The 72089-nt window shown below is 36.7% G+C and overlaps 2 protein-coding genes across 4 annotated transcripts; both read right to left on the minus strand.

The window, feature by feature from the left end:
- Nucleotides 1–5545: 5545 nt before the first annotated feature.
- LOC141045063 (uncharacterized) lies at nt 5546–9333 on the minus strand. Of its 2 annotated transcripts, none has more exons than XR_016501176.1 (7): nt 8800–9333; nt 7900–8460; nt 7714–7810; nt 7060–7380; nt 6665–6967; nt 6399–6546; nt 5546–6209 (listed from the first exon to the last, which is right to left on the minus strand). XR_016501176.1 is itself a non-coding variant. In XM_090247954.1 (7 exons), the coding sequence occupies exons 1-7, from the start codon at nt 9071–9073 to the stop codon at nt 5929–5931; spliced, it is 1869 nt and encodes a 622-aa protein (XP_090104080.1). In that variant the 5' UTR covers nt 9074–9333; the 3' UTR covers nt 5546–5928. The 2 variants fall into 2 exon arrangements, 1 of the variants encoding a protein (XP_090104080.1); XM_090247954.1 differs by having other exon boundaries at nt 6781–6967.
- Nucleotides 9334–29278: 19945 nt separating this feature from the next.
- LOC112278150 (uncharacterized) lies at nt 29279–33176 on the minus strand. 2 transcript variants are annotated; one of them, XR_016501181.1, is made up of 7 exons: nt 32533–33176; nt 31633–32193; nt 31447–31543; nt 30793–31113; nt 30398–30700; nt 30132–30279; nt 29279–29942 (listed from the first exon to the last, which is right to left on the minus strand). XR_016501181.1 is itself a non-coding variant. In XM_024511295.3 (7 exons), exons 1-7 carry the CDS (start codon nt 32825–32827, stop codon nt 29662–29664), a joined length of 1890 nt encoding a protein of 629 aa, XP_024367063.2. In that variant the 5' UTR covers nt 32828–33176; the 3' UTR covers nt 29279–29661. The 2 variants fall into 2 exon arrangements, 1 of the variants encoding a protein (XP_024367063.2); XM_024511295.3 differs by having other exon boundaries at nt 30514–30700.
- Nucleotides 33177–72089: the final 38913 nt, after the last annotated feature.

Raw genomic sequence — 72089 nt, forward strand, 5'->3', positions numbered from 1 at the left:
TTCTAATGATATATTTAATATCTTTAACAAGTTTGTAATTTAAGAAATATGATGTTTTTAAAATAAAATAAAAAAATTCCTTTAATTAATATATGAAAAAAAATTAAAAATATATAATAAATATATAGAAGCTTTTGGATACTACAATAATATATTGAATAGAATATGTAAATATATGTCATTTTTTTTACAAGATATTATATTTATATTAATTTCTAAATACATAATACATATATATATATATATATATATATATATATATGTATTTTAAAATTATATTATCTATGTTTTAAGGATTTACAGTTTAGAATATTAGGATTTAAGATTTAAGATTAAATGAATATTTTCTAAAAATGAATACATTTTTTTAGAGATTTTGAATTGAGTTACTTTTCCATTTTCAAGGGTTGTAGTTCCAATGGTGCAATTAACTTTACTTATAGTTCTTTATTTGGTAGATATAGGTTCTTCAACCTTTAAAGATAGAAGTGATTTTTGAAGATAGATTTGACTTTTTTTTATTGATGATGAACTTCAACATTTTGAAGTTACCTACCTTCATATTTTAAAATATCATGAATCTAATAGTATACTTAGTTTTTCCAAAAAGTATATGATTTGGATAATATGGAGGTTTTGAAAATAAAATTTAGAATTGATAATTTCTTATATTTTTAGAATTTTGAAATTTGAAGGTGACTTATTCTTTCATTTTTGATAGTGGTGATTTCAATGGTATAAAAACATTTACTTATGCTATTTCCATTTGAAAGATATGAAGAATTTGACTTTTTAGGATTTAAGATTGACTATGGAATCTTAGGATTTAGGATTTAGGATTTATAATAATAAAATTATAATTTAACATATACTTGATATATACCATTGTAATTGCCTTGAAAAATTAATTACAATAGAGTCAAGGTTTAGGAGTTTAGGATTTTTAGGATTTAGGATTTAGGATTAAAAATGTATGCCCATTTATAAGGTTTAGGATTTAGGATTACAAGGATGTACCTGGATTTACTAACCTCCTTATTCTTGGATTTTGAGTTGACATATTACTCTATTTTTGAGATCTACAATTCCAATAGTACAAACAACTTGCTCTACCAATTTTTAATTTATAAGATATAAAGAGGTTTGACTTTGCCTCTAAGATAGTTGACTTTTGTGATATAAGGTGCATTTGAAAGTTTTGAAAAAGACATTGGATCGATTTGAGGGCTAATAATTATAAACATGTGAATAAATTATTGTGGATGTGTATAAATAGGATAATATTAGATATTTAATATTCAAGGTATTTGAGTTGATGTATGCAATTGAAGAAGAATATTTCAGGATTTAATTTGACCTGCTTCTTTATTTATAGGATCTACCTATTATGTAGTGTGAATAACTTGCTCTATAGTTTCTCAATATTAAGATATAAGGCGTTGCATTTGATATGGATTTGAGGATTGACTTTTTGTGTGTTTTCTATTTTGGAGATTTTAAACGGATGTGCCTCTGTGTTTGTCATGCTTTTGATTCCAACGACATATTTGAAACCTTCATTGGATCTACGGTTGAAGAGACACAAGGTTATAAAAAGTATGAGTGTCAAATGGGATTTAAGGGGGTTCAAGTTCTACAAGCATGAGTATGAACGAGATTTAGGATTGAAGGTCTACAAGTGCTAATGTAAATGGGATTTAAAGGAGTTTAAGGTCTATAAGAACGAGTGTAAATCAAATTTAAGAAAATTTAAGGTCTACAAATACAAATATGAATGGAGTTTAAGGAGATTTAAGGTCTACAAATGTGAGTATAAATGGGATTTAAGTAGATTCAAGGTCTACAAGTATAAGTGTGAGTGGGATTTTAGAGATTTAGGGTATATTAAATCAAGTGTGAATGGAATTTAAGGAATTGAGGGTCTATCAATGTGAGCATGAATAGGATTTAAAGAATTAAGGGTCCATAAATACAAGAGTGAACGAGGTGCAGTATAGAATTGAAGATGTATTATTACAAGTATAAATGGAGTGTGGTTAAGATTGAGGTTCTATTAGTGCAAGTATAAATGGGATACAGTTCAAGATCTAAAAATGTGAGTGTGAACATGATTTAATGGATTGAGGGTTTACAAGTGTGGAAGTAAATAGGATATAAGAAATTTAGGGCCTACTAGTACAAGTCAAATCAAGGTTTAAGGTTGAGAGTCTACCAACATGAGTGTGAATAAGGTTTAGGATTGAAGATCTACCAATGCAAGTATAAGAACTTTAGTATCTACTAGTGGGAATGTAAACAAGATTTAGAGTTGAAGGTCTATTGCCATAGGTATAAACGAGATTTAAAGAGGTTTAAGGTCTACAAATACAAGTGTAAATGGGCTTTAAGGAATTTTTGGATGTACAAGTATGAATGTGAATCAAGCTTAGGGTCCAAAGTATATGACTAAAGTTTGGAAATTACAAGTGTGACTAAGGGTTTAAGATTTAAGATCTATAAGTACAAGTGTAAACGGACTTAAAGGATTTAAGGCCCAAAAATAAAATCTATCAAACACACATGAATTTACACCTTGCACTAATGATTTGTAAGTGCAAAGCCTATGAAATGTATTAAACATGGATATGCCAATTTGCATTATATTATCAAATAAAGTGGCCAGATTTAGGATTTAGGATTTAAAATAAAATGATTTAAGATTTAAGATCTAGAATTATATGTGTATTCTTTAAAAAATTTACATACTTATTTTGGAATTTTGAATTAACCTATCTTTCTTTTTTTAAAGATTGTGGTTCCAATGATGCAATTTAATTTTATTTATGCTTCTTTCATTTAATACATATACATTCTTTGATTTTTAGATACTATTTTTTCTTTTCTTTTCTTTTCTGTTTTTTTTTTATTTTTAATAAAGAATTTTAATATTTTGATGAAATTTATTCCCATACTTTGGAATGTTGTGAATCTAATGGTATATTTAGTTTTCCTAAAAAATATATAATTTAGATGTTATAGAGGTTTTAAAAGTGAACTTAAGGATCAATAAATTCTTATGTTTTTGGAATTTTGGAATTTAGAGGTGACCTATCCTCCCATTATCAAGGATTTTGATTCCAATGGAGTAAAATCATTTATTTATGCTATTTCTATTTAAAAGATATAAAGAATTTGAGTTTTTAGGATTTAGAGTTGATTTTAGAATCTTAAGATTTAAAATTTAAGATCTATAATAATAAATTTATAATTTAACATTAATTTATTATATACAATTACAAACATCTTGAAAAATCCTTCATATTAGATTCAAAAATCAAAAAAATCCAACAAGAATTGCACTCAAATTCAACAATCAAAGATTTGACTTTCTTAAAATAAATTTGAAAAATATTTATGCTCATATCTAGAGATTTATGAAAAATCCCACAAATATACTAATCACTATTGAAATTACTTTAAAAAATCAATCGCATTAGACTCAAAGATTTTAAAAATTAAATCATATTTGCATACATAATCAATAATCAAAGAATTGGCTTTCTTTAAATAAATTTGCCACACATTTTTGCTCATAGCTAGAGATTTATTAAAAAAAACCCACAAACGTGCTATATACCATTAGAATTGCCTTGAAACATCAATCATATTAGACTCAAAATTTGCTAAAATTGAATCAAAGTTGCTTATGAAATCAATAATCAAAGTTTTGGCTTTCTTAAAAAATACTTGCGACACATTTTTGCTTAGAGATTAATACAATACCCACAAATATGCTATATACAATTACAATCACCTTGAAAAATTAGTCATAATAAACTAGGTTTTAAAATTTGGGGTTTAGAGTTATATGTGTGTTTTTAGATTTAAGTTTTAGGATTTAGAATTACATGTGTATTTCTAAGTTTAGGATTTAGGATTTAGGGTTTAGTATTTAAGATGTCTCATTACAAAAATGTCAAAAGTTTGAAATATACATAAAGTTCTAATTATTAAACTTTAAATCTTAAAAAATATCTATCAAGTGGATTGTATATATTCTCTCCAATTAGTCATGTAGAGGCCAATATAGTGTCGAGCAACGCCCATACAATCTATGTAAATTTTGTTCTTTAGCAAATATCCACAACCATTAGTCAGAGTTAGGTTTAAGACTTAGAGTTAAATGTGTGTTTTCAAAAAATTTACATACTTTTTTTGGAAATTTTGAATTTATCCACCCTCCCTATTTTTAAAAGTTGTGGTTCCAATGGTGCAATTAACTTTACTTATGCTTTTATCATTTGATAGATAAAAACACTTTGATTTTGAGATGTAGAGTTGATTTCTATTTTTGATGAAGAATTTCAACATTTTGAAGAGACTTACTCTCCTATTTTGAAATGTTGTGAATTTAGTGGTGTATTCAATTTTTCAAAGAATATATGATTTGGATGATATGGAGGTTTTAAAAAGAAATTTTAAAATTGATAAATTCTTATATTTTTGGAATTTTAGAATTTAGAGGTGACCTATCCTCCCATTATCAAAGGTTGTGATTCTAATGGAGTAAAAAAATTTACTTATGCTATTTCTATTTGAATGATATAAAAAAAAATTAAAAATTAAAAACTAAAAATTGTTCAAATTGTATTAGCTTTATAACTCAAACTGTAATATAAACTATGCATCTTCCCTTTCCCTCTAGATTTTGTTAGCATACTCCAACCTCTCTTTCTATCTTCTCCATCAACCCTCTATTGTACTTTAACCTATTCCAACTTCCATTGTACTTTTTCTCTCCATGCCTCTTTATTGATTAAACACTTGATGGAATTTTTCTCCCCATGCTTTTTTTTTAACCAAAGCATTTAGATTTTCTTTTCCATCTCCTTTCTTACTAAATGCTTTGGTTTCTTCTTCCATGTTTTCTTTTTCATATATTTATTTTTACAAATTTAACCTTGCTCTCACAAAATAATTTATCTACAGAAAGAAAATTGAGAATCTAAGTGGATATATGAAAGAAACTTCAAGTTTAGGTGAAATTTAAACATTAGCAGGGGAGAAAATAATAATAATAATAATAAATATTTACATATATATATATATATATATATATAACAGAAAAAGAAAAAAGAAAAACAAAAAACAAAACAAAAGAATTCAAATCTCATGTACACATCACTCTAATTGCCAAGCCACGAAAATCCAACTAATTAAACACTTCACACCATGGCATTGGTTTAGATTCAAAATCCACCATACCCATCTAAGCAACCTATGGCTACATGATTTGGCACTACTAATGAAACTTGTAGACAAGAAAAATGACCAATTGGAACCACCTACTAGCCTCATGTATTGAATGACAAGATGATGCAATATGTACACCCAAGATTTGTGATTATCACCACACCTCCTCCCCCTCTTCTCTTACTTGACTTTTACCTTTCTCCCTCCCATATTCTATATTACAAATCCATATTTTGTAATACACTGTTGATTTTACTTAGTGTACTGCTAAGCAACTTCCCCTCACTGGACTTCAACATAACAGTTGACAATAGAAGTCACAATCCAATCTTTTATTTAAAAGTACATCCAACGTCCCCTCTGCACATCATGTTTTATCAATGTATGTCTTTGAGACCAAAAAATAGTGCACGCCTACCTGCCTGCTGGCATCAATTTCTACAGATACATATAACCCTTCAGCAACAGATACACATAACCAGTCAGAATCTGTCAGCTGGTTCAAATTGGACCTAGTCGAGCATGGATGCAAATGCATAATTCACGATCTCTCTGTTTCTAGACACGCCGCAAAGTATCAAGCGCACGATAGCACTCTCCAAATGGAGAGTTGACCCTGCTCTGATGCCATTAACACGATACTTCTAGCTGTAACAAGATAAGTGAACGTTCCTTGGACAAGGGCTTGCCTTGCATTTAACAAGGCAGAATATAAGGATATCTTGCATCATTTGCTTCTTCCCCCGCTGCTCCACCATGTGTGAAAAAAAGACGCTTTAAGCGCACGCGCTCTGCCTCCTGTAACTTCTTGTTGCTGGTAATACACGAGAAGCCAAAATCCAGGATGCGGACAGTAGGCTTCTTTCCCCACACAACCATAATGTTACTTAAGGAAACATCTCCATGAAGCAACCCGCATGCATGGACTGCAGCAAGCGCTTCAAGCGCTGCAGTCTCCACCTCCCGGGTCACCGCCACTGAAACATAATCACCACAAAAGGCAAATAAATGACAACTCTGCCAGCAGATTGCAGGTGGTCAAAGGTATTGGCCCTTCAAAAAAACACACTTCATAGAATCACCATGCCCAGGCTACGAGAAACCCTCAAGACCAGAATACGGAGAGTAGGATGCTCCGCATCTGAGAGTTTTGCAAGAAATCCTACCTTCTCCAAGCTCAACACCGTCAATCAATTCAGTTGCGATAAATACAACCCGACCGTTATTTGTGGTTCCATATCCTATTAATCGAGGAACAAAAACCCCCCAAAGCTTCTCCATCCTCGTATAGGCAACCACCTCCTTCAGGAGAGCCTGCACAAGCGCGGCCAAAGATGGGCTGGGCAGAGTCAGATCACAAACAGGTAAGTGCCGCAAACTGCACGTGCACTTGAACACCAGCATGCTCCACGTTGCATCTACCAAAGACTACCTGTCAGTAAAGATGTCACAAACAGGACCTCTCCTCCTCAGTCCCCGGATTAGATGAAGTAGCAGCCACTGTGAGATGTGAACGCAACATTTCCACATGACACAACTCCGGCTCACCTCCGCACGTTCCGTGCCTAAGTGGGCAAACTTCAATGCAACAGGTTGGCCACGCAAACGGCCATTAACAACGCATCCACTCCACCCCTCACTACTTATGACACCGCCCGCCTTTTTCAGGTTCAGGTCCTCCGCGGGGACATCTTCCAAAGCCAGCTGCGCCCCACCCGAGCTATGTCTTTCAGACCTGCAAATGCAGTTGCTGTCATTTCACCATTTGCTCTCGACTACGTGTCCGACTTCATGGAACAAACTTGAATAGCTGGCTGGACAAGTTACCTTCGTTTTCCAGAGGAAGAGATATTTTGGCTCACACGTGCTGTAAAGGTTCGATCATTGATGTCGTCATCACTGCTTTCGTCGGAATGTTCAGAGGGGGCAGCTTCATGAACTAAGGGAAATTGGCCATTCCCCGTTGGGTCACCAAACTCAGAGTTATCCACTGCAGCAGCGTGCACCAAATATGACAACGCAGCGAGCACACGCGGGGGCTCAGCACTCGCCGTAATACCAGCTGATATTTTGAGGCAGCCGGCATTATCCCGTTTGAAGAGATACCAATTTCTTGCATCGGTTAGAACACCGTAACCCACCTTACACCTGCAACTCAGAGCAAAGGGATAGCAAAATGAGAACTGCCACGCATTCCATGTCGTTTTGCCAAACGTAGATCGGGAAACCAAGACGGTACGAGAAAATCCCACTGGCAGGACGAAGGGAGGATACAAGTAAGAAGAAGAGAACAAGATCATCTTAAGTGAGTCAACGTAGAACCAGGATCAACAGGCAGTAGAATGCAGCTTGTTAGAAAAAGGGTTTCCTGTTTATTGGGATCGGAAAAGGCAAAGGCCAAGCACGTAAACGCTGAGCTCCAAGCGAATCTAGCCAAGAGGAAAAACTACCGAGATAATCAGGGGTTCAAAAGAAGCTTACAGAACCATGTACTCATACAACTGACTAATACAGCGGGTGATCCTTTCACCTTGAGATGGCGTGATGCCAAAAACGGCGAACCCGCACCTGCCCTCTCCTGCGATTATTGGAACCTCTGTCAGAATGCTTGCAACAATGTAAGAATTGGAACACACTATGAAAATATGGGATAGGGCCAGATAGAACCTGATGTGCAAGAGCAGTCTGTCCAAAATCGATGGAGAAACCAGGGGTCATCTCCGTCACTTCCCAGACCTTCATTCTTGACCTCGAAGACCAAAGCATTCTTCTCCTTTAAAGTGATTACGAAATCTGCTCTAGGGCTTCCGGAATAAACGTCAACCATGGCACTTGAACTCGCACCCTCACTCGATCCTATCCCGTCATTTCCGCCTTTTCTCTTGCTGAAGATTATGTATTCTCGCTTGAAGAAAAAGTTAGACTGCGGCTCCTTCTTCTGCATAAAAGGTACCATTTCCCCCAGGATAAAATCGATATGTGGAATCTCATTCTTCTCTATCAGCCTAGTGTCCTGAGTGTGAGCGGTGACAGCCATTCGAAACACACGCCTCCTTCTATCTGCGCTTTCTAGAAATTCTTCGATCTCGTTCATTACATCCCAATGCTCTACTCTGACAGGTAACCACATCCGTGCATGGCTCGAGCTGCTTGGGTAAACGCCAGCCCGTGAAGAGCGAGTCGGCGGCACGACCTTCTGCACCAGCCACTCATATTCTGTGCCCAGGTCTGCATGCACAACACAATCTAAGATTGAACTTGATATACACGCACCTTCACAAGCGTCACCGATCCGAGGAGGATCCAAACAGGTTCTAGGACAACCCTATGGACGGATCGCCTCCAAACGACCCACAATAAAGAGTAAACATAACCCAGAACACCTAGTTCGGCAACAAAGAACCGGCTACGGAACAATCGAGGTCAATGAAGTAAACTATCCTAACCTATGCCACGACCATGAAATTAAACTTCCCCCAGTAATCCGGAAGCCCCCCGGAAACATTAAAAGACAAAGAACCTGAGGAGATGGGCCTTCAATGACAAGTGACGGGTGATAGGAGTGACCTCGTCGTTGCAGGATTTGCGTTTTCTCGTCCCGGAGTTGCGCTTTCTCGTCACGGAGTTGCGCTTCCTTGCCGCGCAGTAGCGCTTCCTTGCCCCGCAGTAGCTTCCTCTCCTCATCGCCAGGGCATCTGTTGATCTCCTCTTCCAATCTTCCTATCTTCTCTTCCACTATTCTTATCTGCTCGTGCACGCTTTGAATCTGGTCGTTCAAGTCTCGTATCTGGCCATCCACGCTTCGTATCTGCTCTTCCGAATTTCCACCACCGTCAGCCATTCTTCTCCACGACCCAATTCAATAAGCAACCAACGAGGCGAGCCCGATCTGAGGAACACGACCCCCTATACCCCCAGACGATGATTTCTCCACGCTACTCTCAGAGCACAAGTCGTCATCACCGTTTCCACCAACTTCAAGACCCCTTGCACCAGCATCCATGTGCAGCAAACTTATCTATATCAACGTCCAGAATGTCCACCGGCATAAATGTCCAGCACCTCACTTCCCAATCGTCAGAAAGAAGTCGCTGAGTTGAAGCAAATGAGACGAAGTAGACCCTAACTCGAAACCTCGACGAGCACCCCGATACCCAGATCAAAACTGTCCAATACCCACCTAAACCGAATCCCAAACCACGTTCAAACTATCACCTAGCCAAACCAGTCCTAAAGTAGGTACCGTATCTTGGAACGCCCGTTATTGCATTGGTAAAAAGCTGGGCTCGATTTTTACGTGTTGAGGTTACAGGGAGTCTGTGTTTTTGAAGTTTTGTGAGGATCCATTATAAAATACAACTCGGGAGAAGAATGTGGAGGTGATGTATGCACAAAAGTAGTTGATGTTGAATTTTACACTATATCTATATGGTTAGATTTGCTATTGCTATCACCAATATTTTAATAAAAATTTGAAACATAAAATAAAAATTATTTCTAAATTTCCATTACAAATAAAGAATAGGCCAACTTTGCATGAAATTTGTTTGAATGGAGTTGAAATGCAACATTCTCAATGTGGTGATTAATTGGAATTTTCATTCTGCATAAATAACAACTCGTTTTTACTTATGAACTCACTTGTTGAATCAAATTGTCACATACTTTTATTCTCATAGTCCTACTGAATATTTTTATTTTTCATTCCACTAATGACAAAAGATTGTGGTAATTTTTTACTTTTATTTTTACATTAGTGTGATGAAATTTGTCTATATAGATCACTTTGTATGTTAGTAATTGGTAGGTATATATATATATATATATATATATATTTTTAAATTGATGGTAAATTTTCTAATTGTAATGGTGCTATTACAAGCCAAAATTGTCAAGAACATGAATCTCAAAGAATTGAAAGATCAAGACACTCTTGTATCACTCAAACTGACTAGACAATAACTCAAAGATTGTATAATATTAAACTAGAATAGCTATTGCCAAAAACAAGAAGATTGGAAAGTCTTGAAATAAGACTAAGGACTAGAAAGAAATTGATAAGAGTGAAGAAGGCTTCACTCTTGCCACTATGTATTCTATCTAACTAAGAGCTACATGACAACATTATATAAGACCTTTGACATGTGTTCAAATTGCGAGACATATATCTTAACTTCAAAGAAAAGTTTTCTATATGTGCACCACATAGTTAGCTTGTTCTACAACCTACCAACATATGTCACAATTGGCTAACTTGTTGACTAAGTTTCTAACCTACAAACGAGTATAAAATTAAAGCCGCATCTTTGAAGCTTCTCTAGAAGATTTTATGAAATTAATCTATTTTTATCTTGTATTTTTTCCTTTTTGAATGTATAATCATCCTTCAAAATGAAATAGCTTATTCTTGAACTTGAACTTAGAAGTATCATGAGACTTAAAAGAATTATTCTTAATATCATAAACAAGAGGATTAAAGGACATACTTAATTGAACTTGCTTGAAAAAGATTGAATGAATAATAAATGTTGATTTTATTGTTCAAAGATGAAATGCTCTAGCTTTAAGAAAATTATATTTTATTGATTAAAAGCTACATTTTATTTTTTTGGTGCAAGTTATATTAAAACATAGAAAGCATACTCCACACAAGTAAGTTAGGACCAACAATGTTGCACTTTAACAATTAGAGTGTGGTATGAGATAATTCTTCCCATGCCGACCCTTTCCTCATATACTAGTACCAAGGTACCAAGTGCTACAACCCATATGGGATATCTCGTAGGATTAGCCCTCCTCTTGTACTCTAATGCACTATAGACCAGCACCTAAACTTATGGGATATCTCTAAGAACACTTGTACTCTATTGACCATTAGCAACTACTTAAAGAGTTCTTTCCTTCAACACTCCCACTTTGCTATTAGTCAATTACGTATCAATCGTAATGCCTTACTCAACTTGTTGTGTCTTTTTCTAACTAAGGCTTTTGTCAATAAATCAGCCAACATGTCTTTAGTTTCACAATACATCATATCAATAACCCCCATTTCTATCTTCACTCTTATGAAATGATGCTGAATATCAATGTGTTTGGTTCTTGCATAATGCTTTGGATTCTTTGCAAAAGCAAGACATCCTTGATTGTCACATCTCAATAGAGTGGCCTCCAATTGCACAAGTCCAATATCTGCCAATAACAACCTCAACCAAATTGCCTCCATTGCTCGATGACTTGCTGCCATGTACTCCGCCTCCATTGTGGACCTTGCAATAGTTGGTTGTCTCTTGCAATTCTAAGATATGGCTCCCACTCCAACAAAGAATACATAGCCCGTTGTTGACCTTCTATCGTTTCCATCTCCACCCGAATCCGTATCACAATATCCATGTAATACAATATTATCTCCTCCAAGATATAGTTTGAGGTTCAAAGAGCCTTTCAAGTACCTCATGATTCTCTTGATGGTTGTCCAATGCATAGGACCTGATTTTGGTATGTGTTGGCTTACAACACTTACCGCAAATGTAAGATCCATCCTTGTACCTACCATTGCATACATGACTGAGCCTACTGCTGCCTTGTATGGTATGCCTTGCATTTGATGCTCAACTTCAGCATACTCCTCATCCGTGAGTTTCATCAACTTCAAGTTGGCCTCCAAAGGAGTTCCAATGGGCTTGCAATCTCCCATGTTGAATCGTTTCAACACTTCTTCAATGTACTTGCTTTGGCTCAATGTGATTGTCTTTGATTCTCTACTTCTTGTGAATTCCACACCCAAACAATAATGGAGCTCTCCCAAATCACTCATCTCAAACTCTCCCTCCAATTTCTTCTTCAACCAATCCAATCTTACCATGGTGTTATTTAAGATGATTAAATCATCTACATAGAGGATCACAACCAGCAAGAAGTCCTTGGCTTGCAATACATACAAAGAATGATCAGCTTCACTCCTTACAAAACCTTCCTTCACAAAGAATGAGTCAATGCGTTGGTACCATGCTCTTGGTGATTGCTTGAGTCCATACAATGACTTCTTCAACTTGCAAACAAGGTAGTGTTTGTCTTGTTCAATAAATCCTTGAGGTTGCTCCATGTAGATGTCTTCTTCCAATTCTCCATTCAAGAATGCTGTCTTGACGTCTATTTGATACATCTCAAGATCCATTGATGCTCCAATTGCTACTATGGTTCTAATGGTGGTGAACTTGGCCACAGGTGCAAATGCCTCATTAAAGTCCACTCCAGCAACTTGTGAGTAGCCTTTGGCAACCAATCTTACCTTGTACCTCACAACATTACCCATAGCATCTCTCTTGGTTCTAAACACCCACTTACATCCAATTGCTGATCGATTTGGTGGAAGTGGAGTCAACTTCCATGTCTCATTGTCCATAAGAGATTTGTATTCTTCTTGCATAGCAATCTCCCACTTCATTGCATCACCACACCTCATTGCATCACACAAAGTCAATAGATCATCAAGAAGAGCAATATTGGCATGGTCTTCACTTACTTGTGGAAAGATGTGGTTCTTCCACCATTCACCTTGTGGTCTTCTCTCACGTGTTGGATATCTTCTTTCATGCAAGGAGGATGAGCCTTCATGCACCTCTTGCTGCCTTGTATGGCTCATGGAGTTCTTTGTCTTACTCATTGGTTGGTATTCTTCATCTTCATTCTCTTCATTGTCCTTGTTGTATCTTGTTGGAATTGAAGTCTTCATAGTATTGGACTCTTCTATCATGGCATCTTCCTCTCCTTCTTCACTTTGAGAATGCTCTTCTTCATCTTCTTATTTGTTTGCTGGAATTGAAGATGTGTCCACAAACACACCACTACTCTCACTTGGACACATCTCCCACTTTTCACTACCACTCTTATGCTCTAAGAACTCTACATCACGACTTTTGATGATCTTTTTGGTATCTAAACACATCAGCCTATATGCCTTGGTGCCTTCACAATAATCAAGGAATATACATCTTGTGCCCTTTGCATCAAATTTGCCTCTCATACTATCTGGAACCTTGATATATGCAATGCACCCAAAAATCCTCATGTGGGATATGTAAGGTTTGTTACTAGTCCAAGCTTCTTGGGGATTCATTCCTTCAAGTGCACTTGTGGGATACCTATTTCTTGTATACACGACATTTACCACAGCTTCCGCCCAATATTCATACCCAAGTTTTTGAGCATGAATCATACTCCTTGCCATCTCCACAATGGTGCGATTTGTTCTTTCAGCAACTCCATTTTGTTGTGGAGTGTAGGGAGTAGAGGTTTGTCTTACAATGCCTTCATGCTTCAATAATTCATCAAAGTGTTTGGACAAATATTCACCTCCATTGTCCGATCGCAGCACCTTAATCTTGTGCTCACATTGCTTCTCCACAAGTGCTTTCCACTCTTTAAACTTGGCAAAACACTCACTCTTGGCCTTGATGATGTAAATCCATACCTTCCTTGAGAAGTCATCAATAAATATGACAAAGTACCTTGCTCCACTCATAGATGGTATCCTCATGGGTCCACAAACATCCGAATGCACAAGCTCCAATAATTGACTTGCTCTTGTTGCAACTCCACTAGGAAATGGTGTCCTATGTTGTTTGCCTTGAATGCATCCCTCACAAGCAAGATTCATGGTAGAATGGCCAAGGTCTAAGCCACTTACCATGGATTGAAGCTCCTTCATGCTTTTGGCATTCAAATGCCCAAGTCTTTGATGCCAAATGCCCACCTTGTCTTCATTTGATGGAAATTCAGCAAAGGCAGCAACCTCCACTCCATTGATCCTCTTACAATTGATAATATAGAGATTGCCATCCCTAGTCCCTTTTGCTACTTCTTTGCCTTCCATGGTTCTCACAAAACATCCATTCATATTAAATTGTACTTTGCACCTATGAGTTACAAGTTTACTCACCGAAAGGAGATTCTTCTTCATCTTTGGCACATGCAACACATCCTTGAGAGTGATTCTCTTGCTTATGCCCTTCACCACCACCTCCACTACAATGGTGCCCATTCCAATGGCTTGTACCATACCATTATCACTTAACCAAACCTTGGTTGCTGGAATTGGTTGATAAGTGTTAAATAAACACTTGTATGGAGTCATGTGTTTGGTACATCTGGAATCCACAATCCATTTGCTCATATCAAGCATAGAAGTAGTTTGTTTTGCCATGAATGCAAAGTCTTCACCTCCATGGTCCTGAAAAGCATTGTTGGCATTCTCTCTTTCTCCTCTCTTTGCCTTGAAACAATTTCTAGCAAAATGGCCTGGTTTTCCACAAATATAATAAGTTTTAGGAGGATAACGTTGAAAAGGGGCACTTGCCTTACTTGGTCTTGTAAATAGTGTTGATTGCTCCCCAATAGACTCCTTTTGCTTTCTTTTGGTCACTTCATGGGCTAGTCTTGCCGTGACATAGTCCAAAGTGAGGTCTTTCCTTGAAATGGACTCCAATACCACAATGAGGGAGGAATAGGAGTCCGGAAGGCTTGAGAGCAATGTCATCACAACATCTTTTTCAAGTAAAGGCTTATCAATAACAGTAAGTTGGTTTGCAAGTGCTTTTACCTTATTCACATGAGCCATGAGATCTTCACCTTCTTCCATCTTCACGGTGAAGAATTTTTGCCTTGATCATAGCACATTGGAGAGATTCCTACTTTCATAGACATTGCAAAGAGTCTTCCATGCATCTGCTGCCCCTTTGCAAGAAATGACATGAGCAAGCTTGCTTTCATCTAAATTAGTGGCAATTATGCCAAAAGCCTTCTTCTCTCGTCTTTTGAAGTCCTTTTGCTCCTTGATGCTTGCCTCTACCCCAGGTGCAAGTTCGTCCTCATCTACTATCTCCCAAAGATCCAATGATGCCAAAAGTAGTTCTATTTTGGCCTTCCAGTGGTGAAATTTGTCACCTCTAAACTTTTCAACAACTGTTAAGCTAATACCCTCAAAAGAAGCCATCTCAAGCTACAAGTAGGTCCAAAAAACTCTTGATTTGGAGTTGTAATGCAAAAGATATGACTACTTAAAGATTGCTGAACTACAAACCCAGAATTCGCTGTTTTGCATCTTTTTACATATTTTGAGTCCAAATTACGTCTAAATCGTAGAGAATGGTTTGTAATGTGATTTTATGACTTTCAAACGTCTCTCTAACGTCACTTCACTCAAAATGACTCACTTTTTCATATAACTCTCAAATACTAGTGCTCCTTCAGCAAAGACACTATCAAAGTCTTGCACTAAGCTCATAGACTCACAAATTTAGGAACAAAGACTTCAACAATTCACTAGCAACACTCTACCATATGATCTCAACCACGAAAAATAAGCAACAAAGAAATAATGCAAGAAATACTCACTTCGTAAGAGAATGTGGGCCCATAATCTATTAAAACATAGAAAGCATACTCTATACAAGTAAGTTAGGACCAGCAAGGTTGCACTTTAACAAATAGAGTGTGGTATGAGATAATTCTTCCCATGCCAACCCTTTCCTTATATACTAGTACCAAGGTACCAAGTGCTACAATCCATATGGGATATCTCGTAGGACTAGCCCTCCTCTTGTACTTTAATGTACTATAGACCAGCACCTAAACTTATGGGATATCCCTAACAACACTTGTACTCTATTGACCATTAGCAACTACTTAAAATGTTCTTTCCTTCAAAAGTTAAAAGTATCTAAAAAAGATGTTTGACAAACCTTGTTATTTTTTAAGTGATTTTAAAATAAAAATCTTAATAAAAACAAGTTCTAATGGACTTAGTAACAATTCAAAATATGTACCAACATGAAGTACTTGAGGTTCTTATGATTTGTATATATGATAATTGGACTAGATGCACTTTTTAAATAATGAAGTTATTCTTAAAATGATTCTTTGATTGCAAGAAGCACTTTTTTGTAGATCTTATAGTTAATCTCAACTGTTGAAAATTTCTTGAAATGAAAAGCTACCAAGTAGAGCTTGTCATCTCTTCCTATTTGTGACAAAACAACACCTATAGCAAAATCTAATGCATTTATTTTTATAAGAAATACCTTGAAATAATCAATGTGATATAAGATTGATACAAAAATAAATGTTGTCTTTAAGACTTCCAAAGATGCTTCAACTTCTTTGCTTTATTCAAGTTTGTCTTTATAAGTCAAACAAGTAAGAAGATATGCAACTTAAAAAAAAAATCTTGATAAAGATCCAATAATAATTAGAAAATTTCAAAAAACATTGCACATCTCTGAATATTTTGGAAATCTTCCAATCCATAATAGTTTGAACCTTCTTGGGATCCATCATAAGGCCTTCATTAGAAATAATGTATCTTAAGAAATCAACTTGAGTAGTGTAGAATATATACTTTTATATCTTGGGATATAATCCTATATCTCTAAGTTTTTGTAATACACAACAAACATAAAGTTCATATTCTTTTATGTCCTTAGAATAGATTAAAATATCATTTAAATAATAAATGATATAATCATCGAAAAAACTTATCGAAAATGTCATCCAAAAAATGTTAAAAAGCAGTTGGTGCATTAAAATTTAGGCATGTTATTATATTAGAAATATCCATATATAATTCAAAAAAAAGTCTTTAATTCATTTCTTTCTTTGATGTAGATCAAATTGTATGTTCTTTGTAGATCTATTTTTGGATAGATCTTTTTTTGATTGAGTTGATTAAGAAATCCTAAATTCAAAGATAAAAGATATTCATTCTTGATAGTGATCTTGTTAAATCCTCGATAGTCTATGTACATTCATAAAAATCCATCTTTTTTCTTCACAAACAAGTGTGAGCTCTTAATTATGCTTTAAAATTTTTATTTTTATTTTTTCTTTATATTGTGATAATTGAACAAGTTGGAATATGACTTACATAAATAAAATCTAATTTTGTAGAATTTTGAAGGATGTAACCTTTGATGGTACAAATCTTAGCCTAAATCCTTAAATTGGATTAGTTAAGACCAAAGTGATGGTTAATGATTAGTGATTATGATGGATAGTTGGTGGTTGATGATTGTGTTGGAAGGTTTAAGATTTTGGATAATAGGGATTGAGAATTTAGAATTACAAGGGTGAGTTTGATTTTTTGGCATTAATATTTTTAGATTTTGAATTAGACTATCTTTCTATTTATGATATCTAAGATTTCAGTGGTATAATTATTTTTCTATATATATATATATATATATATATTTATAATTTAATAGCTATAGCTATTTTGACTTGGATTTTAAGATTTTGACTTTTGTCATCCAAGAATTTTTAAATTTTTTACAAAAAGCCATCAGATCCATTTCAAGGTTGATATTCTAAATAAGTGCTTAAATTTTTTAAAAAGTGCATACATTTGTAGATATTAAGTATTTAACCATTTTGATTATTGAATTGATTTTGTATACGAATAGATATTTTAAAGTTTTGATTTGATCTACCCTCTATTTTAAGGCTCTAAAAATCTAGTAGTAGACTTAAAATTCTATACATATTTTTTAATTTATAACATAAACAAATTAAAAAGCCTAATTCAATTATACGTCCAAAACATGCAGAGATTATCTATTTGAATATGGGGAGATACCAAATTGGCAAACATGATTTAGATGCACAAACAACACAAGTTGAAAAAAAATGAAACAATTAAGAGGCCACCTACACATCCTCCTCCTAACAAGAAACAAAAGATGGTTTGCATATTTTTCCATTGAAGTATGCTATTTTTGTTGCAACAATGAGTGCATTATTATTTATTTTTTTTGATTTTGATCATGTATAATGAATGTATTGTAATGCTTTGACTTTTTGTAGGTACTAAGTAGAAGATAGCTGAACTATAAGGAAGTGCTTTGATTTCAACTATTGGAATATAAATTTATTTTAATTAATTCTTAATTGCCATAATAGGCATATTTGATCATTTTTTTGTATCTATTGCCACATATTTACATTGATATTCTTTTTTACACAAGTTACAGAAGAGGTGTCAGGTGGACCAAACATTGCAATTAATTTAACTTTAGACGATATCTTATTAGAATTAGGCAGCCTAAGCTGCTTACAAGTTATAGGAAGTAGAGTGATTGATCAACCATCAACACAAAAACATACAACACACAATCTCTAGTATTGTGGTTATGTAAAGTCATCATTTCAACTTCGGGCATCAAAGAACTATGTTGGATAACGAATTAATTGTATATTTTACTTGTTATTAATGGAATTAGAGGGTATAGGATTTGAAGTCAAATATGTGAAAGAAAGGAAAGCATTTGCAATCATTATCATAGAGATTGGACTAAGTTACAGTCGAATGAGCATGTCGTAGTAGAATGGATTGGAGTTGTTGTCGTAGTAGTGATGAATTTTATAATGACTCATAGATGTCCATCTATGAGATAGCGACAAATGATCGTGGAATAATTGTTGTAGTCGTGGTAAATTTTATAATGATTCATAGGTATCCATCTATGAGTTAGCGACAAATGATCATGAAAAGGTGCCCATTGATAGTTCCCAGAGATTTGATTGCATCACCTTCAAGCATGCAGCCGCTTACTCTTCCGAGGAATGCTCAAACTTCTAATGATCCAATGGAGGTCCTTGATATATCAATGGAGGGCAAAGAAGCTTTCTAAGCATTTATAAGTTGCAAGTCTTGTTGGTGTGTATAGCAAGTGCTGAATGAAGATTCACCATAGCAAATACAAGGTTATCTATATTCATTGTGTCACTTCTCCAAAATAGATCTATATATTTTCTAATTGGATTTTTAACTTCATTGTAACTCCAAAAGGCTGGAACTTCTTCTTTTCGTTTAGAATTTAGAAATTTTGTTGAAACATCTACTTATTGTGATCAAATCCATTCAAAATTAGCTCTTATTTTGTTGTGTTGCTTCGATTACCTTAGAATAGAGCTTGAAGTATGAGTACTTGCAACTGTTGATAATTCAGTTATTGATAATATGTTTCATGTTGCAGAGTAAAGAGCTTGAGTATAATATAAAGAGATAGCCTTTAGTGCTAGAAATATTCTCCGTTCTACATTTTTTGATCAAAATATTCCTCAATAAATTGGGGCTTCAATATAAGGATTCAAATATCTGATGAAGTTATATAATCTTTTGCATTTAAATTTATAGTAGCAATAACAAGCGATGGCTGCGATAGAAGTCTACCTGGTTTAGTAGAAGTCCAGTTCTCGAACTAACATCTATGTAATACTTAGGTGATACTATTCTAATACTTTGTTGATACCTAGCCATTCATAAACTAGTAAAGGTTTCTTCTATTGATAATTACTGATAATCATAATGTTATCTAACTCAATCAGTTGTTTTTTATAAAAATCATCTAATTTTAGGTGAATGAATTCCATTCCATGAAACATAGCTCCCAAGTCTCATACATGCCAATTGCTTCTAGTGGCATGAATTAATGTTGCCACATATAAAAGTTGAGTTGTAGTTGTAGGATCCTCTAGAACTACAACATGCCCATAGAGTGTTGGTAAACTTTGCCAAAAAAATATCATTATGAAGTTGCCTCAAGATAATTTGATTTGTGAGAGTATTGGATAAAACTTATTATATTTCACCAAGTTGGTACAGGTCTGAATATTTGCATTATAGTTATCCATGAAGACGATCTTCATGCCATCGCTACCAAAGCTTATTCGTAGGTCCATTAGTGCCTATTACAAAGCAACACCATAAGCGCGATTGATGGCATTGATGTCATTCTTGCACAAGAGTGCGTCTTTAGCCTGGTTGAAAAATTACATCAGCTATACGAAGTTGCACCTTTGTGGCAATATATTGCCATTGAAGAAGAGCCGTGCACCAAAATGATGAAGCGTCTTAAAAAATAGGTCATTAATTACATCCACAACAGAAATGTCAAATATAATCTCATATAGACACAAGAGATAGGATTTGACTTATGGTGATGGGCGCCTTAATTACAACAACAACAGCTAGAACAAATGAGGCAATAACTACCAGCCACGGCATATTCAGCACACTTGTGATGACAAACAAGTCAATGCCTCCAATTTCAAGAATGTGATATATACCATTCCTGTACGTATTCTATACTAGTTGATACGGACCTTTTGTTGCACATGTAAATTCTATCCAAATCAACCTAGACTTTTCAATACTAGTGACCTTTTCTAAGTACAATTCAAGTTTCTTGATATCCTTATCTGGACTCTAATAATAAACTCTATTTTACAGATGCAGCATAGATTTATCACATGAGTATAGAGAACATCACAAATCTATTCAAAAGAGCACATTTGGCTTTAAAAAAATTGCCAATTGTTTGAAAAGAGTCTTCCATGAATACATGCTTCAAAAACATTGTTCCATTATTGAGATTCTATGATAGTTATTAATTATTTTGATAGTTTGTTGTAAACATTGGCAAACTCTAAACATGAAAATGTAGAATATTTTAAATCCATTTTAAATCTCAAATTCAAGCATAAACTTGCCTATGATGAATATTAATCCTCATGAATGGAGATGGTTATCCAATGCTTATAGTGTGGGAGATAAAACCTTGTATTGAGTGCCTTACTTTTGGAATTGAGAAAATTATCAACGTATAAGTTGAGGTAGATCGGTGTCATGACTGTGGTAGCGTTTGCAATTACATGAGCATAGGCAAAATTGGCTCTATACACATCTACAATGCTTTGGGCCACTTGAATTTCTTACTTGCCGTGCTTGCGATCGGCACCATGAGCATCAAATTTAGCAATAGTACCAAATCAACCATTGCCAAAGCCATCTTCACTATAAAATTTATGTCGCTATTGATGAATCTGATTATTAGTATATATACTACAAATCATGCCTTTGTCGATGAATTTGAAAATGCTAATCACACCTCTATCAATGAGTCTGATCAAGATTTAGAATGATAATCTTACATGTTGTAAAAGACTTATGTAGAGACATTTTGACCATCGCATGATTTAATATAAGTAATAAATTATTGTATGGCACATTGGATGATATTATTTTCTCATTTGGATAAGAATCATCTTAATGCCACATTTGATTGAATATAGAACCAATAAAAAAAAGATCTTTCATTTGTTTCAATAAAATAAATATAAATAAATAAAAATAAAAAAGAGGTCACTCTATTTCTTGCTCGATTAGTGGCATAACAAAATGATAACTATTTTCAATTGGATTTGTCAATGCTTGTGGTATAGTTTGGTATTATATAGCCATAACAAAGGTTGCACAAATAATTATCTCATGGATTGATGCCGATATGATGCCATGATTAACAATGTTTTTTTTTTATCAATGTTTGATAAATATCTACAATATTAGTAAGTTGGATTATATGCTATGGCTTGTCTTACATGTCTACAAGTCGAGGAGCCATAATTATTGTTGTAATTTGAAGATTGCTTCATGGTCAAAAGCATCAAAAAAAAGCTATATTAATTGAGACTAGAAATACATGATGTATTAAGTATCTTATGCTTAGTTATTTATTTACATATAGAAAAGATACTATAAGTAGTATGATTCACATAATTGACTCACTTGTGTAGTTATTTCAAAAGTTATAAATCTTGTAAAGAGGCTCTGGAGTTTATAGAGTATGAAATTTGAATAGTATTTCAAAACTTGATTAATTTCAATAATGTATAGTATTTCTTGAATGTACTTCAAGGCAATGGATTAATAAATACATATATATATATATATATATATACATAAAGACTATGAACTTATCTATAATACAAACTAATATTTCTTGAATTTAGTATTTCTTTGATAAAGTGATGATATACTTCAATGTACTTTGTTCTTGCATAGAATATAAGGTTCTTAGCTAATTTCATTAGTGATTGATTGTTCCAAACTAGGATAAAATTATCTTGAATTTTTTACATAAGTTTTTTGTTGTTGCTATTGTTAAGTGAGAGCATCAACAATAAAGATTGTATGACTCCTATTCTAATAGATAATCTTCTTAACCAAATGGCTTTTGGAATTCTAATAGATAGACTTACATATTCAAATTCAATTAAAGATTTCACTATTGTTTAGTGTCTTTTATTTTTTTATGTAATTGCTATTCTAACTATAATAAAATACTAACATCCTATAGATCTTTGTATTTTGAGGTATAATCAACATCAATGAAAATTTATACATTGCTATTTTATTTTGATTTATAGTAAAGTTCAAAATCAAAATTTCCTTTGATGTATCTTACTACATGTTTAGGATTTAGGATTTAAGCTTATATGTATGTTGGAATTAACTAAACTTATGTTTCTTTTATTTGATAGATATAAATACTTAAGATTCAAAGTTTAGGATTTGAAGTTTAGAATTTAGGATTATAAGGGTGTCTTTGTTCTTGGGCATCAATATTTTTAGATTTTGACTTGACTTACCTCTCCATTTATAATATCTAGGATTTCAATGGTGTAATTATTGTCATAGGTATACATACATATTCTATTAAATACCTATATGATAAGATAGAAATAAGTAAAAGTAAATAAAAATAAATTAATTTCATAATACCTTTTAGAGAAGCTTTTTAGAAGCTTCATAGACATTGCTTTGACTTTACATGTATTTGTAGTTGATTGATAGGTTAGAAACTTAAACAACAAGTTAACCGCATATTGATAGCTTGCAAAATAAGCTAAGTATGTGACATGCATATAAAAAACTTGCTTTGCAAGTTAAGATGCATGTCTTACAAAGTCAACATATTTTAGAGGTGTTATAGGACATTGCCACATAGTTCCTAGTTAAAAGTATATATAGAGGTAAGAATAAAGCCTTCTTTACTCTTATCAATGCCCTTTTAGTCTTTAGTCTTGTTTCAAGACTTTCTAGTCTTTTTGTTTTTGGCAATAGTCATTCTAATTGAATATTATATCATCTTTGAGTGACTTTCTAATTCTTTTTAGTGACATAAGAGTGTATTGAGGATTTCTTTCTTCAAAATTCATATCTTTGACAAATGATTTCTTCCACATGTTCATAGTTTGGAAAATATATCTACTTTGATTTGGACTTTAAGATTTAGATTTTTGTCATACAAGGATTTTTGAAATTTTTGAAAAATCTATTAGAGTCAATTGGAGGTCGTCTATTCTAAATATGTACTTGAAGTTTTTTAAAAGTGTATATATTTGTAGATATTAAGTATTTGACCATTTTGACTAGTGAGTTGATTTTACATATGAATAAATATTTTTAAATTTTGATTTGACCTGTCTTCTTATTTTAAGGGTCTAAAAATCTAATGATGGACTTGAAATCCTATACATATTTTTTAATTTTGAAATATAAGGCATTTGACTTGATGTAATTTTAAGTCCATCTTTTTTGTACTTTGTCTTTTGAAAGTTTTGATTTGACCTACCTCTCTATTTATTACGCTTTTGATTCTAATGATATATTTAATATCTTTAACAAGTTTGTAATTTAAGAAATATGATGTTTTTAAAATAAAATAAAAAAATTCCTTTAATTAATATATGAAAAAAAATTAAAAATATATAATAAATATATAGAAGCTTTTGGATACTACAATAATATATTGAATAGAATATGTAAATATATGTCATTTTTTTTACAAGATATTATATTTATATTAATTTCTAAATACATAATACATATATATATATATATATATATATATATATATATATGTATTTTAAAATTATATTATCTATGTTTTAAGGATTTACAGTTTAGAATATTAGGATTTAAGATTTAAGATTAAATGAATATTTTCTAAAAATGAATACATTTTTTTAGAGATTTTGAATTGAGTTACTTTTCCATTTTCAAGGGTTGTAGTTCCAATGGTGCAATTAACTTTACTTATAGTTCTTTATTTGGTAGATATAGGTTCTTCAACCTTTAAAGATAGAAGTGATTTTTGAAGATAGATTTGACTTTTTTTTATTGATGATGAACTTCAACATTTTGAAGTTACCTACCTTCATATTTTAAAATATCATGAATCTAATAGTATACTTAGTTTTTCCAAAAAGTATATGATTTGGATAATATGGAGGTTTTGAAAATAAAATTTAGAATTGATAATTTCTTATATTTTTAGAATTTTGAAATTTGAAGGTGACTTATTCTTTCATTTTTGATAGTGGTGATTTCAATGGTATAAAAACATTTACTTATGCTATTTCCATTTGAAAGATATGAAGAATTTGACTTTTTAGGATTTAAGATTGACTATGGAATCTTAGGATTTAGGATTTAGGATTTATAATAATAAAATTATAATTTAACATATACTTGATATATACCATTGTAATTGCCTTGAAAAATTAATTACAATAGAGTCAAGGTTTAGGAGTTTAGGATTTTTAGGATTTAGGATTTAGGATTTAGGATTAAAAATGTATGCCCATTTATAAGGTTTAGGATTTAGGATTACAAGGATGTACCTGGATTTACTAACCTCCTTATTCTTGGATTTTGAGTTGACATATTACTCTATTTTTGAGATCTACAATTCCAATAGTACAAACAACTTGCTCTACCAATTTTTAATTTATAAGATATAAAGAGGTTTGACTTTGCCTCTAAGATAGTTGACTTTTGTGATATAAGGTGCATTTGAAAGTTTTGAAAAAGACATTGGATCGATTTGAGGGCTAATAATTATAAACATGTGAATAAATTATTGTGGATGTGTATAAATAGGATAATATTAGATATTTAGTATTCAAGGTATTTGAGTTGATGTATGCAATTGAAGAAGAATATTTCAGGATTTAATTTGACCTGCTTCTTTATTTATAGGATCTACCTATTATGTAGTGTGAATAACTTGCTCTATAGTTTCTCAATATTAAGATATAAGGCGTTGCATTTGATATGGATTTGAGGATTGACTTTTTGTGTGTTTTCTATTTTGGAGATTTTAAACGGATGTGCCTCTGTGTTTGTCATGCTTTTGATTCCAACGACATATTTGAAACCTTCATTGGATCTACGGTTGAAGAGACACAAGGTTATAAAAAGTATGAGTGTCAAATGGGATTTAAGGGGGTTCAAGTTCTACAAGCATGAGTATGAACGAGATTTAGGATTGAAGGTCTACAAGTGCTAATGTAAATGGGATTTAAAGGAGTTTAAGGTCTATAAGAACGAGTGTAAATCAAATTTAAGAAAATTTAAGGTCTACAAATACAAATATGAATGGAGTTTAAGGAGATTTAAGGTCTACAAATGTGAGTATAAATGGGATTTAAGTAGATTCAAGGTCTACAAGTATAAGTGTGAGTGGGATTTTAGAGATTTAGGGTATATTAAATCAAGTGTGAATGGAATTTAAGGAATTGAGGGTCTATCAATGTGAGCATGAATAGGATTTAAAGAATTAAGGGTCCATAAATACAAGAGTGAACGAGGTGCAGTATAGAATTGAAGATGTATTATTACAAGTATAAATGGAGTGTGGTTAAGATTGAGGTTCTATTAGTGCAAGTATAAATGGAGTACAGTTCAAGATCTACAAATGTGAGTGTGAACATGATTTAATGGATTGAGGGTTTACAAGTGTGGGAGTGAATGGAATATAAGGAATTTAGGGCCTACTAGTACAAGTCAAATCAAGGTTTAAGGTTGAGAGTCTACCAACATGAGTGTGAATAAGGTTTAGGATTGAAGATCTACCAATGCAAGTGTAAGAACTTTAGTATCTACTAGTGGGAATGTAAACAAGATTTAGAGTTGAAGGTCTATTGCCATAGGTATAAACGAGATTTAAAGAGGTTTAAGGTCTACAAATACAAGTGTAAATGGGCTTTAAGGAATTTTTGGATGTACAAGTATGAATGTGAATCAAGCTTAGGGTCCAAAGTATATGACTAAAGTTTGGAAATTACAAGTGTGACTAAGGGTTTAAGATTTAAGATCTATAAGTACAAGTGTAAACGGACTTAAAGGATTTAAGGCCCAAAAATAAAATCTATCAAACACACATGAATTTACACCTTGCACTAATGATTTGTAAGTGCAAAGCCTATGAAATGTATTAAACATGGATATGCCAATTTGCATTATATTATCAAATAAAGTGGCCAGATTTAGGATTTAGGATTTAAAATAAAATGATTTAAGATTTAAGATCTAGAATTATATGTGTATTCTTTAAAAAATTTACATACTTATTTTGGAATTTTGAATTAACCTATCTTTCTTGTTTTAAAGATTGTGGTTCCAATGATGCAATTTAATTTTATTTATGCTTCTTTCATTTAATACATATACATTCTTTGATTTTTAGATACTATTTTTTCTTTTCTTTTCTTTTCTGTTTTTTTTTTATTTTTAATAAAGAATTTTAATATTTTGATGAAATTTATTCCCATACTTTGGAATGTTGTGAATCTAATGGTATATTTAGTTTTCCTAAAAAATATATAATTTAGATGTTATAGAGGTTTTAAAAGTGAACTTAAGGATCAATAAATTCTTATGTTTTTGGAATTTTGGAATTTAGAGGTGACCTATCCTCCCATTATCAAGGATTTTGATTCCAATGGAGTAAAATCATTTATTTATGCTATTTCTATTTAAAAGATATAAAGAATTTGAGTTTTTAGGATTTAGAGTTGATTTTAGAATCTTAAGATTTAAAATTTAAGATCTATAATAATAAATTTATAATTTAACATTAATTTATTATATACAATTACAAACATCTTGAAAAATCCTTCATATTAGATTCAAAAATCAAAAAAATCCAACAAGAATTGCACTCAAATTCAACAATCAAAGATTTGACTTTCTTAAAATAAATTTGAAAAATATTTATGCTCATATCTAGAGATTTATGAAAAATCCCACAAATATACTAATCACTATTGAAATTACTTTAAAAAATCAATCGCATTAGACTCAAAGATTTTAAAAATTAAATCATATTTGCATACATAATCAATAATCAAAGAATTGGCTTTCTTTAAATAAATTTGCCACACATTTTTGCTCATAGCTAGAGATTTATTAAAAAAAACCCACAAACGTGCTATATACCATTAGAATTGCCTTGAAACATCAATCATATTAGACTCAAAATTTGCTAAAATTGAATCAAAGTTGCTTATGAAATCAATAATCAAAGTTTTGGCTTTCTTAAAAAATACTTGCGACACATTTTTGCTTAGAGATTAATACAATACCCACAAATATGCTATATACAATTACAATCACCTTGAAAAATTAGTCATAATAAACTAGGTTTTAAAATTTGGGGTTTAGAGTTATATGTGTGTTTTTAGATTTAAGTTTTAGGATTTAGAATTACATGTGTATTTCTAAGTTTAGGATTTAGGATTTAGGGTTTAGTATTTAAGATGTCTCATTACAAAAATGTCAAAAGTTTGAAATATACATAAAGTTCTAATTATTAAACTTTAAATCTTAAAAAATATCTATCAAGTGGATTGTATATATTCTCTCCAATTAGTCATGTAGAGGCCAATATAGTGTCGAGCAACGCCCATACAATCTATGTAAATTTTGTTCTTTAGCAAATATCCACAACCATTAGTCAGAGTTAGGTTTAAGACTTAGAGTTAAATGTGTGTTTTCAAAAAATTTACATACTTTTTTTGGAAATTTTGAATTTATCCACCCTCCCTATTTTTAAAAGTTGTGGTTCCAATGGTGCAATTAACTTTACTTATGCTTTTATCATTTGATAGATAAAAACACTTTGATTTTGAGATGTAGAGTTGATTTCTATTTTTGATGAAGAATTTCAACATTTTGAAGAGACTTACTCTCCTATTTTGAAATGTTGTGAATTTAGTGGTGTATTCAATTTTTCAAAGAATATATGATTTGGATGATATGGAGGTTTTAAAAAGAAATTTTAAAATTGATAAATTCTTATATTTTTGGAATTTTAGAATTTAGAGGTGACCTATCCTCCCATTATCAAAGGTTGTGATTCTAATGGAGTAAAAAAATTTACTTATGCTATTTCTATTTGAATGATATAAAAAAAAATTAAAAATTAAAAACTAAAAATTGTTCAAATTGTATTAGCTTTATAACTCAAACTGTAATATAAACTATGCATCTTCCCTTTCCCTCTAGATTTTGTTAGCATACTCCAACCTCTCTTTCTATCTTCTCCATCAACCCTCTATTGTACTTTAACCTATTCCAACTTCCATTGTACTTTTTCTCTCCATGCCTCTTTATTGATTAAACACTTGATGGAATTTTTCTCCCCATGCTTTTTTTTTAACCAAAGCATTTAGATTTTCTTTTCCATCTCCTTTCTTACTAAATGCTTTGGTTTCTTCTTCCATGTTTTCTTTTTCATATATTTATTTTTACAAATTTAACCTTGCTCTCACAAAATAATTTATCTACAGAAAGAAAATTGAGAATCTAAGTGGATATATGAAAGAAACTTCAAGTTTAGGTGAAATTTAAACATTAGCAGGGGAGAAAATAATAATAATAATAATAAATATTTACATATATATATATATATATATATATAACAGAAAAAGAAAAAAGAAAAACAAAAAACAAAACAAAAGAATTCAAATCTCATGTACACATCACTCTAATTGCCAAGCCACGAAAATCCAACTAATTAAACACTTCACACCATGGCATTGGTTTAGATTCAAAATCCACCATACCCATCTAAGCAACCTATGGCTACATGATTTGGCACTACTAATGAAACTTGTAGACAAGAAAAATGACCAATTGGAACCACCTACTAGCCTCATGTATTGAATGACAAGATGATGCAATATGTACACCCAAGATTTGTGATTATCACCACACCTCCTCCCCCTCTTCTCTTACTTGACTTTTACCTTTCTCCCTCCCATATTCTATATTACAAATCCATATTTTGTAATACACTGTTGATTTTACTTAGTGTACTGCTAAGCAACTTCCCCTCACTGGACTTCAACATAACAGTTGACAATAGAAGTCACAATCCAATCTTTTATTTAAAAGTACATCCAACGTCCCCTCTGCACATCATGTTTTATCAATGTATGTCTTTGAGACCAAAAAATAGTGCACGCCTACCTGCCTGCTGGCATCAATTTCTACAGATACATATAACCCTTCAGCAACAGATACACATAACCAGTCAGAATCTGTCAGCTGGTTCAAATTGGACCTAGTCGAGCATGGATGCAAATGCATAATTCACGATCTCTCTGTTTCTAGACACGCCGCAAAGTATCAAGCGCACGATAGCACTCTCCAAATGGAGAGTTGACCCTGCTCTGATGCCATTAACACGATACTTCTAGCTGTAACAAGATAAGTGAACGTTCCTTGGACAAGGGCTTGCCTTGCATTTAACAAGGCAGAATATAAGGATATCTTGCATCATTTGCTTCTTCCCCCGCTGCTCCACCATGTGTGAAAAAAAGACGCTTTAAGCGCACGCGCTCTGCCTCCTGTAACTTCTTGTTGCTGGTAATACACGAGAAGCCAAAATCCAGGATGCGGACAGTAGGCTTCTTTCCCCACACAACCATAATGTTACTTAAGGAAACATCTCCATGAAGCAACCCGCATGCATGGACTGCAGCAAGCGCTTCAAGCGCTGCAGTCTCCACCTCCCGGGTCACCGCCACTGAAACATAATCACCACAAAAGGCAAATAAATGACAACTCTGCCAGCAGATTGCAGGTGGTCAAAGGTATTGGCCCTTCAAAAAAACACACTTCATAGAATCACCATGCCCAGGCTACGAGAAACCCTCAAGACCAGAATACGGAGAGTAGGATGCTCCGCATCTGAGAGTTTTGCAAGAAATCCTACCTTCTCCAAGCTCAACACCGTCAATCAATTCAGTTGCGATAAATACAACCCGACCGTTATTTGTGGTTCCATATCCTATTAATCGAGGAACAAAAACCCCCCAAAGCTTCTCCATCCTCGTATAGGCAACCACCTCCTTCAGGAGAGCCTGCACAAGCGCGGCCAAAGATGGGCTGGGCAGAGTCAGATCACAAACAGGTAAGTGCCGCAAACTGCACGTGCACTTGAACACCAGCATGCTCCACGTTGCATCTACCAAAGACTACCTGTCAGTAAAGATGTCACAAACAGGACCTCTCCTCCTCAGTCCCCGGATTAGATGAAGTAGCAGCCACTGTGAGATGTGAACGCAACATTTCCACATGACACAACTCCGGCTCACCTCCGCACGTTCCGTGCCTAAGTGGGCAAACTTCAATGCAACAGGTTGGCCACGCAAACGGCCATTAACAACGCATCCACTCCACCCCTCACTACTTATGACACCGCCCGCCTTTTTCAGGTTCAGGTCCTCCGCGGGGACATCTTCCAAAGCCAGCTGCGCCCCACCCGAGCTATGTCTTTCAGACCTGCAAATGCAGTTGCTGTCATTTCACCATTTGCTCTCGACTACGTGTCCGACTTCATGGAACAAACTTGAATAGCTGGCTGGACAAGTTACCTTCGTTTTCCAGAGGAAGAGATATTTTGGCTCACACGTGCTGTAAAGGTTCGATCATTGATGTCGTCATCACTGCTTTCGTCGGAATGTTCAGAGGGGGCAGCTTCATGAACTAAGGGAAATTGGCCATTCCCCGTTGGGTCACCAAACTCAGAGTTATCCACTGCAGCAGCGTGCACCAAATATGACAACGCAGCGAGCACACGCGGGGGCTCAGCACTCGCCGTAATACCAGCTGATATTTTGAGGCAGCCGGCATTATCCCGTTTGAAGAGATACCAATTTCTTGCATCGGTTAGAACACCGTAACCCACCTTACACCTGCAACTCAGAGCAAAGGGATAGCAAAATGAGAACTGCCACGCATTCCATGTCGTTTTGCCAAACGTAGATCGGGAAACCAAGACGGTACGAGAAAATCCCACTGGCAGGACGAAGGGAGGATACAAGTAAGAAGAAGAGAACAAGATCATCTTAAGTGAGTCAACGTAGAACCAGGATCAACAGGCAGTAGAATGCAGCTTGTTAGAAAAAGGGTTTCCTGTTTATTGGGATCGGAAAAGGCAAAGGCCAAGCACGTAAACGCTGAGCTCCAAGCGAATCTAGCCAAGAGGAAAAACTACCGAGATAATCAGGGGTTCAAAAGAAGCTTACAGAACCATGTACTCATACAACTGACTAATACAGCGGGTGATCCTTTCACCTTGAGATGGCGTGATGCCAAAAACGGCGAACCCGCACCTGCCCTCTCCTGCGATTATTGGAACCTCTGTCAGAATGCTTGCAACAATGTAAGAATTGGAACACACTATGAAAATATGGGATAGGGCCAGATAGAACCTGATGTGCAAGAGCAGTCTGTCCAAAATCGGTGGAGAAACCAGGGGTCATCTCCGTCACTTCCCAGACCTTCATTCTTGACCTCGAAGACCAAAGCATTCTTCTCCTTTAAAGTGATTACGAAATCTGCTCTAGGGCTTCCGGAATAAACGTCAACCATGGCACTTGAACTCGCACCCTCACTCGATCCTATCCCGTCATTTCCGCCTTTTCTCTTGCTGAAGATTATGTATTCTCGCTTGAAGAAAAAGTTAGACTGCGGCTCCTTCTTCTGCATAAAAGGTACCATTTCCCCCAGGATAAAATCGATATGTGGAATCTCATTCTTCTCTATCAGCCTAGTGTCCTGAGTGTGAGCGGTGACAGCCATTCGAAACACACGCCTCCTTCTATCTGCGCTTTCTAGAAATTCTTCGATCTCGTTCATTACATCCCAATGCTCTACTCTGACAGGTAACCACATCCGTGCATGGCTCGAGCTGCTTGGGTAAACGCCAGCCCGTGAAGAGCGAGTCGGCGGCACGACCTTCTGCACCAGCCACTCATATTCTGTGCCCAGGTCTGCATGCACAACACAATCTAAGATTGAACTTGATATACACGCACCTTCACAAGCGTCACCGATCCGAGGAGGATCCAAACAGGTTCTAGGACAACCCTATGGACGGATCGCCTCCAAACGACCCACAATAAAGAGTAAACATAACCCAGAACACCTAGTTCGGCAACAAAGAACCGGCTACGGCACAATCGAGGTCAATGAAGTGAACTATCCTAACCTATGCCACGACCATGAAATTAAACTTCCCCCAGTAATCCGGAAGCCCCCCGGAAACATTAAAAGAAAAAAAACCTGAGGAGATGGGCCTTCAATGACAAGTGACGAGTGATAGGAAGGACCTCGTCGTTGCAGGATTTGCGCTTTCTCGTCCCGGAGTTGCGCTTTCTCGCCCCCGAGTTGCGCTTCCCTGTCCCGAAGTTGCGCTTTCTCGCCGCGCAGTAGCGCTTCCTTGCCCCGCAGTAGCTTCCTCTCCTCATCGCCAGGGCATCTGTTGATCTCCTCTTCCAATCTTCCTATCTTCTCTTCCACTATTCTTATCTGCTCGTGCACGCTTTGAATCTGGTCGTTCAAGTCTCGTATCTGGCCATCCACGCTTCGTATCTGCTCTTCCGAATTTCCACCACCGTCAGCCATTCTTCTCCACGACCCAATTCAATAAGCAACCAACGAGGCGAGCCCGATCTGAGGAACACGACCCCCTATACCCCCAGACGATGATTTCTCCACGCTACTCTCAGAGCACAAGTCGTCATCACCGTTTCCACCAACTTCAAGACCCCTTGCACCAGCATCCATGTGCAGCAAACTTATCTATATCAACGTCCAGAATGTCCACCGGCATAAATGTCCAGCACCTCACTTCCCAATCGTCAGAAAGAAGTCGCTGAGTTGAAGCAAATGAGACGAAGTAGACCCTAACTCGAAACCTCGACGAGCACCCCGATACCCAGATCAAAACTGTCCAATACCCACCTAAACCGAATCCCAAACCACGTTCAAACTATCACTTAGCCAAACCAGTCCTAAAGTAGGTACCGTATCTTGGAACGCCCGTTATTGCATTGGTAAAAAGCTGGGCTCGATTTTTACGTGTTGAGGTTACAGGGAGTCTGTGTTTTTGAAGTTTTGTGAGGATCCATTATAAAATACAACTCGGGAGAAGAATGTGGAGGTGATGTATGCACAAAAGTAGTTGATGTTGAATTTTACACTATATCTATATGGTTAGATTTGCTATTGCTATCACCAATATTTTAATAAAAATTTGAAACATAAAATAAAAATTATTTCTAAATTTCCATTACAAATAAAGAATAGGCCAACTTTGCATGAAATTTGTTTGAATGGAGTTGAAATGCAACATTCTCAATGTGGCGATTAATTGGAATTTTCATTCTGCATAAATAACAACTCGTTTTTACTTATGAACTCACTTGTTGAATCAAATTGTCACATACTTTTATTCTCATAGTCCTACTGAATATTTTTATTTTTCATTCCACTAATGACAAAAGATTGTGGTAATTTTTTACTTTTATTTTTACATTAGTGTGATGAAATTTGTCTATATAGATCACTTTGTATGTTAGTAATTGGTAGGTATATATATATATATATATATATATATTTTTTTTTTAAATTGATGGTAAATTTTCTAATTGTAATGGTGCTATTACAAGCCAAAATTGTCAAGAACATGAATCTCAAAGAATTGAAAGATCAAGACACTCTTGTATCACTCAAACTGACTAGACAATAACTCAAAGATTGTATAATATTAAACTAGAATAGCTATTGCCAAAAACAAGAAGATTGGAAAGTCTTGAAATAAGACTAAGGACTAGAAAGAAATTGATAAGAGTGAAGAAGGCTTCACTCTTGCCACTATGTATTCTATCTAACTAAGAGCTACATGACAACATTATATAAGACCTTTGACATGTGTTCAAATTGCGAGACATATATCTTAACTTCAAAGAAAAGTTTTCTATATGTGCACCACATAGTTAGCTTGTTCTACAACCTACCAACATATGTTACAATTGGCTAACTTGTTGACTAAGTTTCTAACCTACAAACGAGTATAAAATTAAAGCCGCATCTTTGAAGCTTCTCTAGAAGATTTTATGAAATTAATCTATTTTTATCTACTTCTATTTAATTACATAGGTAATTATTGGAATATATATATATATATATATATATATATATTTTTATATATCCATGACAATATCTTCCTTCTAACGATAAATTCCATAAAGAGTTGTCATCATAGATTGAAAAATTTTAAGTTGTAGAGAATCATGTTTGGTAGATAGTTTGATCTTTGTTGTTTTTGAAGATTGGTGATAGGTCATCTCAGCTATTAATAATATTTCAAACTAGGGTGAGAAGACTACCTTGTTATTTGATCAGTATTAAGGCCTTCATAAATTCCTTCAAAAAGAAAATATTTGAAATATTGTTATGAAACTTTCCTATCTCTAATAAAATCACCAAACATTGGAAGTCTCTTCCAAGGTCATGATACCAAATACATTGTATCTTACCATCTATTCAAAGAAAAATAGCTCATTCTTTAGGATCTTCAATTTGATTGTGTCATCTTAAAAGTTGTAACAATTGTAATATCTAATCTAGTAAGTGAATAAATAATAATTCTTGAATTGAATTTGCTTGTTGTTGATTCTCTATCTCCTTAGTGCCACAATTATAAAAAATTAGAAACAAAGATAAAAGTTAGAATGCTATCTTTTTTAGATCTTGTTTCTTTTATAATATTTTTTTTATCTTCTATTTTGATCTTGATTAATGTCATTAATAAAAAGCATCAATCCCTTTTCTTACATTTGCAAGATTTTTGTTGACTTCTATGTACATTTATTAATATTATATCTATACCAATGAACAAGATATTTTAAATTATTTTGCTACTACCTTGAATCTAAGACTTCTTCCATTTCAAGTTCTTCATTATTATCCACTTCTATAGGAAGAGTTGGCATTTGTCTTTTTTTTTGAAATATTCACTATTTCATATTATTTAGAAAGAAATATGTAGAATATGGGATGAAATCTCATAGACTTTGGTAGATATAACCAATAAGCAACATGATTGGTTCTTTTACAAATAGGAAATGGTCTAAACTTAAGGTAATCCAACTAGTTAGAAGAATGGCTAGACTTAATATTGTGATGAAGCAATCATATCTTATTAATAACATAGAATTGAAGTTGTTCTTTGTGATAGGCATCCACATTGGTCCTTTATTATTTATGAGCTTTTTATGGTTGTAGCTTCATTATTATATGTAGCTCAGATAAATGATTCACCAAATCTTTTGTTGCGGGATTATTAACTTTTGAAAAGTCAAAAACATCAAATTATAGATGATAACCATAATTAATAATAGAAAAGTATTTATTACATAGAAAAATATATTCTGTTATTATAAAAAAAAATTGTCAATGTCAAATGAATTGTCTTATCATCTTGTTGGTAGTTGATAGTATATCTTAAACATAGTTCTAAAACGTCTTTAATATATTCCATTTGTCTATTAATTTGAAAATAAAAGATTAAAATAGCTTTATTTCTATTTTTAAAATCTTAGAAAGGAGTTTCAAAAATCTTGATATAAATTGAGTCTTTCTTACTAATATAATATCTTTGAACTCTCCTCAAAAGTATTAAATTTTTTCAAGAAAAACTTTGTTATTTCTTTATTTGTGGTAGATTTTTTTTATGGTATAAAATGCACCATGTTGATAAAATGATCTACTATTACAAATGTCTAATCATATAAATATGAGACAAGGGATAAAATATATAGAAAAAATAGACCATGGTTGTTTTGAAATGTGTAATGGCTGAAGAAGTCCATAAGAACGATTAAGAGGAATGTTTAATCTTAAACAAATGTCGCATGATTGTTCAAAGTCTTTGAATGCCTCCTACATTTGAAGCTACCAATAATCTTTAGATATTAGCTCCAAAGTTTTGTTCTATCTAAAATGTTTGGTTGCTGAAAACTTGTGACTAGTTTAAAGAATAGATAATTGTATTTTTTCCTTTTTGAATGTATAATCATCCTTCAAAATGATGTAACATATTCTTGAACTTGAACTTAGAAGTATCATGATACTTAAAAGAATTATTCTTAATATCATAAACAAGAGGATTAAAGGACATACTTAATTGAACTTGCTTGAAAAGTTTGAATGAATAATAAATGTTGATTTCATTGCTCAAAGATGAAATGCTCTAGCTTCAAGAAAATTATATTTTATTGGTTAAAAGCTACATTTTGTTTTTTTGGTGTAAGATAAAAGTATCTAAAAAAGGTGTTTGATAAACCTTGTTATTTTTTAAGTGATTTTAAAATAAAAATCTTAACAAAAACAAGTTCTAATGGACTTAGTGACAATTCAAAATATGTACCAACATGAAGTACTTGAGGTTCTTATGATTTGTATATATGATAATTGGACTAGATGCACTTTTTAAATAATGAAGTTATTCTTAAAATGATTCTTTGATTGCAAGAAGCACTTTTTTTTAGATCTTATATTTAATCTCAACTGTTGAAAATTTCTTGAAATAAAAAGCTACCAAGTAGAGCTTGTCATTTCTTCCTATTTGTGACAAAACAACACCTATAGCAAAATCTAATGCATTTATTTTTATAAGAAATACCTTGAAATAATCAATGTGATATAAGATTGATACAAAAATAAATGTTGTCTTTAAGACTTCCAAAGATGCTTCAACTTCTTTGCTTTATTCAAGTTTGTCTTTATAAGTCAAACAAGTAAGAAGATATGCAACTTAAAAAAAAAATCTTGATAAAGATCCAATAATAATTAGAAAATTTCAAAAAACATTGCACATCTCTGAATATTTTGGAAATCTTCCAATCCATAATAGTTTGAACCTTCTTGGGATCCATCATAAGGCCTTCATTAGAAATAATGTATCTTAAGAAATCAACTTGAGTAGTGTAGAATATATACTTTTATATCTTGGGATATAATCCTATATCTCTAAGTTTTTGTAATACACAACAAACATAAAGTTCATATTCTTTTATGTCCTTAGAATAGATTAAAATATCATTTAAATAATAAATGATATAATCATCGAAAAAACTTATCGAAAATGTCATCCAAAAAATGTTAAAAAGCAGTTGGTGCATTAAAATTTAGGCATGTTATTATATTAGAAATATCCATATATAATTCAAAAAAAAGTCTTTAATTCATTTCTTTCTTTGATGTAGATCAAATTGTATGTTCTTTGTAGATCTATTTTTGGATAGATCTTTTTTTGATTGAGTTGATTAAGAAATCCTAAATTCAAAGATAAAAGATATTCATTCTTGATAGTGATCTTGTTAAATCCTCGATAACCTATGAACATTCATAAAAATCCATCTTTTTTCTTCACAAACAAGTGTGAGCTCTTAATTATGCTTTAAAATTTTTATTTTTATTTTTTCTTTATATTGTGATAATTGAACAAGTTGGAATATGACTTACATAAATAAAATCTAATTTTGTAGAATTTTGAAGGTTGTAACCTTTGATGGTACAAATCTTAGCCTAAATCCTTAAATTGGATTAGTTAAGACCAAAGTGATGGTTAATGATTGGTGATTGTGATGGAGAGTTGGTGGTTGATGATTGTGTTGGAAGGTTTAGGATTTAGGATAATAGGGATTGAGGATTTAGAATTACAAGGGTGAGTTTGATTTTTTGGCATTAATATTTTTAGATTTTGAATTAGCCTATCTTTCTATTTATGATATCTAAGATTTCAGTGGTATAATTATTTTTCTATATATATATATATATATATATATTTATAATTTAAAAGATATAGCTATTTTGACTTGGATTTTAAGATTTTGACTTTTGTCATCCAAGACTTTTTAAATTTTTTAGAAAATGCCATCAGATCCATTTCAAGGTTGATATTCTAAATAAGTGCTTAAATTTTTTAAAAAGTGCATACATTTGTAGATATTAAGTATTTAACCATTTTGATTATTGAATTGATTTTGTATACGAATAGATATTTTAAAGTTTTGATTTGACCTACCCTCTATTTTAAGGGTCTAAAAATCTAGTAGTAGACTTAAAAATCTATACATGTTTTTTAATTTACAACATAAACAAATTAAAAAGCCTAATTCTATTACACGTCCAAAACATTCAGAGATTGTCTATTTGAATATGCGGAGATACCAAATTGGCAAACATGATTTAGATGCACAAACAACACAAGTTGAAAAAAATGATACAATTAAGAGGCCACCTACACATCCTCCTCCTAACAAGAAACAAAAGATGGTTTGCATATTTTTCCATTGAAGTATGCTTTTTTTGTTGCAACAATGAGTGTATTATTATTTATTTTTTTTGATTTTGATCATGTATAATGAATGTATTGTAATGCTTTGACTTTTTGTAGGTACTAAGTAGAAGATAGCTGAACTATAAAGAAGTGCTTTGATTTCAACTATTGGAATATAAATTTATTTTAATTAATTCTTAATTGCCATAATAGGCATATTTGATCATTTTTTTGTATCTATTGCCACATATTTATATTGATATTCTTTTTTACACAAGTTACAGAAGAGGTGTCAGGTGGACCAAACATTGCAATTAATTTAACTTTAGACGATATCTTATTAGAATTAGGCAGCCTAAGCTGCTTACAAGTTATAGGAAGTAGAGTGATTGATCAACCATCAACACAAAAACATACAACACACAATCTCTAGTATTGTGGTTATGTAAAGTCATCATTTCAACTTCGGGCATCAAAGAACTATGTTGGATAACGAATTAATTGTATATTTTATTTGTTATTAATGGAATTAGAGGGTATAGGATTTGAAGTCAAATATGTAAAAGGAAGGAAAGCATTTGCAATCATTATCATAGAGACTGGACTAAGTTACAGTGGAATGAGCATGTCGTAGTAGAATGGATTGGAATAGTTGTTGTAGTAGTAATGAATTTTATAATGACTCATAGGTGTCCATCTATGAGATAGCGACAAATGATCATGGAATAATTGTTGTAGTGGTGGTAAATTTTATAATGATTCATAGATATCCATCTATGAGTTAGCGACAAATGATCATGAGAAGGTGCCCATTGATAGTTCCCAGAGATTTGATTGCATCACCTTCAAGCGTGCAGCCGCTTACTCTTCCGAGGAATGCTCAAACTTCTAAGGAACCAATGGAGATCCTTGGTACATCAATGGAGGGCAAAGAAGCTTTCTAAGCATTCATAAGTTACAAGTCATGTTGGTGTGTAGTAAGTGCCAAATGAAGATTCACCATTACAAATATAAGGTTATCTGTATGCATTATGTCACTTTTCTAAAATAGATCTATATATTTTCTAATTAGATTTTTAAGTTCATTGTTATTCCAAAGTTCTGGAACTTCTTCCTTATGTTTAGGATTTAGGAATTTTGTTGAAACATCTACTTATTGTGATCAAATCTATTCAAAATTAGCTCTTATTTTGTTGTGTTGCTTCGATTACCTTGGAAAAGAGTTTGATGTATGAGTACTTGCAACTATTGATAATGTTGTTATTGATATCATGTTTCATGTTGCAGAGTAGAGAGCTTGGCTATAATACAAAGAGACAGCCTTTAGTGCTACAGATGTTCTCCGTTCTACATTTTTTGATCAAGATATTCCTCGATAAATTAGGACTTCAATATAAGGATTCAAATATCTTATGAAGTTATGTAATCTTTTGCATTTAAATTTGTAGCAGCAATAACAAGCGATGGCTGCGATAGAAGTCTACTTAGTTTAGTAGAAGTCCAGTTTTCGGACTAACATCTATGTAATACTTAGGTGATACTTATCTAATACTTTGTTGATACCTACCCATTCATAAACTAGTGAAGGTTGCCTCTATTGACAATTACTGATAATCATAATGTTATCCGACTCGATCAGTCGTTTTTTATAAAAATCATCTAATTTTAGGTCACACTATGCGGTGGGATTCTAAGATGAAGTGACAAATTGGCCATTGAAAAAAAACTTGAGAATTTGCTTATAGAATGCCTTAGTGTAATGAATTCCATTCCATGAAACGTAGCTCCCAAGTATGACGCATGACGACTATTCCTAGTAGTATGATTTAATGCTGCCACATGTTAAGGTTGAGTTGTAGTTGTAGGATCCTCTGGAGCTACAACATGTCCATGTAGTGTTCGTAAACTTTGCCAAAAAAATATGATTATGAAGTTGCTTCTAGATAATTTGATTTGTGAGAGTATTGGATAAAATTTATTATAGTTCACGTAATTGATAAAGGTCTCAATGTTGGCATTATAGTTATCCATGAAGAAGATCTTCATGCCATTGCTACCAAAGCTTATTCGTAGGTCCAGGTTTAGGGTTTAGGGTTTAGGGTTACATAGGTGTCCTAGAGGTTTTTCATCCTGAATATCTCTCAATATATCACAGCTTTTTCTGTTGTAAAATTTTGCCAAGGCTTAGAATCATCCAAAGACCTCTATAAACGTTTTTTTTTTTCAAAAAAATGTGTTCCATTTTCTGTAATTTAGGGTTTGAAAACCCTAATTAGGATCTTCAGACCCTGATTAGAGTTCTGACTTGTATATTTTTTTTCATGAAAGAACTGTGTATGAAGTCTAAATGAATACAGAACACTGCTTACTCAAAGGAATCTCCCATAGATAAGTAGTTCATCTACTACAGGTCCAGAGAGTCCTTCAGGCTGCTCGCCCCTATGTCTTTGCGCGCTCTCCACCTGATGCACCACCGGCTCTCCTTCCATCAGGATCATTGTTGACGGAGTCAACATCAGCTCCATCTTCGACTTCTGCAAGACTCTCGCAGGCGACCAAGGTGCCTACCCCCGATGCATATGTGAGTGCAGCCTTCGAGACTACGCAGCTTACTGCAGTGTCGCCTATAGTCACATTACAGATTCTGTAAAATCAGACATTGTCACGCTCGTTAATCACCCCGCAGTCATGCCCATTTCTCAACCGACCCCGACCAAGACAGTAGAGGGCTTAACGACAGCGGGTACTCTGCGAGCCCGATCAGCTTCGACCTAGGCAATAAATTCTACAATGCTGCACATCCTGCACTCCAGTGGGCCGAGCTTGAGTACTCGAACGACTGGCTCAGATCGTCACGTCCCGATGGTCCATCGTAAGACAAGTCCTAGTACCTCGACGCTCAATCGTAGCTCCCTAGTGCACCGGCTCGCGGCAACCCTTTGTGACGCCCTGTGCTCCGATCTCTCGTCGTCGCTTCCTGTGCGTCTTGTGCCGTCGCAGGCATCCACCGCAGCTGCTCCGATGTATGCACCAAAAACCACACTCGACGATGGCAATTCTATCCATCCTTGTACAGCTGCGTCCAAGTACTGAGCCAAATGTAGCCAATACTCAAATACTTAAACGCACCCAAACTCGCACGCATTGCCGCTCCAAGAGCTCCTTTTTTCAAAAGTCCCTACACGTTGTCCCTGAGTAGTCGTACCGTCGCGGATTGCAACGCCTAGCTTTCTCACCTAGGTGGACAAATGGGCCCTCCGTCCAATCATGGCTCTTCCCTCTCATACATCGCCTCACCTAGAATTCCAACATCTGGAACTCATTGCACCCGTACATGTCTATCACTGGCCACGCCTCCTCGTCCTCGTTGTTTGATGACAGAAAATTATTGAACGACCCATCGAAAAATGTTTGTAATCCTATCGACTAGGTCCCTTAGCCCCCAGTAATGACGTCGATCCCAACTTCAACCCTCGCATGTCTGTTTGACTTGCTCTCTTCTTGCCTCCTCATAAAAGCCCCCTTCACCGCTCCCCGCCTCGATCCGCGACTCTTCGTTTGCCATCGAAAACCTCAAAAACTCACCCTTAGACATCGACAACCTCGGCGGGCTCTAAAAGAAATTGTTGAGTGCATGCAACCCTAAATCCTATCCCCAAAAGCTGTGGCTCCTCTGGTGCATCCCACCCAACGGGTCATTTCAAGGCGCCTCCGCATTGTGCATCGCTGCGGGTAAGAACAAGGTCCACCGCCGAATTGCATGCTGCGCTTGCACATCCTGCGACATAGGCATGTAGTCACCTATCGATTCATACAACGATGGCGACCACCAACTCCCCCGTCCAGCGATGCTAGTCTCCCCGCTCCGCCGCTCATAAACGATGACTTTTTTCCTCCTCCCACAAAACCCTAAACCTGCTGCCTCTCCAAAACTGCCATTGTCTCCCTGTGGTTACTCGTTTTACTTATTCCGAAAGAAACCTCCCAGAATAAATCTGTATAGGGGAATTCGAACACGGGGAGTGACTAGTTGCTTGAGCGTTCACGTTAGGGTCACACAATTAATTACCTCCAATGTTTCGTCTCTATTTCCATTGTCTAAGCACACAAAGAAACTATAATCTCTCCTTTCACCTTATCAATCTCTTCCTTACAACAATTCAGTCATACCAATAACTGTTATTTCCACCAATATATCTTCACTCTTATAATCTCCAAATGTAATACCTCAACATCACAGCTTCAGCACACAATTACCCTCATTCCTATTACTGGAATTCTTCACATAGAACTACCATTCACATTAGAGTGTTTCACACAACCACAGATTCACTCTTTCTGCTGAACTACATTCAGATTTCAGCATTCAATCTCTCTTCTTCTCATTCAATAACATATAATTCCATTCACACTTTCATTCCATGATTCACTTCACAATATTCAGAAACTCTCAATACTCTTATTTCAAAGAACATAACAACAAAAGAAAAGAGGTAGCACCAAGCTTATCCCGGCTCACACTATCATAGTAATGGCCGTTTCTTCCTCTCTCTCTTCCTCCTTATCCTACCACGAGATACCAACTGCTACATCTCTAATGAAAACTGCTTTTCCTAACTATTCATCCATTTTAACTACTGAACTACCTTTCCAACAGTCATCTAACCCTGTTTATACTATAAACTAAGTATCTACAAATCAGCAAATAACTACTTATTCTACATAGCGCCACTCCCAACTGTGCAGCGTCCTCGCAAACACCCAGTTCAAAATTGAACTGGTGACTCCTTAGCATTTCCCATACTCATTGCTACTGATTACAATTCTAAAGTCACTTCTTCGTCTTCCCCGTCTGATACATTTATTGGGACTATGTTCAATCTGGCCGTTAAATCTTCATTAAGTGCTCCCAATTCACGGACTTGACTTTTCAATTGCAGAATGTGGGTGTCTTTCGCCTCTAATTGGTATTGTTGTTGCTTCACCTTCTGTTCTAATTCGCCAATTGAACCTTCAATTGACCCTTGTGGCCATCGAACGCTGACCAATTCTTCCTCCACTTTCTTTGCAACCTCCTTCAGAGTATTGATCTCCCCTTGCATTTCCTCTGTTTTCACTCTGAATTGGTCACTCATCGTCTTCTTTTCCTATTCCAAAGTCGCCATCTTCGTCTGGTTCAATTCCAATTTTTGCTTCATTTTCTCTACTTCCAGTTTCGCTTGATTGAGAGAATTGGAGAGTTCTTGTTTCTGATGCGCCATTCCTTGGTGAAGGCGCTCTCTTTCCTTTTCACATGCTTGCTGTTTTACTCCGAGGGCATGCTCCAGTCTCGAATTGGCTTCTTTGGTGGCCCTATTCACCCGATCTTGTTCCAACAGTTTTTGACGTTGTTCTGCCATTTCCCTCTTACACGCCACCAATTGCTGCTTAAAATTTGTGTGATCAACCAATTCGTTTGCCGTCTGCCGCAAGTAGGATAATTGTACCAAAAATCGTTCTTTCACACCGTTCTCCTCTAGTGTTCGATGTTGAATGTCCACTGGCCTATTGTCTCGCTGAGCCATTGGACCCCTCTCCCGAACACTGATTGGTTCTCCCGCCTGCTGGCTTGTTTCTCTTGGTCCCCATGGAAGTGCCAATAAATTGCTCCTCGGTTTTTGTAGTACTGGAGCTGCTATCGTCTTCCCTTTCTCCGACAATGGTTGACTCAACTCATAAACAATTGCAGACTGTATATAGTTGGAACACAAAAGCGTTGCAATTCTACCCGATCTGCGCTTGTAACTCAACTTTGCATGAATTCTGGTGGCCACGTACGCTGCCTAATTGAACATCATACCCTCGAAGGAGCCTATTGTCGCATATAATAATCATTTAGCCATATATGTCGTATGTCTATTTAATCCCAACCTCTTCTGAACGAAGCACATCCACTCCATCAATTCTGGTGTAAGTGCATCCGCCGTCCGCCATCCTTGATTCCTTTCTAGCGACGTCATACCCCCTTTAAAATAACTCCCCAGATTGAAGTCTGAAGACTCTTCTGCGTCAACCGCTAACTCTCCTATTGGTAACTGTAATGCCTTATGCAAGGTATTCTCATCAATTCTCAAAGTCCTCCCTTTTACAACACTCGAACCATCCTCAGGATCATAGTTCGTCAAGTTTTCTTCCAATAGTTCTACATCGATTGATGGTAAATTGTCTGCCGCTCGCAGAAAAGGATAAAGTTGCGCACTTCTAAAGTCCTTCTGCCGCGTTGCATTCCAGCAAATTTCTAACTGCATGGGTTCCATATTTGTGAGTATACAAAGAGAAAGCTCATCCATATTACTCCTTGACCTCATCCTTCTACCCTCTTCCTCCTTCTCCGAGGCTCTCTTCACCTTCTCCCTCGATATTATAAAGCTCTGCGTATTCGCACAAATACTATGATATGCCATGAACTCTCCACTCACGAACTATGCTTAAACAATTCTAGACAAAATACTGAAGACAGCTATACAAAGTGCCCCTCTCCTAACTGTTTAACCAGTTATGAAACAAGAATCCCTAATCTTAATTGCTGATGTTCTAATACACTAATCAACCGTCGTCATTTGCCTCCGATTAGACACTTATGATGGCAGGCAAGTCATCATGAACGGCACGTCTGCTCCCTCCAATCTTGATTAATCCGCCCCCAGGTTTATGTGTAATACAGGCGTAGTCGGTTTCCATTGATACGGGTTGTGAATTTGGTTCCCATGAAATCTTCCAATTGGACGGAACCATTGGAAAAGGCGGCCAATATGCGATAGGGTCCATGCCACCGAATTTGAAATTTTCCCAGAAAATTGTGAAAACGGCTGTCATACAGCAGGACAAGATCATTGGACATAAATGATTTTGTGCGGAGTTTACTATCATGATAACTCTTCCAACGGCGTTGAATAGCTTCCATGGTCATCAAAGTCGAAGCCCTAATCTCGTCCAATTTTTTCAATTCTGTTAACCGATATTGGAGAGATTCTTTGTTACTCAACCGTTCCTCCAATGCAATTCTTAAATTGGGAACCTCCAATTCTATTGGTAAGATGGCCTCCTGCCCGTATACCAATTGAAAAGGTGTGGAATCGGTCGTTACTTTATACGCAGTTCGATATGCCCACAATGCTGCAAATAATTTAGTATCCCAGTCAGTTCCCGCTCCTGAAATAGTCTTTGTTAAGATTTTACAAAGGATACCGTTGGTCTTTTCGGTCTGCCCATTGGCACGTGGATGATAAGGGGTAGTTTTTCGATGTTTGATCTCATACTTCGTTGTTAATGCTTCAATGGTTGCATTAATAAAATGGGTTCCTCGATCACTAACCAATTCTTTCGGACAACCAAAATGAGTGATAATGTTCTCATATAAAAATATTGCTACAGTAGTGGCATTATCAATTTTTGTTGCCGTAGCCTCCGCCCATTTGGTGACATAATCGGTGGCTACTAAAATATAACGTTTCTGTCCATTCCGAGAAGCAGGTGCAATTGGTCCGACGAAATCAATATCCCATTTTTCGAATGGTGCCTGTGCCAAAACTGGTACCAATGGCACGGCAGAAGTTCCAGTAGGTCGACCAATTCGTTGACAAGGGTCACAACGATGAACATATTTGTGAGCATCCGAAAACATTGTTGGCCACCAATAACTAGCCATTAAGGCTTTACGCGAGGTGCTATCACCCGCAAAATGTCCTCCACAGCTATCCAAATGACATCCTTCTAATATGGTACACACTTCACTTGGAAATACGTAACGTCATAAAATACCATCCCATCCTTGTTTGTATAATGCGGCTCCAATCATGGTATACGGCGTACTTTTTATAATCAGACGCTTCTTTAATTTTTCATTATAAGAAATTGAAAAAGTCTGAAATGTGAGATATTGGATCAGGTCACCATATTCGGGTGTAATAACCTCCACAGCGAATAATTGTGCATTTGGAAGGGCCTCGTTTATCGGCTCATTACCCAGTATATTCGATAAACGGGACAAGTGATCTGCATTGGCATGTGTCTTGCCAGGGCGAACATTAATTGTAAAATTGAATTCCTGGAGAAGTAACACTCAGCGAGCAATTCGTCCGCTCAATTGGGGTTTATTTATCATATATTTAAGCGCATCATGATCAACGTGGAACACAAATGGATAGCCCAGTAGATAATAGCAGAATTTCTGTACAGAATAAATCATGCCGAGGGCTTCTCGCTCGGTAGTATTATAATTGCGTTCGGCCATAACCAATTGTGGACTCGCAAAATATATTGGATGATCACGATTATTGTCATCCTTCTGACTCAATATTGATCCAATCGTGACGTTGGATGCATCGACATAAACCTGAAATGGTTTCGTCCGGCATGGGACAACCAGTATTGGTGCAGACACCAATTTTTGCTTTAAGGCCTCAAAGACAACACTGCATTCGGCCGTCCAAACGGAACTAGATCCATCCAATAGTGGTTTCTTTAGCAAATTTGTCAATGGCTGACATAGTACCGCAAAGGAGTGAATAAAACGCCGATAATAGCTGACATGGCCCACAAAGCCACGTACTTCTGACACCGTCTCTGGCTTTGGTAAAGCCAATATTTGAGTTACTTTATCTGGGTCTGTAGTAATACCGCGGCTGGACACTATGTGGCCCAAGAGTCTTCCAGAGGGGACTCCAAATTGACACTTCTCTGAATTCAACGATATACTGTACTTATCGCATTGGTCCAAACATCGTCTCAGGCAGTACAAATGATCGGCTGTCGTACTGAACGTGCAAAAATCATCTAAGAATATTTCCATTGACACTCGTAAATAATCTTGAAAGGCCTGTGTCATCACTCTTTGAAATGTGGCTGGTGCATTGCATAATCCAAATGGCATCACTTTGTATGCAAATGTACCCCAATCTGTCGTAAAGGTCATCTTAAGCTGGTCTTCCTTGGCAATTTTTACTTGATTGTAACCCGAAAAACCATCTAGAAATGAATAACATTCGTGTCCTGCTACGGCATCCAATATACAATCCGTAAAAAGTAGAGGAAAATAGTCCTTCTTGGTAGCAGCATTGAGTTTCTGAAAATCTTGACAGATTCTAATCTTGCCATTTTTCTTAGGTACCATTACCATTGGTGAGACCCATTCGCTATACGGAACCGGATAAATAAAACCCACGCGCAATAATTTGTCCAATTCCTCCTTTATCATCAAGGAATATTTTGGGTTGAGACGATGTTGTCTTTGACGAACTGGTGTAGCATCCGGAACCAAAGTAATACGATGTTCACACACCGTTTCTAGAATACCCTTCAGATCTGCATACGTCCAAGCAAAGGACGATTTATGCCGGAGGAAGAATGCTTTCCACTAACTCAATTCGTTACCTTGAATACCCTTGTATATCTTTATATTCTGATGCCCGTCAGGGGTGCCTAAGTTCAGAGTCTGGAAAATAGGTTCTTCCACAGCTGCCGATTTAAAATCGCCTATTGACTCGTCCTCATACGAAGGAGACTGCAACTGTTGGTGACTCATGTCTGACCGCATTGCACTCACATGATTGACATCATATCGGGTCATCCATTCGGTAATAACATGATTCGAGTTAGAGGCATCCTCCTGATGCAGTAAATATTCGCCGGGGCCACCACATTGGTAGACTCCGCCCTTGGTTGTTGAAGGGATTTGACCTGCCCCAAATTGCAGTGAAACTATAGCATCGTCATCTTCCTCAATTGAGTGACTCTCGTTATCCAATGTAAATTCTGATTCGGGCAATGGGGTTTCTCCGTGATATTGTACCGGGTATATTTGTAGAACAATCTGGTCACTGCCTTTTGCAATTGTCAATGTGCCGCGGCCCCAATCGTTCTTAGCCTTGGCTTGATATAATCAAGGTCTGCCCAATAAAATGGGATACGATAACGTAGAACGTTGGAAACGAAATACAACATAATCAATTTTGTATGTCAATCCCGTGATTACAGTGGCAATATCGCGTAAGATTCCCATCGGCTTAACCCGACTATGATCTGTCATTCGCAAGACTAATGTCGTAAGGAGCAATTACTTTAGATCCAAGTCTTCCATTGTATCAGCGTTCATTAAATTCACACTGGAGCCACCATCGACTTGTACCCCTAGAATTAAAACTCCATCGATTGATACATCGATTGTTGGTGCTCCTGGATCTGGGTTAAAGCTAACTTCATGTATTTCTTTAGTGCGGGATCTTCGCCATATTAACGCTGAATTCAATGTTGATCGACATTCCGGTGCTACAACCAAAAGTTGCTTCATTGTAATTGAAGGCTGGATAACATCCAAATCCTTCAAAATGTCGTAGGGTTGCATATTGAGAGTAACTCCCAATGCTCTTTTGCGTTTCATTGGTTTTGTTTTGACTCTGTTCGGCAGCAATTCCTTCCTCTTAGTCGACTCTTCGACCACTAAAGGTTCCTTCAATGGGTACGAGCTTATATTGGGTTGTGCGGGTATTGGGACGTGGTCATTTGGGATTGATCTTGATGTCCCCGAAAAATTAGCACGTGAAACTGAAGTGGGTTCCTCGTCTTGTTGAGGGCTCAATATTGGTATACGTCCTAATACTGATATTGGTTTGGTCCGCCTCTTGGACGGTGCTACTGTTGTTACTTCAATTGGGTCATCTAGGTCCTGAATTGGATTCTTGCCTTTTTGTTGGCCCCTGGTAAGCACTGTGTTCACCACCTCGACGCGATGTACTGGTGAGTCCCGTTCAACAGGACCTTTGTCCTCTGCCGGTTGGCTTGTTTGCATCTACTGGTCCCGATTATTATAATTAAAATTCGCATTGCACTGCTGATAAGTATGACTAGACTACTTACAATTTCTACATATTGGGGCATAATCATCACTTGCTCTTGGATTAGGACATTCACTCGCATAATGTCCGATTTGTCTACACCGATAGCAACGAAGTGGTCTTCTGTCAGCTCCTTCAGAGATATTGGGTGTCTCTACTGGTATATAATGGCTCGGTCTATTCCATGTCGGTTGAGTGAAGGATTCTGGTTGACCCATTGGTACTATAGATTTTGGCATTGGCTTCTGCATGGGTGAATATTGATGATATCCTTGCTGATTCACCTCCAAGCCATGGGTATTGGATATACCTTCTTGGTAAAATTCAGAGTTTTGGAAATTGGAATAATTCCTGTTTTGTCTATTTGCTCGATTTCCATTCCAGCCGAACCTATTATTCGTTTGTACTTGATTTACATCTCACGAAGTTGGTTGACTCATGGTCTATTGTCCGACTTGTTGTTGTTTCCTTAAGTTCCAGCAATTGGCAGTGGTATGCTTACCCCCACAAAAGGTACATTGAACCATCATTTGGGGTGGTGAAGAACATTCGATTACCAAATGACCTTGTCCCTTACAATTGCTACACCAAACATTGGGTCGCATATTGGTCGGTTTATGCCTTTTCTCTTTATCCTTGGCCAGATTCACAGCCAATTCATCCATTTTCTTCGTTAATGTTAACAGCAATGACTCATTGGGATCCCTTGATACCAATTCATTGTTCAATTCCTTCGTAGGTATTGATTTTTGATACGCGGAATAAAACACATACGGTTGTGACGATGATGGTAGTACAGCCTGCAATGGAACGGCATTCAGTATTCCCTGTGGAATTGTACCATAATCACTCCTTCCCGGATAACTTTCCGATGCGTTATTCCAATTTGTCATTTGATAACCGCCTTGCGATGGAATCATCGTGGCGCCAAAGGTTAAGTGCTGGTCGTAATGACATTCCTCCCATACTTTTGCTCGCTCAAGAGATGCTACAATGATAGCTGATTGGGCCTCCTTTACAAACATCTTCAATTCTGGTGGGTGTAATCCATTAACCAATATGGACAACACAAACGATTCCGGCATTTGGTTATTTGGCCATTTCCGAAGTATATCTGCTACACGACCATAATATGACTGTACCACTTCCCCTGGTACCATTCTGCTATTCATTAATCTTTCTCAAAGACGTTCTTCAAAACCAATTGGTCGGAAATGGGCTAAAAATGCCGTTTTTAATGCCTCCCAATTGATAAATTGACCTACAGGTTGGCGGTTATACCACTCGATCGCTGTATCTTTTAGTATCGCTGGCAACCATCTCAGCCAAATATCTTCTGTCCTTCCATTATTGGCTACACACGCCGTCAAGAATTGAGACAAATGTTGATTTGGATCCGCACCTGCCAAACCACGAAAAGTAGGTAATGGTGCGACACTAGTCGTACGATCGCCCAAGGTACCCATTTGAACTGCAATCGAAATGGCTGGTCCTCTTATCGCCATCGAATTTTTTGTTCCTCTAAAATTTATTTTAAAATAATCTTTGTTTTCTCTTACTCTAATTACCGAGCTCTCAGCGGTCCTTGCTTTACTGTTATTCTCCGCATTTAGTTTTGTTGGTTGACTTACAGGTGAAAAAGTCGGATTTTGAAATACGATATAGTTGCCTTTATTGGCGACCAATTCATGCCAATCTGTAGAGCCCCTATTGCTCGTTTCAGCGGTACCCTCTACTGAAAAATTACCCAATGGAGTACCAAATACTTCTATGCCTCCTTTTCTTTCACTTAACGACCTCAAGATTTCCACTGGAATGTTAACAAAATTTCCCGCGAGTGCTCTTAGCAGTTTTTCTAACGGTACATAAGACTGCAGAATTAACAGTCTGTCCAGTTCTTGATATGTTTGGATGCGCCGACAAGCTTGCAACCATGGTTTGATCTAATTCTGTTGATGCTTCCTTTTAAGATTACGTTCTTGCTCCTCTCTACGCAAGTTCCTTCCTTGCGCTCTTTCCTGTCTTTCTCTCAACTGATTTATTTTCCTCGATGCAATGCTCTCGTTCTTATTAACCATAATCTTTCTTCAAACACTACTGAAATCGTCTTCCATTACCCATTTTCTCACACGTTTGTAATTAATTCCTAATGCTCAAAGCTATTATCACTCCCCGACAGCGGTGCCAAAATGTCGTTACTCGTTTTACTTATTCCGAAAGAAACCTCCCAGAATAAATCTGTATAGGGGAATTCGAACACGGGGAGTGACTAGTTGCTTGAGCGTTCATGTTAGGGTCACACAATTAATTACCTCCAATGTATCGTCTCTATTTCCCTTGTCTAAGCACACAAAGAAACTATAATCTCTCCTTTCACCTTATCAATCTCTTCCTTACAACAATTCAGTCATACCAATAACTGTTATTTCCACCAATATATCTTCACTCTTATAATCTCCAACTGTAATACCTCAACATCACAGCTTCAGCACACAATTACCCTCATTCCTATTACTGGAATTCTTCACACAAAACTACCATTCACATTAGAGTGTTTCACACAACCACAAATTCACTCTTTCTGCTGAACTACATTCAGATTTCAGCATTCAATCTCTCTTCTTCTCATTCAATAACATATAATTCCATTCACACTTTCATTCCATGATTCACTTCACAATATTCAGAAACTCTCAATACTCTTATTTCAAAGAACATAACAACAAAAGAAAAGAGGTAGCACCAAGCTTACCCCGGCTCACACTATCACAGTAATGGCCGTTTCTTCCTCTCTCTCATCCTCCTTATCCTACCACGAGATACCAACTGCTACATCTCTAATGAAAACTGCTTTTCCTAACTATTCATCTATTTTAACTACTGAACTACCTTTCCAACAGTCATCTAACCCTGTTTACACTATAAACTAAGTATCTACAAATCAGCAAATAACTACTTATTCTACACTCCCTCGCAAGCCCCTGCTCCTCTTCACTCCACGTCTTTCTCCACCTCCTTCCCTCGGTTGCATCTCATTGGCCACACTTCTGTCTCTCCCAACCTCAAACTGCCCTCCGACCGCTCATTCTCCCCGTGCATTGCAAGCAAACCTAAACGATGTGTTCGTTGAGACATGCACCGCACTATCTTGCTCTTCTGTGAAGCCTAAGGCAGCCTTCGATCGGAAGACTAGGCGACTAGATTTTGGACCAGCCCGTACAAGGGGAAAGAGTAATGAGAGTGGCATCCAGGGAACGGTGGCAGTATGGGATGGACGGCGCCCTTCATGTGCCTTTCTCCTGTGCGGGCGCATGTGCCCGGTTTTGGGTGTAAACCTGATCGCGACTGGGACCTCACAGGTGATATTCACTTCTATGAACCCGCATCTATGAATTCATAATTTCCACAGCATGATTACCTACTTGTGTGTTCGGCTCACAATTTTGTGCTTTGCCTCATGTTTGAGTTGAGATAATTGTCAACTATCTACTTATAATGGTTCGGGTCCTTATGGAAATGGTAGTAGATGAGGGTGTTGGTTTGGGTGAAGGAAGACGAAGAGGTCGCCTCTTGATTATGACTCATGGCACCCAAGGTGGAAACTCTCTCTCAATCAACACACATAGATTCTTTGCACGGAAATCGTACTTTTTTAAATGGAGGTGTAGTGGTGGCATTATTGAACTGGTATTGTTCTTCTGCAGCTGGAACTAAAGTGTATCTCTAAGCATTTTCAGTCTTGATATTGGAAGTACAAATGGCATACAGCAAGTGGGTTATTGCTACACAAAGGTGATATGGTGAGGGAGTTGTGTTTCACAATTGTATTCACCTCATTCCCCTCCTGTTCACAACTGTCAAAACGACCGACTTTACTCAGTCTACGACTACTCCTATGGCCTGTTTCGATGATCCAAGACAAACGCTTTGTAGCAGCCATCCCTTGTCATGACTTGAACCTCCACCGTGACAACGACGAGCGAGATGAACTGCGAAAAAGGAGGACTGCTCTCAACTGGGTGTCACACGCATGGTCGACCACTTCTCTCAGACTTCAGTTGTGTCTTTTGCTTTTGACACTACAGTTCCAAGCTCCTTCATTAAACCTGATTTTAGCCATATGACCTCATATATTTCTACATATTCCATCTTCCTCTCCGACTAACTATAAGATACTTAGGTTTAGGAATAAAAATCCAGATCATCTCTTGTTTGTAGGGTATACTTTGGACTTATAAATTGCCACTGGAAGCTATTATTTCGAAGACTAAGACTATAAATTGTGTATCCTAAACCAAGGTATTGATCTATTGTGAGATCATCAGCTTTGGACATCACCATTTGCGACCAAGGTTTAGGAGCTTTGTGCAGCTGATATGGTTATGAGTGGATGGCTTGCAGAATTCGTAGTAATCTGCGTCTTCGAACTTAATGTTGTTGTTGTTGTTGAAGCTTAACCGCATTGCTGAAGCATTGGGCACGACCAGCACCTATGCTTCCAACATTAAAATGCATATTATAAAATGTGCGATAAGGAGGCGTCAAGACCCGGTTTCAGAAAATGTGGAGCAAATACAAAGGACTCACGCTCCGATAGACATTTCCCAATCCCCTACCCGTCCCTCTACTCTGCTCTGCAGTTCACACCCAATTGGATATTACAGTTCCAATAGCCATACGCTACATTCATTCCTCGTCTCATGCCGTCGTGTTCATTGCCATCAACGCCAGCCACCGTCCCTGTCGTTACGTTGGCCAATTTCTTTATGCTTGCCAACCTACTAAAGTTACTTCGTGCCAGGCCTTAGAAAGGAGCAATGGTAGCAAGCAAAGGCGGCCAATTCCAATTGCCGGCCATGCAATTCTAATTGGCAGACATGCATTGAGATGTTGGGAGTCGATTCCAATTGAACCTACTCTTTGCAGCCAATTCCAACTAGACCTGCTCTTGGTAGCCGATTCCAATTGAACCTGCTCATGGAATCCAATTCCAACTGGACCTGCTCTTGGTAGCCGATTCCAATTGAACCTGCTCTTCACAGCCAATTCCAACTGGACCTGCTCTTGGCAGTCGATTCCAATTGAACCTGCTATTGGTAGCCAATTCCAACTGAACTTGCTCTTGGCAGCCGATTCCAATTGAACCTGCTCTTGGCAGCCAATTCCAACTATACCAGCTCTTGGCAGTCGATTCCCATTGAACCTGCTCTTGGCAGCCAATTCAACCTGGACCAGCTCTTGGCAGCCGATTCCAATTGAACCTGCTCTTGGCAACCAATTCCAACTAGACCTGCTCTTGGCAGCTGATTCCAATTGAACCTACTCTTGACAGCCAATTCCAACTGGACCTGCTCTTGGCAGCCGATTCTAATTAAACCTGCTCTTGGTAGCCGATTCCAATTGAAACTGATCTTGGTAGCCAATTCCAATTGAACTTGCTTTTTGTAGCTAATTCTAACAAGATCTACTCTTGGCAGCTGATTCCAATTAAACTTACTCTTGGCAGCCAATTCCAACTGGACCTGCTCTTGGCAGTCGATTCCAATTGAACCTACTCTTGGCAGTCAGTTCCAACTTGACCTGCTCTTGGCAGCCGATTCCAATTGAACTTGCTCTTGGCAGCCAATTCCAACTAGACCTGCTCTTGGTAGCCGTTTCTAATTGAACTTGCTCTTGGCAGCCAATTCCAACTGGACCTGCTCTTGGCAGCCGATTCCAATTGAACCTGCTCTTGGCCGCCAATTCCAACTGGACCTACTCTTGGTAGCCTATTCCAATTGAACCTACTCTTGGCAGCCAATTCCAACTGGATCTGCTCTTGGCAACAGATTCCAATTGAACCTACTTTGAATATTATCAACGTTGACATCATGTTCAAATGTTCCAAATGTCGCCAATGTGCTGACACCGCCGACATCTACTTGTGTCTCCTAGCCCCTGAGCTTGTGCCGCTTATTGTAGCGTCGCTTGCAACATCCCACGGTACCCTCATGACATCGACTTGCCTATAAATGACCCCACATTTGCCTCCATTCCTGAACCGACTCAGGCGATGGCGGAGGCGACTTCGAAGGAGACAATAGAGGGCTTAACAACACAGCATATTGCTTGTACTTGACTACCATCGACCTGGGCGATGAATTCTGCGATGTCACATACCCTGCAACTGAGTCAGTCGAGCTCGAGTACCTCGACAAGTGGCTCGGATCGTGACCTACTGATGCTACGTCGTAAGACAAGCTCTCATATCCAAACGCCCCATCATAGCACGCCGCTGCTCTAGCTCGCGGTGACCCATCGTAACCTCCTTTGCTCCGACCTCCCGTCATCACTACTTGTGCCGTTGCAGGCAACAATCGGAGCTACTTCAGCGTGTGTGCAAAAAACACACACCCAAACGGCGATAATTTTGCCCATCTTTGCACGGTTGCATCTAGTATCAAGCCGGATGCAGCCAACACTCGAACACTCTGTGCGTGAACTTGCATGCATCGCCTCTCCGAGAACTTTCCTTCCAAAAGTCCAAGTATGCCGTCCCTGAGTAGTGGTACTGCCGCTGATCGCAATGCTTAGCTTTGTCACCAGGGTGGACAAACGGGCACTCCGTTCAATCATGGATCCTCCCCCTCGTCCATCGCTTTACCTTGAATTCAAACATCCACAACTGGTCGACCCATATATGTGCACCACCGGCTATGCCTCCTCGTCCTTGTTGTTCGATGGCAGAAACTTATTGAATAGTGCATGAAAAAGTGTCGGTGACCCTAGTGACAATTCTCCGGCTTCCAGCGATGACGCCGACCTCAAGCTCAACCCTCGTAGGGCCGCTTCACCCGCTCCACTTCTCGCTTTCCGCTCCCCACCTCAATCAACAATTCCTTATCCAGCATCGAAAACCTTGAGAATTCACCCCTCGACATCGGCAAGCTCTACGGGCTCAAAAAGAAATTATTGAATGCGTGCAACTGTACGCTCTTCCTGCCCCTCAAATTGTGGCTCCTCTGATACATCCCACCCAACGCGCTATCTACAAGCACCTCATCGACAGGACCCCGACCCTCAACTTTCCTAACTCACATTTCGAAGGTTACAAATTGTGTCATCCTTTCTTGTGTTTGGTGTGAGAAGCACGCAGCATCTTCCTTCGTTGCATGTCATGCATGCAGGTGGATGCTTTCCGTTTTAAGATTATTTTCCATCTCCATGATATTAGACTAGAAACTTTTTCACCGGGATATGGTTTTCTATAGAGTCGAGTTATGAAAATCAATTGGAGTTACAGTGGGAGGACTTGATTCTCATGTTGGCCGGACTACATTAGAATAGATTACATCGGGTGTAATCATAGAATCGTATGGTATGACATCTATTCAACCTTGGTCATCTCATTGAACCTAGTATATAATCCGTCAACCTCCGCCAATTGGGAACCATACATACACACACACACACACACACACACATGGAAGCATGTAGAGTTTTAGACACAGGTTGACATGTTATGCAGGTGGTGGAGTAGACAAGAATTGACCTAATAAGGAACATGCGAAGCGATGTAACGTCCCTCTGTCTCAAGCTCCTATTTCAACCTAAAACACAACAAAGGAACACAATCACTCACCGTAGAAAACACACACACACACATACACAAAAAATAAAAAAATAAAAAAATAAAACAGAAACAAAAAAAATAAAAAACAAAAAACAAAAACAATGCAAATCGCCCCAGGAATGCCTCAATTTCACTTCGAAAGAAAAAACAGATCAACACAGGGCAGCCGAATTTTGATCCAGCACAGGATCACCTCCAATGCTTGGATTTCGAGCTTGGAGTCTGGCTCACCTCGCCTTACATCACAACTTCATCATTGACTAGACTAGGTAAACCTGGTTTAGGGTTTTAGGGTTTTAAGGATTAGAGGTTTTGCAACACTCGCAAATTGTGAAGCTTAGTTCACAATTGCTTTCATGCCTCTACTCATTCTCAACGCCACAATTCAAGATTACTGGCTGCTGCATACCTCAGAATGCAATAGCTTTCATTATTTCATGTGACCCAAGGAAATTAGCACTCCTTCACAAATAACTGACACATTCTATACAACACAAAACAAAAAGATACAAACAAAGCCAAATACACAAAATGGACCAACAGCCCGAACAAAGCAACAAAATATATAAAACAAATGTGTCATACAAAACATGAAAACCTAGAAATGATCAAAAAGTCCACATTCTCCATCAACACAAAAATCCCAACAATAACAACAATAACAACAACAACATAAAAAAAAAAAAAAAAAAAAAAAAAACCTGTAATACCTTCCAAGAGACCACAAGCAAAATCTTGCACAAAATATATTTCTAAATAAACCCACATGCATTTGAGGATGGCGAATACATGTGACAACTCATGAACTTGAGCAGTAAATCCTGTCCTTGCATCCATAACAAGAGCCCATAGATTTGTACAAGAAGCCACACTGCTTATATACAGACCGTCTTCATTACCCTTTTCCACGTTGTCGTATTACGTGCTTTCCTGCTCGAGAACGTGCTGGACGTCTAGCTGTAGAAGGTAGTATGGAGATTCGCCAATAGTCAAGCAGTCTATCAGTTTTTGACTGTTAGAATATAAACGACTGCAAGAATACAGTGTAAATCTATATGGATGCCCCTTTGACTGCTCGTCGAAGTCCTTTTTGTCCCGACCGGTAGGTCTCTAAACGTTACAGAGAACCCCGAACAACTCAACTATTAATCTTTGATATCGCTTTGTACTTACAATCTTGTATCCACTGACTGTCTTGTTAGATTAACCCAATAAGTTTCATTTACTCCGCATACTCAATCCTATAGACACTCTTTTAATTCTTCAATATCAGACGTAACTCGATTTCTCCAAACAGTCAAGAATAATCAAAACCACTTCATTAAAAATTCCGATTCACCATTACAATACTGACTGCAGCAACGATTGCCTCAGTCTTCCCAAAACCCTATGAAGAAAAAAAAAACCCAATTCTCTGTCTTCTTTCCCCGCCCGAAGCATGAAGCTCTTCTCTCCCTGATCTTCAAAAAAAACCTCTAATGAAACCAAACTAGTAACCTTGAAAAGAGCTTGAAGCTAGCTCTTTGATCCAAACTCCCCCCCCCCCTCCCCCCCATTCTGAAAAAAAAATCCTCTCCAAAAACTTCTTCTCCCCCTAACCTTATCCTCTGAATTTCTTCAATCTTCAGTCTTAGATCCGGAATTGGCTCCCACCGTCAAAGCTTAGATCCGAAATTGGCTCCCGCCGTCAGAGCTTTTTCCTCTATTTTTACCTTTAAGAGATCCATTTACCGAAAATAACATCCCTGAAACGGCACAGAGAATAGGACAGCGTGAAACAGAATCCAAACTCCATACTCAGGTGAACATTGAGTCGCCCGACCAATTCAGGTCTCATATTGAGTAAAATGCCCGTAGTAACCTGGATGTTCTCGTAATTAGACTGCATTGGGTTGTCCGACCAATGTAAGTCTCATATTGGGTAAGAGGACCCGGATTGGATTCTTGAAATTGGATCTAATTGGCTCTTCGAACGAGGCTCACCCGTTGTGTGAATTGGTCCTTTCTCTTCCTGCACACTCCCGTTATTGGAATCGAACGGAGCATTTCAGTATGCCCCGGCTGACTATAACGAGGTGACTGAACCTGGTTACTCAATATTTACACTGGAGTTGGTCGTTGCTCCCAATATTCGAGGTAACTGAATATTAATAAAAGTCCCCTTTCTTTATATTTTCACGGTATACTCGTGTTACAACATGACATCCATCCCCTCTGAACTTGTGCATCCTCCGGTATGCACCAATTTATCCAATTACTATTTGATTCAGAATATATCCTCTATGTCTTTGTCCAGTTCGTCATCGTCACCTTCATTATCCAAATTACTTTCATCTTGTTGCTGCGGAATCTGTATACCTTCATTAAGGTCTTCCATATTCATCTCGGCGTGTCTTCTTTAAATATTTTTATTCGCTTCCCTACAATTGGTATTTTCAATTTTGTACCATCTAACTCCCGTAATGAGTAAGTCGCATTATCATGAACAGTTGTTACCACATATGGTCCAAACCAACGTTTTGAAAATTTTTGTAAAGTACTATGTTGATTATCCAGACTATTGTCATAAATAAGTACCCAGTCACCTTCCTCGATTGCTTTTGGTCTCAATCGATGTTGCTTATCGAATCGTGCCTTGTTTTGTAACCTTGCTCTTTTTAACCTTTCCAATGCTATCTGGACATCTTCCGTTCTTTGCTCCAATTGTCGAATCCTAATAGCCAGAAGTTCTTCTCTTGTCAATCCATCTTCCCATGGTAGCATACTCTAAGTAAGTACCTTTTCTTCAATCGGCATAATTGGTCTTCGACCTGTCATAAGTTCTACTGGCATATATCTTGTCACCGAACTATGTGTTGTTCGATCAGTCCATAATGCAAATAAAAAAAGCCGTGGCCACTCTTTAACTTTCTCATTACAAACTTTAACCAATGCTTTCACAATCGGTGGGTGACCGCGTTCACTTTTTATATTCCCTTCTGGATTATAAGCAATAGTCAGTGATAGTTTAACTCCACATCTTTCAAAGAACTTACGAGCTTCTTGTGCATTTAATTCTCCACAATCTGCAGTAAATTTTCCTACGCATCCGTAGCGGCAAATGACATCTTCAAGCAAAAACCTACAAATCTCCTCTGTAGATTTTGTCCTCAATGCTCTTCCTTCTACTTGATTTGATAAATATTCAGGAGCTAAAACCAAATATCTCATCTGTCATAACCCAACCGGCATAATAACCAAATCAACAATCCATTTAAAATGAATAGCCAGAGGATACGTAGGATGAAGACCATCTCGATGTCGAATATAAGAATACGATTGACAGATTTCACATGATTCTACAAATGAGAGGACATCTCGATACATATTTTTCTACCAATATCGTTCCTTGAGTTTAGCAAAAGTAGCTCAGATTCCTCTATGCCCTACTGTCACGGCCATAATCATGTAAGCTAATAATTACATATAGAAATAGGTAGAAGTAAGTAAAAGTAGATAAAAGTAAATTAATTCTATAATATTTAATATAGAAGCTTCCTAGAAACTTCCTAGACGCTGCTTTGACTTCATAGGTGTTTTTAATTGACTTTTTGGATTAGAAACGTGGTCAACAAGTTGGCCATGTGCCACACATGTTGTTAGCTTGAAGATCAAGCTAACTATGTGGCCCACACGTAGAAAAACTTGCCTTGTAAGTCAAGGCATGTGTCCTACAAAGTCAACACACATTGGAGGTCCTATAGAACGTCACCACGTAGCCCCTAGTTAGATAGTATATATAGAGACAAGAGTGAAGGCTTCTTCACTCTTGTCAACTCCTTTCTTGCTTCTAGTCCAGGTTCAAGAGTCTTTAGTTTCTTGTCTTGTGGCAATAGCCATTCCAGTTTCCTTTTAATATACCTACTTGTTTATATTTTGACTTATTATATCGAGATAGCCTTTTTGTGTATATTTTCCCTCATCAAGTCTTTGTCCTTGACAGATTGACAAGAGTACACTTACAATATCAGAGCTTTGTTTTTCTTGAGTGAGAGTGGATTACCCCTTTCTCTTGACAAGACATAAGCGTATTAGAAGTTTGCGGATTACCCACTTCTAAACTGATATTGTTTTTAGTATCTTCTTTATTATCAAGTCTTTCTTTTCTTTTGTCTTGAGCAGTATCAAACAAATTTTTCTTCTTAGTGTCATTATGGCAGAGCTTGTTGAAATGAAGAGTGCAATGGCACAAATGCAAGAACAAATGAGGGAGTTAATGCTTGCGATGCATCAACTCAATTCACCAACACATGAAAGAACAAGAATAGCAGAAAGAGGGGATATAGAGATGATCGGAGCTGCTTCAACATCTACAATAAATCACGTTCTTTCTCCAATTGTACAATACCCTGTAAGTACTAGAGAACCAAGAATTACCTTACCCGAGAAATTTGATGGTACGAGATCAAAGTTTCGAGGGTTCATCAATCAAGTACAATTGGCAATTGAACTTCAACCGCAAAGCTATCCAACTCCAGGATCACAAGTCAGGTTTATTGGCACTCTACTTTCTGGTTCTGCATTATCATGATTTTCGTCTTTTCTTGAACAACAAAATCCAATATTGGATAATTTGGAAGCTTTTTTGGCAGAGTTTTGATCTATGTATGGTGAACACGATGTAACTTGTGTTGCAACAAATAAGATCCGAATTCTGCGACAAAGAAATCGCTCAGTAACAGTATATGCTTCACAATTTCGATAACTTGCAATTGACATCAAGTGGGATGATGCTGCACTCATCACTCAATTTCTTTATGGATTGCAATACGAAGTAAAGAAATTGATGCTCAACTTACCCGATCCTCAAACTTTGAGTCAAGCAATCGATTTTGCGATAAAATATGATAATCGACTTTTCGAATTTCGATCCGAGAATCATTCACATGAACCTCAACATTATTACTCAATAGCAACATCAACATCTTTACCAAACGTACATTCGAAAGTAGAAGACATGCAAATTGACGCGGTACGTTTTAAACCCCTAACTGAGCAAGAAAAGATTCGCCATCGTCAAGAAGGATTATGTTTATATTACGGAGAACCTAAGCACACTGCTCAACATTATCGAAAGAAACGATGCAACTATAAAATGAGGGGTACGACGGTCAAAGAAAACAACATGTCAGAAAACGGATTCGTCCAGCTACAATAAGGACCGTGCAGCTGGAACCTTGTACAATTCCTAATGAAGGTCCTATCCTCTCCTCAGAACCCTCTCCTTGTTTTATAATAGACTTATATTTAGGACCTAAGAATTACAAAGCCTCTGCCCTATTAGATTTGGGAGCCTCAGCATGTTTTCTAGATGAACAATTTGTTAAAAGTCGTAAAATACCCTTTGTACAGAAACCTAAACCAGTACATGTAGAAGTCATAGATGGTCGTCCCTTGTCTTCTGGAGATGTCACTCATGAAACTCATCCTATAAAAGTAACAATAGACGGTCATGATAGCTACATAGCTTTTAACATAATTAAATCCCCGTCCAATCCAGTTATTTTAGGTTTATCCTGGCTAGAAAAATATAACCCTCGAATAGATTGGAATTTGCATAAACTTGACTTTTCCAGAGCGTTATTAATAGTTCTACCAACCAAGTAAAAAATTATAAGTCTAGTATAGTAAAACCCGTACTGATAGGTGCAAAAGCATTTATACACGCAGCAAAAGAAGGATCAACTTTTGCTATTTATGTTGCACCTATTTCTGAAAACGTAAAGACTTCAAGTGGCATTCCAAGTCAATATCAGGAGTATCAAGACGTTTTTGAGAAAAAGAATGCAGATATTCTTCCTGAGCATCGCCCATATGATTGTTCAATCGACCTCAAGGAAGGAACTGAGCCACCATTTGGACCAATTTACAGTTTATCGCAAGATGAGATGGCTGAACTCAAGACATATATTGACGAGAATTTAGCGAAGAATTTCATACGCCATTCAAAATCTCCAGCAAGAGTTCCAATTCTATTCGTAAAGAAAAAAGATGGATCTTTACAAATGTGTGTTGATTATCGAGGACTCAACAAGATCACAATCAAGAACAGGTATCCATTACCTTTGATATCAGGACTCCTTGACCAGTTGAATCAAGCTAAGATCTATACAAAAATAGATCTAAGAGGAGCATATAATCTAGTACGGATCAAAGAAAGAATGGAAGACTACGTTTCAAACCAGGTATGGACATTTCGAATATAATGTCATGCCCTTTGGACTCACGAATGCACCAGCTGCTTTTCAACATCTCATGAATGATGTATTTCGTGAATTCTTAGACAATTTTGTCGTCTGCTATCTAGACGATATCTTGATCTATTCTAAGAATGTCGAAGAACATGAAATACATGTTCGTCAAGTATTACAAAAACTTAGAGATGCAGGATTGTACGCCAAGATGGAAAAGTGTGTATTTCACACTACTCAAGTTGACTTTTTAGGATACATCATTTCAAATGATGGTCTCATGATGGATTCTAAGAAAGTCCAAACAATCATGGATTGGAAGATTCCAAGGACAGTAAGAGATGTCCAATGTTTCTTGGGATTTGCCAATTACTATCGGATCTTCATCAAAGATTTCTCACGAGTTGCAGCTCCACTTACACGCTTGACTAGTAAAGATAAATTTCAATGGAATCAAGAAGCGGAAGCAGCATTTGAAGCCTTGAAGACATCGTTTGTCTCTGCACTAGTCTTATATCGTGTTGACTTTTCCAAGGCATTTTTTATGGAAACAGATGTATCAGATTTTGCCTTGGGTGCAGTTTTATCACAAATGGGAACAGATGACAAACTTCATCCAATAGCTTTTCATTCAAGAAAATTCTCAACAGCCGAGATCAATTATGAGATCCATGATAAAGAACTTCTTGCGATCATGGATTCCTTTCAAGAATGGCGTCATTATCTAGAAGGCGCTTCTAGTCCAGTCACTGTGTATACAGATCACAAGAACCTCGAGTATTTCATGTCAGCACGCATGTTGAATCGTCGTCAAGCTCGTTGGAGTATGTCTTTGTCAAGATTCGAGTTCATTATTACTTATCGACTAGGAAAACAACAAGGTTTGTCCGATGCCTTATCAAGACGTTCTTATTTTGCACCAAAAGAAGGAGATGCAGCTTTTGAGCAACAAAGAACGGTCCTCTTGAAACCGGAGCAATTTCATCTCCAAGCAATGAAATCAACATTGACTGTTGATTCAAATTTTCTCAAGAAAATCCAGTCCAGTATGTCCTCATACCCTCTTGTTCATGATATCGAGAATAATTCTTCGAAGTCTCATGATCCTTCTAAGTTCGAGTTTAAGAATAATCTATTATATTTTGAAGGACGCCTATATGTTCCAGAAGGAGAAGCACGTTTACGTGTTCTTCAAGCACGTCATGACTTTCCAGCAGCAGGGCACTTTGGATATAATAAGACTTTGGAACTCATATCAAGAGATTTTTGGTGGCCACAAATGTGGAAGTCAGTCAAAGACTTTGTACAATCATGTGATATTTGTTCAAGATCAAAAATTCCTCGTCATCGACCTTACGGACTTCTTCAGCCATTACCTATACCAGAACAACCATGGTCTTCTGTTTCTATGGATTTCATCACAGATCTTCCAAGCTCAAGATCTTATGATTCTATATTTGTGATAGTAGATCGTTTTACCAAGATGGCACATTTTGTGCCATGTACAAAATCTATCACAAGTGAAGAAATAGCTAAGCTTTTCATTGATAATATCTATCGCTATCATGGATTACCTAAAGATATCATATCGGATAAGGGAACTCAATTTGTGTCAAGATTTTGGAGGACCCTTTTCAAGATTTTAAAAGTGGACATAAAGTTATCTTCAGCTTTCCATCCTCAAACTGATGGACAAACAGAGCGCGTAAACCAAGTCTTGGAGCAATATTTAAGGTGTACCATCAACTACCAACAAGATGATTGGACAACCCTTTTGCCATTGGCACAGTTTGCTTATAATAATACGGTATATTCTTCCACGCAACAAACACCTTTCTTTGCCAATTATGGCTATCATCCACGACTTGATACTTTTGATTTTTCAAAAGTTGATAATCCTGCAGCAGAAGATATGGCAAATCGGTTGTCAGAGTTACATGTAATAATGAAGACGCAATTGAAGGAAGCTCAAGAACGACAAAAGATAAATGCAGATCTATATCGTAAGGAGCAACCACAACTCAACGTGGGTGATAAGGTATGGCTACTTCGTCGCAATATCAAGACTACTCGACCTTGTGACAAGTTGGACTATCGTAGGCTTGGCCCCTTTTCGTTTTCTGAACAGATCAAGCCAGTTGCATATCTGTTACATCTACCGGAGTCAATGAAGATCCATCCTGTATTCCACGTGTCTCTTCTTGAACCATATAAGACAGTGGATATACAAGGAAGAAGACAAATGCCACCGCCTCCTATAGAAGTAGATAATAATGAAGAATTTGAGGTGGAAGAGATATTAGACTCAAGGCAGCGTCGAAATAAGCTGGAATATTTTGTTCATTGGCGCGGATATGATATTAGTGAATGCACATGGGAGCCATCCAGGAATCTAGCAAATGCATTAGCTAAAGTCAAAGTTTTTCATCAACGACATCCATCAAAACCAAGATGAAAATCTCTCTTATAAAAGAGACAAGATTGAGGCAAGATAACATTCAATTTCCTATCCTTGTTTGTAACTTCTTTGCATTTGTGACGCTAATTAGATGGAGAGTCAACAACCAGTGGATTCAACTCAAGAACCTTCGTTTGCTGATTTATCGGACGAGACATTACGATTGTCACAACCTTCAAGACGACACAATCGAGATGAAGATCTTCAAGAATGACATGTTCTTCCTCGAATAGATGGTGAGATACAATGCGTTTGGTAGCACGATTTGGGAAGGGACTCTCGATGTTTGGTGATTTTGCTAGAGGTAGGAACAACTCCTGATGGTGTTCCAAATATTCTATTCGAAGGAAGTTACGAAGGCCTCAACAATAATCAAATAACTGGGTGGTCTTCTCGCCCTGGTACGGGACACTACCGATGGTTGAGAGGCCCTATCAATCATCTTTGAAGAGAACATAGATCAGAGTATGTGGCGAATACAATTCGTCGCATCATAGATTTCTTCAACATATGATGACCGCTCCTCGTGGAACTCGTCTCTAGAAGGGGGGATAATGTCATGGCCATAATCATGTAAGCTAATAATTACATATAGAAATAGGTAGAAGTAAGTAAAAGTAGATAAAAGTAAGTTAATTCTATAATATTTAATATAGAAGCTTCCTAGAAACTTCCTAGACGCTGCTTTGACTTCATAGGTGTTTTTAATTGACTTTTTGGATTAGAAACGTGGTCAACAAGTTGGCCATGTGCCACACATATTGTTAGCTTGAAGATCAAGCTAACTATGTGGCCCACACGTAGAAAAACTTGCCTTGTAAGTCAAGGCATGTGTCCTACAAAGTCAACACATATTGGAGGTCCTATAGAACGTCACCACGTAGCCCCTAGTTAGATAGTATATATAGAGACAAGAATGAAGGCTTTTTCACTCTTATCAACTCCTTTCTTGCTTCTAGTCCAGGTTCAAGAGTCTTTAGTTTCTTGTCTTGTGGCAATAGCCATTCCAGTTTCCTTTTAATATACCTACTTGTTTATATTTTGACTTATTATATCGAGATAGCCTTTTTGTGTATATTTTCCCTGATCAAGTCTTTGTCCTTGACACCTGTTCACAAACTATCATGAAACTCCTTTAATAATTTTAGTTTTTCTTCCCTTTTGCCTATCACTGGTCGTGGCATGCCAATTCCTTTCTTCGGTCTCTTCCATAAGAATCCATCTCGAAGTAAAAATCCATATGCTTTTTTTCTTATTTGTTTGAATTTTTCTATACACCAATTCCCCCTACTTAGTCTAAGTATTCAAGTAATGACTAATATCCAATAATTCTCCTTCATAAGATTCTTCAAGAAATAGCTTGTCTTCTCTGTTGAGATTTGATATTGAATAGAATTTTAATCCGACGTCATCAATATCTTCAACCATTTCGTCCTCCTTCTCGTATCTTGCTTGAGATAGCATGTCTGTTACTAAATTGTCTTTCCTAGTAATATGCTTAAATTCTAGATTTAGTGATTTAATATAAGCAATCCATCTCAACATTGCAATATTTGGCATTGAACAGTTAATAATCATTCCAAGCAATGGCAGGCAATCTGTTTCAATTACTACTACTGCCCTAATCAAATAATCCCTTTCAGCTTTCATAGCCGAAACGACTCCCCAAAGTTCTCTTTTGACTTGCGAATATGTACGCTTACGAATACTTAAAACTTTGGCCTCAAACCGAACTGCAAATCTATTCCCACTGGAATCATCTTGACCCACAGTCCATCTAATGGCAATTGGACTAGCATCCACAGTAAGAATCACTGGTCTATTACACTTATAATCAACCTTCCTCAATATTGGAGGTGACATCAATAATTTCTTCAATCTTTGCATTGCCTGAATATGCCTTTCTTCTCATTTAAATCGGTAGCCCTTGCGTAATAGTTCATATAATGGATCCGCTATGTGAGCAAAATGAGAGACCCAGATTCGATAAAATACACATGCACCCAAAAACCTACGAACCTCTGTTAAAGAATCAAAATCCTCTTTCATCCTTCTAATTGCATCAACTTTAGTCGGATCTGGTTTTCTTCCGTAAGATCCACATAAATGTCCAACAATTACAACCTCTCGTACTCCAAATACGGAATTCATACCCGATAATGTAAGATGAACTTTTCCAAGCCGACTTAAAATCTTTTCACAATCTTATATATGATCAACAACATATTTGCGACACCCCCTCTTATCTAAAGTTTCATCCTTGTCTCCTTCTCTACATCCTTTTATAGGAACATCATCCAGAAAAGGCATAGTCTTCTCCGGAATAAAATCTCTCAATACCTTATTCATCTCATTCATCATATGCGCAACTGAGTTGGTCGCGCCTTGAGGAAGAGTACACATTCTAACCAATCCAAGTGGTTTCTTCATCATTGTCATATCTTTACTTCCTTCAGCACGTTGAAATTGATCATAACTTAAATACAAGTCACCCATTGAATAGATCGCCCTTCTGGCAAATGCCTCAGTAAATTCATCGACAATAGGTCCAATTCTTGCATTCTTGACAGTTACTGCATTCACCGGTTGCATATCTTGAATAAACCGTAGTGATCCATTCTTCTTAAGTATCGTAAACCATCGACTAGAATACGGCGCAAACGAGGGTTCCAATATTTTCATCTTTATCTTTTCTTTTAATAGCTCAACCAATTTAGGTAAATGTGCCCTTGGTATTGGAATCGGACTTAGATTCTAAGGTACATGTGGTACAGTGAAGATAACCATAGGTGTTACAATATTTGGATCCACACACCCAATTTCATGAGATTCGAAAGCAAAGGATCTACCTTGTTTAGTCAACATCTTTTTGAAGCAAGTAATTTCCTCCAGCAATAAAGAACCATCAGAATCAATCTTCAATTCTTCAAAAGTCTCTTTAGTAAACTGATGTCCAATACTTATTGGATCTCTTAAACTTGCTTCTTTTGATACTTCTTCCATTTGTTCTTTAGAATCTTCTGGTAATGGTCCCGCAACAGGCTTTACCTTCTTATCTGCCGTTTTATATGTCATCTCTACAGTGACTTTTGGTGCTTGAAAAGATTCAAGTATGGTATAAACCTCTCTTGAATGAATCTCAACAATCTTATCATTATCCCCTAACCCAATAGATGTAATCAATTCCAATGAATCTTCCAGTCCATTTTCTTCATAAACACCCAAAATCCTCTCATCATCTTGCAACGTACCTAACTTGCGTAATTGACCTTCAATATCATATAATCTTTTTCTTTCTTTTCTTTTAAAATCATCAACTTTCTCATACATAATATTTCCATTCTCCAATATACCAATAAAACTGGCATCAAAGGCACCTTCATCTCCCGAGAGTACCTCCTCTTTTGTACCTCCATAATCTCGCTTTACAGTGGTACCTTCCTAAAATCCTTAAATCCTTCAACAATCTTTGGCAATGGTTTCTCCCTCAACCTATCTCGATTCTGTTCATGGTTAGGAGGTATTGTTAGAAATTGTACAGCTTTCCTCCTATCCTCGCTACGTACCCTTGCATAAGCAAAATCAACGTCAAGTACTTTTTTTTCCATCCGTGTTGCTGTAATATAAGGTTGTCCTAAAATCAACGGATAAAACATTGTATCTTGAACAAAGAAATGTTGCTCCGTCGCAACATCCCAAATCCGAATTTTGACATCTGGACAAGCTCCATATAATTCGCCCCGTGTGTTATTAGCTGCTCGAATTGCCCATCCATGTTCCATATCAATTGGCCATTTTTGCTTCTTATAAAAATCTTTAGACATGAGATTTATTTCAGAACCATGGTCGACTAAAGCAACTATTGGTTCTTCTACATCTCCTACTTTCACCAATACCTCAGTAGTTGCCCTTGCCCAATGCTTTCGAGTATAATGGCTCAAAGTTTCTATTTCCTTATCACTAGAATCTTCGAAACAGGTTTAGGGTTTAGGGTTTAGGGTTTAGGGGTTTAGGGTTTAGGGTTTAGGGTTACAAGGGTGTCCACGGTTTTTGGGCATCATTATTTTTGGATTTTGACTTGACCTCCCCCCCCCATTTATGGTGTCTAGGATGTCAATGGTATAATTCTTTTCCTATACAAGTTTATAGTTTGGAAGATTTAGCTACTTTGACTTGGAGTTTAGGGTTTTGACTTTTGTCACACAAGGTTTTTTGAAATTTTTGAAAAGTCCATTGGATTTGTTTGAGGGTTGCCAATTCTAAATATGGGCTTGAAGTTTTGAAAAGGTGCATATATTTGTAGTTATTAAGTGTTTGACTATTTTGACTTTTGAGTTGACTTTGCATATGAATAGGAATTTTGAAGTTTTGATTTGAGCTACCCCCATATTTTAAGGGTCTAGGAATCTAGTGATGGTCTTGAAATCCTATACATGTTTTTTCAATTTTGAGATATAAGGCATTTGACTTGATACAATTTTCTGTTGACTTTTTGTATACTTTATTGTTTTGAATTTTTGATTTGACCTACCTCCCTATTTGTCATGCTTCTGATTCCAATGGTATGTTTAAAATTTTCAGCAAGTTTATAGTTTAGGAGATATGAGATTTTCAAAATAGCAAAATTTGCCTTTCATTAATATATGAAAAAAATATTATAAAAATATGAAATAAATACATAGAGACTTTTGGACATTATAACAATATATTGGATAATTTATATAGGTAAATGTCTTTTTTTTTTTTGGAAAATATCATATTTATACTATATGTACATATGATTTAACTTTATATTATATGTGTTCTAAGCCTATGCAATGGATTGAACATGATTCCGCCAATTTCACCATATTCTTGAATGAAGTGGCAAGCTCCTCCAACACGATCTTCATACACTCCATCCTTTTTTCAATATGCACCAATATTGGTCTTCTTTAACATCAAGCCATCTATACGTCTATCTACGACCCTACTATGAACAAACCAATGTGCATTGTGAAGAAATTCAAAGATGAGAGGACGAATACTTGGATCATCTTGCTCCCAATCATCATAGAGGAATGGCCCCACTTGTATCAATGCTTGTTGACTTGCTTGGGCACTTCTCCACTCTCTTGCTTGTTGAAGCTGTTGCTCCATATGCTTGCCACTCCATCCTATTGCGACTAGGGTTTAGGGTTTAGGGTTTAGGATTTAAGGATTTAGGGTTGAGGGTTACATGGGTGTCCTAGAGGTTTTCCATCCTCAATATCTCTTAATATATCACAGCTTTTCTTGTTTTAAGATTTTGCCAAGGCTTAGAATCACCCAAAGACCTCTACAAACGTTTTTGTTTTTTAAAAAAATGTGTTTCGTTTTTTGTAATTTAGGGTTTGAAAACCCTAATTAGGGTCTCCACACCATGATTACAGTTCTTACTTGCATATTTTTTCTCATCAAAGAACTGTGTATGGATTCTAAATGCGTACAGAACACTGCTTACTCAAAGCAATTCCCCATAGATAAGTAGTTCACCTAGTCCAGGTCCAGAGAGTCCTTCGGGCTTCTCGCCCCTATGTCTTTGCCCGCTCTCCACCTGCAGCACCACCGGCTCTCCTTCCATCAAGATCATCATTGACGGAGTCAATATCAGCTCCATCTTCGACTTCTGCAAGACTCCCGCAGGCGACCAAGGTGCCTACCCCTGATGCATCCGTGAGTGCAGCCTTCGAGACTACGTCGCTTACTGCAGTGTCGCCTATAGTCACATTACAGATTTTGTAAAATCAGACATCGACACGCTCGTTAATCACACTGCACTCACGCCCATTTCTCAACCGACTCCAACAACAGAGGGTTCAACGGCAACGGGTTTAGGGTTTAGGGTTTAGGGTTTAGGGTTACATGGGTGTCCTAGAGGTTTTTCATCCTCAATATCTCTTAATATATCACAGCTTTTTCTGTTTTAAGATTTTGCCAAGGCTTAGAATCACCCAAAGACCTCTACAAACGTTTTTGTTTTTCAAAAAAATGTGTTTCGTTTTCTGTAATTTAGGGTTTGGAAACCCTAATTAGGGTCTCCACACCCTGATTACAGTTCTCACTTGCATATTTTTTCTTATCAAAGAACTGTGTATGGAGTCTAAATGCATACAGAACACTGCTTACTCAAAGCAATTCCCCATAGATAAGTAGTTCACCTAGTCCAGGTCCAGAGAGTCCTTCGGGCTTCTCGCCCCTATGTCTTTGCCCGCTCTCCACCTGCTGCACCACCGGCTCTCCTTCCATCAAGATCATCGTTGACGGAGTCAATATCAGCTCCATCTTCGACTTCTGCAAGACTCCCGCAGGCGACCAAGGTGCCTACCCCTGATGCATCCGTGAGTGCAG

The sequence above is a fragment of the Physcomitrium patens genome, chromosome 26, assembly GCF_059467195.1.
Source record: "Physcomitrium patens ecotype Gransden chromosome 26, ASM5946719v1, whole genome shotgun sequence".
NCBI classification, from domain to species: domain Eukaryota; kingdom Viridiplantae; phylum Streptophyta; class Bryopsida; order Funariales; family Funariaceae; genus Physcomitrium; species Physcomitrium patens.

What these genes read in the sequence shown, in the direction of transcription:
- LOC141045063 (XM_090247954.1), bottom strand. Translation starts at nt 9,073, where the DNA reads ATGGCTGACGGTGGTGGAAATTCGGAAGAGCAGATACGAAGCGTGGAT. An exon ending in TCTTCCTCTGGAAAACGAAG is followed by an intron (nt 6,968 to 7,059) that starts GTAACTTGTCCA and finishes CTGCATTTGCAG; the next exon opens with GTCTGAAAGACATAGCTCGG. An exon ending in CGGTGTTGAGCTTGGAGAAG is followed by an intron (nt 6,210 to 6,398) that starts GTAGGATTTCTT and finishes ATTATGTTTCAG; the next exon opens with TGGCGGTGACCCGGGAGGTG.
- LOC112278150 (XM_024511295.3), bottom strand. Translation starts at nt 32,827, where the DNA reads ATGGCTGACGGTGGTGGAAATTCGGAAGAGCAGATACGAAGCGTGGAT. An exon ending in GCAAATCCTGCAACGACGAG is followed by an intron (nt 32,194 to 32,532) that starts GTCCTTCCTATC and finishes TTGTGCATGCAG; the next exon opens with ACCTGGGCACAGAATATGAG. An exon ending in CGGTGTTGAGCTTGGAGAAG is followed by an intron (nt 29,943 to 30,131) that starts GTAGGATTTCTT and finishes ATTATGTTTCAG; the next exon opens with TGGCGGTGACCCGGGAGGTG.